The following is a 72,089-nucleotide window of genomic DNA, read 5'->3' on the forward strand; positions in this document are numbered from 1 at the left end:
GTTCTTCACAGTCCTAGATGCAAGTAGAGGGTACCTGCAGATTGAGGTGCCGCAAGTTACATTGAGAAAACCGCATTCACCTGCCACCGCGGGCTCTTCGAATTTACTCGACTCCCGTTTGGTTTGTCTAACGCCCCGAGCACGTTCATGCGACTGATGGACATAGTGCTGGGCGATGCAAGGTTCAACTACGCCATGGCGTACCTCGACGACGTTGTGATATTCTCACAGTCGTTCGAGGAGCACCTCATTCACCTGAATTCCGTTCTCGATAGAATTAGACGTGCCGGTCTAACCATCAATCCAAAGAAAGTGCAGTTGGCATCGAAGAGAGTGAACCGCTTGGGCTTTGTCGTGGATGTTGGCCCTCTGAGATCAAATGATGAAAAACTGCAGGCAGTTCTGAGCTACCCTTGCCGATGGATATGAAAAGCTTGCAGAGGTTTTTGGAGATGATTGCGTTATACAGACAATTCATCCCGCGCTGCTCGGAGCTTGCAAGGCCGCTGAACCTGCTTTTCCGTGAAGGCTCGAAGTGGATCTGGGGCAAGGAACAGAGTGACGCATTTTTTTACTTGGCTCGTGCGATAGCGAATACCGCTAGTCTGCACCTCCCAGACCTAAACAAGCAGTTTGTCTTGCAGACAGATTCTTGTGACTACGGTGTTGGAGCTGTTTTGTTACAGGAACACGAGGCCAAGCTGCGCTCTGTCGCGTTCACTGGCCGGACGCTCACACTGGGGGAGCGGAATTACTCCGTGACCGAAAAGGAATGCCTGGCGATCATGTTCGCATTGCCAAATTTCGACACGTACCTAGACGGAGCGCTCTTCATCGTGCAGACAGATCAGCACGCATTGTCGTGGATAAAGAGGTTAAAAAAGAACCGCAGGCAGACTGGCGAGATCGGCACTGACGTAGCAACGTCACGCGTACGTCACTGAGTACCGCCGGGACAGCACGAAGAAGGTGGCCGACGCTTTATCGCGCGCACCGTGGGAGGCTGGCGCAGCGCTTCAGCAGCGCAGCCCAGCACCACAGAAAGCGGCGTCGCTGCTGTTGGAGAGGAGGAGAGGGCGGACGGGAGTGTCGCACCCGGTTTGGCGAAAGAGTAGATGGACCAAGGTGCCTCATCGTAATATGAGAGAAGGGGACAGCATCTCGTGGCCGCGACCGCTCGCCTGCCAAAGAGCGAGGCAGAAAGAAATCTGTCTTGGGGAGTAGCGGTCAGTTAAGAAGAGCTGATTGTGGCCCATGAAGAAGACGGTCTATGCCAGCGGGTGCTGAGAGAGATTGCGAGCAGTGCAGCTTGCACCGGGAACACTGAGAGCAGGTAAGGCGCGCATCTGCCGGGCGATGATGGCTTGCTGCTCCGCTATATCCCCCAATTTGACGAGGAAGAGGAGATAGCAGCCTATTTACGAGTCGTGGACCCGACAAGGTTGCGGGAACGATTCCTGCAGTACTTTCATGACTCAGCGCTGGCAGGTCATAGCAGCGGCAGTAATACTTGGAACAAGTTATGCCAAGTTATGACAAGTTATGCAATATTTGCGACAAGTTATGCCGCGTCGCGACCTTACCAGGCATGTGAAAGGTTGCGCTGGGAAACGGCCGTACCTGCCCGGTATGCCAGGTAGCTAAGCCTCGGATGGGAAGCCCGCTGGCATGATGAAGGTGGTAGTTAGCAGCTACCCGTGGCAAGTGGTCACGTGCAATATCGTGGGACCCCGCCCTTGGTCCTCGCACGGAAATCAATTCACCCTGGTACTAACGGACCACTATTCCAAGTGGGTTGACGTTTTCCCCCTTAGGAAGCTTGTGTCGGAAAGAGTTGGAGACTTTCACTCGTTTCGGTTTCCCTTCCGACATTATCATAGACAATGTTTCTTATTTCACTAGTAAAGTCGTTCTAGATTCCTGTCGGGAGCTTCAAATTCACCACAGGAGAACGAGTCCCTACCACGCTCAGAGTAACATAACCGAGAGGGTGAATAGAAATCTGAAGAGCATGCTGGTCGCGACTACCGAGCAGCACAGAGGCTGGAACGCGCGGCTGTCCGAACTGGCGTCCGCTACAAGGACAACCGTGAACGGGTCAGCGGGTATTACACCAGCTTACTTGAATCTTGAAAGAGAGATCGCTTTTCCGCTAGAGAATGCCCTACTTGACGCGGCGGGGCCCGCGCCCTCTCGACTTTCGGAGTACGCGGCAAGGCTCCTGAAGCGTCTGGAGGTAGCGCAGCGCGCGGCTCGCGAAAGCCTCGATGTCGCGCGCATGGAGCAGGGGGACAGTACAACAAAGGTCGCCGTAACGTCGTTTTCAACACGGGTGACTTAGTGCTCTAGAGAACGCACCCACTTAGTAACGCTGCGCGCGGTTTCGCCGCTCGCAAGTGCACAAGTGGGCTGGACCGTACGAGGTTACAGCACGGACTACGCCGCTCACCTACCAGCTGCGGTTCAACTAACCTCTCAGCCAGTCCCGTGGCGGCTTGCCGTTTTGCCATCGGCATAGGGATACGTAGCGATTCGCGAAAACAAAGAGTCCATGCGTATTTCTATTTCCGTGAGAATAATTTTCGGCTCTCCAGTCTGCGACTGAGTCGATTTATTCGCGGAAAGCTAAACAAACAAAGTGAAAGTGAAAGGGAAGCCGTCACGCGACTACCTGAAAGACACTCCACACGTTACCTGACTTCTCCTACCGTCTGCGGCGAGATAAAAAAAAGGCGAGAGCCGGGACGTTTAATCCGGTTTCAATTATAGAAAGAGGCCGCACAGGACGATAATTTGAAGTTTTTAAGTATGCTCGGAACGTGTAGATTGAGTTCCCGCGGTAAAAATACGAGTTCCGATACCTCTTCAGTGTACCTTTAATCACTAAAGGCACTGGAAGCAGGAAAGACACAGCGCAAGGTGGCCCGTGCTTTACTATGTGGGCCTAACCCAAACCCTCCTATGAAACAGGATTTCAATTTTAGGTTTTCCCATGATTTATCCTTTAATTTATCTGCTTGCAGAGCATTGTTCTTGGGAACCGGGCTCACTATGCCGCACCCGCAAAAGTTTCTTCAACCACGTGCACTGGCAACAAATAAGCGGTCGCACCCTTGGCGTGCCTGACCACACCCTCAACAGTCTCGAAGGTTTGTTCAAAACATGCAAATATTCTGTTCTTCTAGTGGGCTGCCTCACATTTTATCCTTAATGAGTTTTAATTTCTTTAGATAAAAAATGAGCGTTTGAGGCTGTATCTTTTCCCTTGCCGTATGCGCTTTGGGCAATACTGCTGGGATCAAAGGTTAAACAAAGCTTTGAGCTCAGCGAGAACCCGATAAATATTGCTGTAATACAAAGTGCTTAGTCTCATAAAATTAAGGTTTTGGTAAAATGAGTAAAGCAGTGAATGCACAGACGCCGACTAAATTGATGAATGCTGTGCCGCGTGGCTTGGATCGACGTCACCACCACGGAGTGATGTCCTATCGGCCCAGAACTATGCTGCTTAATCTGCTTATAGCAGGTAGTAATAGTGAGTGCTTCGTTCCTTTTGGGCTGTTCGCTTGCCTGTGGCGGTTCATGAGCGTGCCCACGTGTTACGGTGTCGTTCGGCCGCCTTTCGCCCACTGCTGTGACGTCAAGGATGCAACAACGCGCTTGCTTCATCACGGCAGCCCTGTGCATCCGGCATGCCTTTTGATTTTGGCAAAATGATTCCATTACAAGCACACGCGCTTCTTGCCAAATGAACATAAACGAAAGGGCGCTGAAAACGCCCAAACATTTCGAGCAATATGGTATCTTACTCGTGGCCATCGCTCATGTGGCGGTGGCGTGCGTCCAAGCCACATGTTGCGGCATTGGTGCTACGTTTTAGCAGCTTTTGCAGCGAACACAACAAGTTTTTGTAAAAGTCACAGTTCATTCTGGTACGCAACGAATTTGTCGAGCAGCGATTTCATTTTTCTTGCTTATACGGCCTGGTTGTTTTCATACTGGCATCTGTAATTAAAGTGAACGTGCTTACAAGAGAATGGTGGACGCCCCTTCCACTAGTTCTGCCGTCTGCTCACCTGCAACAATGCAATTTTATCGCAGTCACGGTTCTTACAATACACTCCAAACTTTCTTTATTACTGTGTGTATTTAACACGCTGGAATTACATTCCTGACAGCTGTATACCGTGATGAAAAAGGCTCTATGATGTAATAACCTCATAGACGCTTCATCAGAGAATATCATACATTTTGTATGATATTCTATGACATCTCTATGATGACTATTATTGAGCAGAAATATATGACATTTGTACGATAATTTTCGATGATTTGAATGATGATCTTATGATTTAATTGGATAAACTATGAGTTTATTACATCATACAACTTTTTTCAGCACGGTACTCATTAGAGAGAAGCTTATTAATTGGTTGCTAGTAATTTATTATTTGTACTACATCACGATTAGGGCTATGTGTAGGAGGATTTAAGATAACATACAATTGTGAGTATTGCAGCACAAAATGCTTATATATCAACGAAAAATTAAGAAACGTCAACAGTACACAAATAATATTATTAATAACACTTATTAATAACACTTTAGTCCCTCAATCTGCCTGCAACGGTGAACGTATAACAGTGTATTACGCAGCTCGACAAATTTGAATAGGTGTTGATATATTCCTAACTTATTTAGCGGAATTTTACCCTGTCATTTTATATTGTGCCTTAAGAAAGAAGAGAAGTTTTAATCAAGATTAATGGGTCACATACGTAATAGGTCACAACAATAGGCTGTCCCATGACTGCTTATATACGCTGAAAATCTCCCTGTGCGGGAGACACGTGGAATCAGATGTAGAGCGAATGAAATATCAGATGAGATCTGCACCCGATAAGCAACGGCATGGGCATATAGACTGTCTGAATGAAGCATTACTATCAGGTCAAATATCGTGTAGCCTCAGGCTTACCTAAATTCGTTAACAAGGAATTTAAGTATCTCAAAAAATTTGAACAAAATAAATGATTACTGCATTGTGTTCTCATATTAACAAAAGCACTTATTATCTACAAAATATTATCTGCCTATTAGTTTTATGGCAATCTGCCCTTCACACACTGAATAATGAGCAGACTTTGTCACGCCAGGGAGAGTTCTCAGTCCCTATTTTTGCCCTTGTTACCAGGGCGCGATCTCTGTACTGTAAAACGCGTTTGTTATAAAAATTTGTTTTTAATTAAGCTGTTGTGTGAGTGAGCGTTCGCGAAATGTCCTCGGCCTGATTTGTGGCGAAAGTCCTTTAACTCTATTTTTGCTGTCTTACACCCTTTATGACAGGTCACTATATTTATGTCAACACATCCGCTCTGGATTTGAAACCACGTGTTTCGAAGCTGTTCTTCCAGGAGATGCCGCCGACACCTGCCACCTGTGTAACATTTTCCTGGAGATGCCATGGAGCGGAATGCAAGCTAAATCTGTACAGGTGAGAGAGCCCTTCCAGGCAGTAAGCCTTTTGAAGCGCCGAGAAAAGGCGACATCGATAGCGAGCGAAATCTGCTTTCTTAGCTGGAGCGCAAGGCTAGACGTTCAATATAGTTGAGACCTATGTATGACTACGATTGGCAGAAAAGGGCGCCTGAAGCACCATGTTTGTACGTCACAAGTTGCTTTAATGTGCATGAATTCCTAAAGTTAAAACAGTTAAACAGTTGAAGTTAAAACAAGGCGGCCCGTTAAAAGCTATGGATGCGCCAGGAAATTATTCTTCAAGATTTCATTTCTTCAACGTAACCCTCGCATCCTATGAGAGCAGTGGAACATGTATTCTTTTAGACAACTACTTAGTTCATTACATTAACTGCACGTTAAGTGTTTCAGCGCGGCGAGGAAAGGAACATTTAAATTTCCCTCTGACAACCGCATCGCAGTTATGACGCGTAAGAGGAGCTTGCGCTTTGTGTTTATCCTCGAAATATTTTTTCAGCGCCAAAGGGCGTGCGACTACTGGAACGCCTTTCATATCAGTACGTGCGGAAAAATCAGAAGACTGGTGGTACACCCGCAGTCAGACTGTATCATCAAATGGCAGATGGGAGGTAAGTCATGACATCAGTTTTCCACGCGGATGAAAGCGCAGTGGAAATCTTGAAGTAGCATCGGCGGGTAGCTTTTGCTCGTAACCTTTAAAGGTTGTTCAGCTGAGCATGTCGTTCGTCTAATGGGGTATTTCAAAAGATGGAAGTAATTCGTGAACAGAAATTCGCTGCTACTTGGCTCGAACAGAGGCCCTCTGCGTGCCAGGCGTGCACGAAATGTATAGGTCACGAAGGGTCGCTAGATTCTAGCGTGCTGGAGGAGCACCTAGTGAGCGCATTGTGGTGTGCATGGCTTCGTAACGTGTGTTTGAGGTGTGTTCTTGGTTTATGGTGCTTAAGGTCCAAAAGTGATTCAGGCTATGAGGGACGCCGTAGTGAAGGGCTCCGGAAATTTCGACCACCCGAGGTTCTTTAACGTGCGCGACATCACACAGTACACGGGCCTACAGAATTTCGCCTCCTTGGAAATTCGACCGCTGCGGTCGAGATCGAACCCGCGTCTTTCCGGTCAGCAGTCCAGCGACATAACCACTAAGCCGCCTAGGCGCCTCTTTAAGATGTGTGTATGAGTATTTAGGGGCATAGTATGTCGTGAAGTGTGACCATGACATATTTCGACATACTACTGTTATCACGCGCCTTGAGACAATGCTTAGCACATAAAGTTTGTTTTCCCTTTAAGTTGCGAAAGGTAACCCTTTAATTCACAAATCATAACTCAAAAAAACGTAACCTCTCTTTCTCGGTGGCTATGTGTTCACACTTAGAAGATTCCTTAGCGCCACAAAGATTCTTTAAATCTATATGTTTGAACAATGGCAAAAACGGGAGTTTGGTGTGCATTGTAAAAGTAATTCATGTTGGATGCAAAACTCGAGCCTCAGGCCTTTATTCGGGGCAAATGACTTGCAGTTTCCGTGCTTGCAGAAAGATTCAGTTTGCGTCTGTAGTGAATATATCTGGCCATAGCATCTTCCAAAGCTGCCTGGGTGGCTCAGTGGCATTGGCGCTCGGTTGCTCACCCGAAAGATGCGGGTCCGATCCCGGCAGCGGCGGTCGAATTTCGGTGGAGACGAAATTCTGAAGTGCCGTCTGCTGTACGGTGTCAGTGCGCGTTAAAGAGCCGAAGGTCGTCGAAATTTCTGGAGTTCTCTAGGGTGTCCCTGGTAGCCTGAGTCGCTTCGGAACGTTAAACTCTCATAAACCAAACCAAACAACATCATTTTCCTCTTGCTTAACGGTGGGGATCTTTCAAGACACTCTGTTCTCGCCCCTTCCTCGTGTCCCCTCGTCTACTGCGGACAATAAACGCAGAGTGTCGTTCGATATTGTTGCCCCCTTTTTGGCATCAGTGCTGGTGAATGTATTCAATTTCTTACCACTTTAAATACGTTCATAGAGTCAGAGCCGTAATTATCATGGTCACTGGTGCAGCAATTTCATGTGTAAGAGACGGGCATCATGCTCCTTAATGCAGAAATTTCAGCACAAGGATCTAAGGCAAAGCTTCACTCTACTGACCAGCATTTCCAAGAAACGTCTCCTCGTCCTCCCAGTAATTTCTGCCATCCTTGGCGAGCATGACATTGGCAGCCTGGGATAAAGTTTGCCGAGTCGGCCGCGGCGCCGTTATACACTGCCTAGCAAGAGGAACAAACATGTTTCAGGCGCGCTTGTAGGGCTCTCTGACATCACCTGCCTATGCTTATGACAGAGACGAAAGCTGATGCCTATCGCTCTCTGTCGCTATAGCGCTCTGTTGAAGCCACCCTTGGTGCACGTGAGCTCAGTTGGCTACGTCTAGAGCGCAGAGGCAAGAAATATGACAGGCAAAAATGCGCGTCGGATCGTTTAGAATGTGTTCTAAGTCTTGTCGCGAAACAAACAGCTGAGGTGAAAGTTTTAGGCTGGGTGGAACAGCTGCAGCGAAGAAGAAGGGTCGAAAAAGAATGAAAAGAGCGGAAGGGTGTAGTGAGGTGGTAGCTGGACGCTTGGCATGCCTTGTTTTCAAAAACTACATTTTATAGAAAAGGGGGAAGGTGGTAAGCGGATTTAGGCAACCCTCTCCCTACCATGTCAGGCTTCTCGCATGAGCTGTGACGATATTGTCTCACAAACATGCATCCGTTAGGCTGCTGGTCTCGCAAAGCCAGTACTACGCATTGCGTGTGGGATGAAGCGCAGAAATTGTCCATTGGCACAATTTTAAATGTATTTCTATGGACATATCATGCAACGTAAGCTCGCAGGGCTCTTAATTTATCTGAAAAGACCCGCAAACTTTCCTGAAAGGATTTGTGAAGCGTCCGGTTTTACAGATGCAGTCTTCGATGCCAAAAAACATTGAAACATTTTTTATCTAAGAAATTATCTTCCGCCTTCCGGTAACAGTTCTCAGAGACTATACCCGATGAGTGGTTCAACGCTGGCTCTTAGTAACGCTTTGAAGTGCTTTTTTTTTTCTTCACAGATGTTACTCACAGTCGTGACAAATATGTGTATAGCAAAGCCGTTATCAGACACGAAGAATTATTATAGGCTCCGCAATATGTATGCCGCTGGTTCGCGAAACCCGGCGTTAAGACTTTAAGACCACCTTTCATAATTAATTAGGGTTTGGGTGCTATCATTTAAATTGTGGAGAAGGAATTTAGACTTCATCCTAAATTCACTGCTTTCTTTGCTGCTGTGTGCTTGTACTTATAGCTGCTTCATTTCTCACCTATATATATACGAGATCTCCGCCGAGTTATTTCTGTTGCGTTTTTCCAAGCGCTTAAAGATTAACCTAATTTTTATTCACAGATTCGAAATGCTTAAACTGTATGTTTGCGAATGTTCTTCGCAAGCCGTTGAGGGGCCCAGAAAGAAGCAGTCAGTGACTGGTGCGAACGTTTGATTCACTGCAGCGTCTATGATGTTCATATGCAAAACTTGACGTTGTCATTATATGCTCGTACAATGGGCTCTTATTTACTTCGGGCGATAAGGGCTTGCGAACAGAGATTATATCTGTGCTGCAGAAACCTGCGATTAGACGAAAATCAGTGTGGTGGCTTTACAAAAATGTTTTCCTTCGCTTTACTTTTGTTTCCACGTAATTTAAATTATCTTCTGTCTCGCTCTTTTGCAGTTATTGATCGAGGCAGTAGCGCTCCCCGAAGTGAAGACTGACTCCGGGATAATGGTGGATGACGTCGAATTCATTGAAGGGCAGTGTCCACCCGAAGGTGACACACAAAATGATAATTGTAGAAATATTTTGCACTTTCTTTAGAAACTGAGTTTTCTCCTAGCTTGTTTTGTTTACTCCTCAAACGTGACCATATCTTCCTGCCTTGTGAATGTGTCTCGCATATCAGAATTATTTGCGTGCAGAATACGCTTTCGATAATTATGAAGGTTAGCTTCCATTGAGCCTGCCCGATGCCTTCTTTCTTTTCGCATGTAGAAACCTGTACATTTGAAGAGGAGTGCCTACCTTGGAGATCAGCAATGAAAGGCAAGTTACATAGCGGAATACGAAACTTTTCGTGTCGCATTTCCTCTATTACTAAACGAAACAACCAAGTGGGTCAAAAGTGAAACAACTATTTTTTACACTTGCAGCTGCTCTAATTTATTCTGGCTTCATAACAGCTTGGTTTATTCTGCATATCTTTGACATATACCTCCTTCGCTTACCGCTCATACTAGATATTTTCATGTTTTGTCTAGTTTTCGTAAAAAATATTCAAATCAGAACGTTTTCAGGGAACAGCAAGGAATGAATGTTGTAGACTGGAAGATGGCTTTAGCAAGAGGAGCTTCCTATCTGAGCATGGGAACTGAAATATTAGTGTTCAGAATATCTGCGCCTCAAATAAACTCTGGTAGCACCACAGAATGCTTAAGCTCAAGTTATCAGCGATTTTAAAAGAAGGTAACTCAAGCGGTGGTCACACAGATTAAATTTGTTGATCCCGTGCGTACGAGCAATCTTTTGCGGCTGAATTGGCCGATATACTGCGCTGACAGTACTGTAGGTTTTTTCCTTCCGTACGTCCCGAATTATTTGCAGGACTGCTTCTCTACTCCTTTAACGACCATCTGTGCGTCGAGATACTGGGTTCGAGGATCACAATCATCGTCATAATCTCTTACCCGTGCCTCTGCTCATTGGCTTTTGAGGTCTCATTCATGAGCTGCAGTTCATTCCTGCTCACCAGGTTAATAAGAAATTAAAGTAGAATCCGCTAAACTCTTCTCCGTCACCTCTAATAAATTCGCTCTCTCCATTCTTTTATAAACACTGAGCGAATATACAGGACCCGACAATGTGCCTGATCCGAATACTTTCCTTCTTCTTTTAAGAGCTACGATCAGGGCGAAGTTCCTATAAGTAGTCCTATCATATAGGATATTGAACTGGGCGGTTCCCAAAAGCTTCGTTGCAGATTTTTGTTCAAAAGAGACGAGTTTTTTGGAGCTTAGTTTCTGCTTCTCCATTCATTGCAGGAGACTCAGAAGAAAGGTTTGAGGTGAAAAGAGCCGGTCTGTTGGAGATGCTTCGTGAAGACCATACCACCCGGTCTGAAAGCGGTAATCATGTTAGCTTAAGAAGATAACAACAGAAGTGTTTCCCAATTTAGATCCAGAAAATTTTTTGTCATTCTCTAAACGACTATATTTATTTATCTTGTTTAGATCCATGTAGAGGTGCTTGTTTTTTCCCTCTGTAATATTTTCTGAAACCATGCGCTTTATCACATGCCATAAAAAGCTGTATAACGTGCCGACATTAGCTTTAAAGAAAACCCCACCAGCCATTGTCAAGCTTACGGTCTGTCCTCAAAGGGCAAAGACCTTTAGGAGGGCGACAAAGCTTACTGAGGGGAGTGATCTTGAAACATGGGGATGGACGTAAGGAGTTCAGTATTGATGCCATTGTTATCGGCGGCAGGCAGTAGAGAAAAATTATAACATAGTGCTTTCATTTTTTGTGCTTCTGTGCAGCGGTGGTGGTTTGAAAGAAGTTCAAGCTAATTTACACATATGAAAAAAAAAACATGGTTTTCAAAAACACACAAGGAGGTACTGCAGTGTGTAAACATTACTGTGGTGCTTTGAAGGGAAACGCAGTTTTCAAAGAACATGCTATTTTTAATGAAGACTCCCAATTTCGGGCGCGTCGCTGCCTACTCGCAGGTCACTATCTACTCTACAGGAGCGTCGGTGCGAGAGTCAACCAGACGTGGCTCGCGCTTCGAGAGCCACGAAGATATTTGTGCGCTACTTTCTGGTACTTCCTTCCGGACCTCGTGAACGGCGTGGAGTTGCTGCTACCGGGGATGCGTATCGCCGAGGGAACGAGAACGTGGAATTTTATGCAAATCAGCCTGCAAAGCCAGGTGAGCATCCACTGGTATTAGTTGCTTAGAAATCCTGCAAAAATGGTTCACCAAAAGCTTTGAATCTAAGAAAAATAGCAGTGCTAAAGCCAGCAACTACAGAAGAAAAAACGGGACACAGGCTCTCATGTGGTTGCATGCTTTAGCGCTGCTATTATTCTTAGATTCAAAACGAACCAGCTAAGCCCGAAAGAAGTTGTGACAAAAGCTTCGAAGACGGTCATTACCTACGTGTACACTACGACGGTGAACCGGCTGTTTGGAGGCACATAAATGGTTTTGAAAGATGAGAGTGGCATGAATATTGTACCATGTTGGGTTCTTACCCGCATTTTGGGTTTCATCACATGCACTGAAAACGAGTCAAAGGGCAAGAGTTAAGCTTTTTCTATTCCTAGATCGGCAGCTTCATGACAGCGTTCCCTGGACATTATCCCTTTTTTCTAGCTGTTTTTTTTTTTCATGAAGCTTCATTCGAACAAGGCGTTCATTCAAGACACCACACTCCACGTAATCTGATACGCCGCTGAGGTCATCCACGCGAGCCGAACCCGTTGAACCTCTCCGCTTCGGGTGCGAGCTCGTGTAGTCCAGCTCCACTCGCTTTTCTCGTGCGCTCTGCGTGTAGAACGGCTCCTGAAACTCGTTTTACCGAAAATAATAAGAAAAAATCTGAAAGTACGTCACAGACATAGTGGTTGTTGCTTCCAATATCTTGATGGCACTCCTAAAAACTGAATGGCGACCCCTTATGCCAACTTGGCGACATGAAGACAGGCCATTAGGCAACGTGAGGTAAAATCATAATTGACAAACAGTGCGACAATCCAATGAGAAGAACAACGTAGCATCAATACATGTTTAGCATGATGCCTTGTCAATTCCATGCTTCCTTTATGATGATATCCTTTTTGCCGCATTTCCATTGCCTTATATTTGAGCCAACTAATTTCGCATCACTTTGACTTCCTTTTCTGGCGCTCCAATGGTTTTATGGTTTACACTTACTGAATTCATCACATTTCGCTTACTTGGCCTACCGCGTTGGATCAGTTGACGTTATTCGCTCAGGTGAACCCCTTTTAGATGGCGCAGTCGTTCTGTCGTGACAACCGTATTCCTTGGTGACGTCGGTGCACCCCCCTTCCCGCCTCCGCTTACGCAGGGTTCTCTTCCCGGCTCTCGTAGTGGGCGGTTGCAGCGTTCGGCTCGATCGCATTAAGTAGCTGGACGCCGGTTCATTCATGGCCGCGGCGCCCGCGTATCGATGCAGAGGCAACGCAAATGGCGCCATGGAGCTGTGCGATGTGAACGCTGCAAAAGATGCCCAAGTGGTCGAAACTAATGCGAAGCGCGTTTGCTACGGAACTTGCTCCCCTCTTTCTTCTTTCACTCAGTCCTGTCCATCTTACTCTGCAGTGCAGTTGAATTATGCACCGATGAATGAGCAAACAACAGTAGGAAAATCGGTTTGGTTTGGTTTATGGGGTTCAAAGTTCGAAAGCGACCCAGGCTATGGGGGGTCGCCGTAGTGAAGGGCTCCGAAAATTTCGACCACGAGGGGTTCTTTAACGTGCACTGACATCGCACAGTACACGGGCCTCTAGAATTTCCCCTCCAAAGAAATTCAACCGCCGTGGCCGGGATCGAACCCGCGTCTTTCGGGTCAGCAGCCGAGTACCATAACCACTGAGCCACCGCCGCGGCAAACGTAGGAAGAATCACAATTTGCGCTCCTTGGTTACGATGGCTTTTCGGTTCCTCAATTTGTATTTGAATATCAGTCTGTGAAAAGTAGGAAAGTCACAGACTGGTATTGAAATACAAATTGAGGCACCCAAAAGCCACCGCAACCAAGGAACGCAAATTGGAATTTCTTTTGTTTCACTTTTTACTTCTGGATTTGATCAATAGAAATGCAGACCTAAACTGATATGGCTAAAAAATAATTGATTAGAAAGCAGAACAAAGAAAAGCACAACCACTCACAGCCGGCTGAAGCTGAGTCTGCAACCTCCGAATTTCGCATACGTGCTCTACAAACTGAGCCACGGCGGCAGCTGTCCAGTCCTGTTTCCGGGAGTGTTCACCTTGCCTGTAATTTTACCTTGAGGGCGTTCACTAATAACAGTCCCGTCCATAGCAGCGGACCTAATTTGCACTTTATTATCGCTAGTGTCACGTGGAGCATGATCGAATTGAGGGTGGACGCTGTGCGAGAGCCCTTTTATGCTAATTGCTAGTTGTTGTGTCCTTTCATTACCTCAAAACAAGTTTTCATTTTTCGCCATCATGGTCAGCTCGCTCTCGGCTCGTAGCACTCTTCTGGGGGAAGGCAGCGGTGGCTTCATGTGACCCTCACGCTGGGACACAGCCAGAAGTTTCGCGTAATGACACTCATCCTGCTTACGCAGTTAGACACAGAACGTCGAAGAACTGGGGATATGTCGAGATACCGGCTAACACGCTATGAACTTGAAGCTTTCCTAGATTGTTTTCGTCAATAGGTTGCGAACTCCTACAAAGTCTATGACACGACTGCACAGAAGCAAACAACTTTCGAAGTGGTCTCGACGAAGATTTTTTTTTGTTGTTGTATAACTGTACCTCACGCGTTGCGCATCACAAATTTTCTCCATAACGGTTGAAGTTCTAAAACTGCAATATGAAGATATTATGTAGGCACAAGTCACTAGCGTAGGTCATGCATGGTCCTGCATTGAGATTCCGACCAAGCAATCTTGAGTTTGATATTTCCGCTCTGTTGGTGTGTAGTCTGCTTAAGCACGGATCTGCGGTCCTCTAACCATTTACATTATCGGAACGTCTGAACAGTTTCCTTCATACAACCTCTAATCCAAAACACTGCCTGTTAACATTTTTAATTCTATTCGCAAGAGAGTTCCCTCCGCTACAGCTGATGAAAAGATATCGCTCGACGAGTAGGAGAAAAAGGGCACATACTTTTCGGAGCAGTTGCTGGCAAGAAGGGGATGCTGCGTGATAGGCAGGAGACGAGTGGTGTAGTCTTCTTTCTTGTTTTGTGATGCCTAATTTGGAATATTTCGGAACTGCAAGAATGTGAACTGTGCTGGCGGGCAGTCAACTGGTTAAATTGGTTTTTGAGGAAAGGAAATGGGGCAGTACCTGTTTCACATTTCTCGGTGGACACCTGAACCGCGGAGTAAGGGAAGGGAGCAAGGTGGGAGCGAAAGAAGAAATAGAGAAAGAGGTGCCGGTCTCAGGAATAACTTCAAATGCCTGGAGATCTTTAACGTGCACTGACATCGCACAGCACACGGGCGCCTTTTGCTTTCCGCCTTTTCAAAAATAGCTATCTGGAGGTTGCTCAAAGACGTACATATTGTGGCGCAGCAACCGAAAAGGTGACTTTTTGGGAGATCAGTGAGTACTCTCTGCCTTCCAGTGGCAGTAAGGTTGCAGAACTGTCAGGCTTTTAATACGACGGAAAAAAAAAGATTGCCATAATAATTTACGTGGGGTCCTACGCGGAAAGCTGATGTTGGCGCTGGATAGTGGGCCCAGTCTTCACAGTACAAAGCAAGACGGTTGATGTAAAATGCTTTCACGGCAGCGGAAAGTTGTATTATTACAGCAATGTAGAGTATATGAAGTGAATGTGCAGAGCAGTGTAAGAAAAGGCCATGATGCATGTGATGATAGCACATTCTGAGGCTCAAGCAAGGGACTTGTACCTTACTTCAAAGCATGAATACAGGAAAGTCCAAGCGTGTTTTAATCTTATTGGGGCTTGGAGTACGCTATAATTTTTCATAATGCAAGAAATAGATGAACCCTCGATAGCTTTAACATACCGCTTAGACATTACAGTTCGAGGTCCGGTGCCCAGGCAAGTGTGCACATTCATAGAATAAGAGCCCTTTAAAGTTGTACATAAGGGGGAAAGTCTCTTTCGGGGAACTTATATTTAAATACACTAATGTGTGCTTAGCACAAATAATAGTTTAGACGCTGTTCATAGAAAGTTTTCATGACACGTAGGCACTAAACATTCGTGCGGGTTAATGGCTTACAACAGAGTAATGTAGATAATGAATACATGTGTGGGATCGCACACTCGAGACGCATTATTTTGCAGTAATTGAAAGCCGAGCCTTTATCTAATTCTTTCGATGCCTTAATTTATTCATAGCTCGTATCAGATATCAGTTACCATTATTTTTTATTTGACTATGTAGTGCACAGTCAATGGTAGACACCCTGGTAGGAAGGCACACATGGAAGGATGGATTGTAAAATAAATTGGAAACTGTGGTGGGCCGAGAACAAAGCCGTCTGGGGCTCAGAACTATATATTGCTAACAGTGGACAATATTTCTCAATATTGCACGTAGCAAGCGACTGAAAAGACAGCTTTCCAGCTACGCAACGACAATACAATTGCTCTTTCCTTTCCTTCATTTAAAGCCTAGTGTAGTTAGTGATACACTCAACAAACACCTTCATCATCATCAGTAGCATTAGTGCACCAACTAGAGACGAAAGGACTATCTCATATCTCACCAATTAACCTCTTAGAATCTGCTAAAAATTGAGAGGGCACTTTGACTGTCTAAAGTGGGTAGAGGCGGAAGCGTTTTCCGCACCACCTTCGCTGTTTCTGTGGCACCGGTGGCGTCACATATAATTGAGTACTAATTACTAAGTGATGACAAATCACTAATTAATGGTTAATTACTGATTAATGCCTGAATACTAATTAACTGCTAATTAATGAGGCTTAAGCTTCGCCTTTAGGAACGGAACACGACAGCGCGTTGTAGCGCTGCCAGGGAGTCCACGGTACACCACCCGTTCAGCGCGATGCCTTGCCCTTTGAACGCAACGCTTTTTGAGGAAAGGAAATGGCGCAGTAATTCTCTGTCATCTCGGTGGACACCTGAACCGCACCGTAGAGGAAGGGAGGAAGTGGGAGTGAAAGAAGATAGATAAAGAGGAGCCGTAATGAAGACAATGAAAATTGTATTTGAGGAAAGGAAATTACGCAGTAACTGTCTCACAAAATTCAGGGGGGGCACTTTTTTGACCTAAAATGTGGTCACTGATGCCCCTAAGAGTGGAACGCGACAGCGTCTTGCAACGCTGCCAACGAGTCCATAGAACGCCATCGCCCATTCGGTTCTACGCCTCGCTCGTCAGTAAATTGGTTTTTGAGGAAAGGAAATCTATCTGTCTCTCATTTGTCGGTGGACACCTAAACCTCGCGGGAAGGGAATGGAGGAGGATGAGAGTAAGTGAACACACGGTATTCACTAGACGCGCATTTGTTCATTCCAAACCATCGAGCAGGGATGGCGGAGTGGGTAGCATGCTCGTCTCTCACGCCGAAGACCGGGGTTCGATTCCTGAGCTCGACCAATTTCTTAATCGGTTTTATTTATTTATATGGCCTGACTAGTAAAGCTAATTAGGCTAATTGGGTAATTAAGCAATTAACTAGGCTCAGTCCTACTTCGAGCATCACTATACGATCCCTTCAATTGGTTGCATGGTTACTAGCCAAAGTACAATTGGCCCGGTTTGAAATTCGCGCACTGTGACGTCACGACCGTTTCCACCAATTGAAAAGCGTGACATTTTCTGTCGACAACTGCTGCTTACAACGATGAGACATTAAAGGCTTCCGCCTTAAAACTGCTCTCTTTGTAATGTTTTCCTCGTGCAGCTTAATGTAAAGGCAACTGCTGAATGATACTGTTCGCACCATTCGCATCCATCCTGCTTTCAGAAAGCACACTGTGCAGTTGCTAAAGCCCTAGCGGTATGGTGACTTAGAGGCCGATTTGGAGCGATATTAAAGAATTTTGCTTGAGATGCTTGCGAGGAAAATAAAGTGGTAATTTTTGCGTAAATTTACACAAGATTTGAACATTGAAAGCACCTTAGCCACTATTCAGTGACCGAGTACCGAAATCAAGAAAACTATGTTAACGTTTTCTACCAAATTAATTCAGAGTTTTTGAAATTTCGGAATTACTTATATGTAAGGATGTGAAGCAGAAAAAAAAACCCCATTTTCGTTAGGTTTTTCGACATCTGGTGAATTGATAGTTGGTTTATTGGTTTGCTTTATTGGGACTTAACGTCGCAAAGCAACTCAGGCTATGAGGGACGCCGTAGTGAAGGGCTCCGGAAATTTCGACCACCTGGGGTTCTTTAACGTGCACTGACATCGCACAGCACACCGGCCTCGAGAATTTCGCCTTCATCGAAATTCAGCCGCCGCGGCCGAGATCGAACCCGCGTCTTTCGGTTCAGCAGCCGAGCGCCTTAACCACTGAGCCACCGCGGCGGGGCGGTGAATTGATAGTATCCGGAAACATCCGAGAAAACCAAACATGGTGAGAATGTAGTTAAGCGGCATTAAAATGGCTGAAAACGACATTCAGAAGAACTGAATAAAATATGCGGTGCAGTGTTCATCTGATAACGGTGGATCATCAGCTGAGTTAGTAACAAGAGCAGTATCCTAAGAACCGGTTACATTTCGCCACATCTGTCCCAGACCGCTATGTAGCAACCTGAGAAGTGCCTGTTTCTTGATGGAGTCCATGCAAGAGTGCAGCACGAAAAGAAACTTAGCATGTCCCAGGATAGACATGCTGTGGTGTTGGCAGGTTAAATAGTTATACCTCTCAATTAAACACTCCTTTTGTTTGGCTGCTAACTTATGTGGTTTGTTGCTCCATGTTGAATTAGTAGACTTATTGACTCATACTGGAATGTATTTGCTACCGAGTTGTTAACCTCCTTTAGAATGCGTCCACATTCTGCTGCAGTGTGTGATCTTGCCGGAATTGAATAATTTGCCGGAATTGATTTCAATGCAGTGATTGCGCGGAATCACGTCGTAAATTCTCGGGACTTATTTTCTTACTATAATCATATTTTTTCTAAATCTATTTGCTTAAAATACAAGGGAAACATCAGGATGTGATTGTTAGTGAGGACAGGAAACACGTGGTCTGATGCATGTTGGTGCATAAGGTAGGCACCGTGGCCACTGACCATCTTGTGGGTGTTTTGTCCAATTGAGCGAAATGAAAAGTTCACTATTAATCAACGAAATATTTGTGTACTCAGTGCACACGTCTATTCCAATGTTCATTAGGCAAGTAATTAAAAGAGTATAATTGGAAAAACGAATACAAATGATAACAGTACAATAATCCAGGCTATTCACGACTGCTAAATTGTTCGACAGCAGGGAACAGGATGGCTGAGTTGTTAGTTTTTTTTAATATTTAATAGAACCGAACTCATTTCTGGAGTCCTAGTCATGTAATTAGCTCAAGAGGTTATATAACAGTCAGAATTATATAAACTTCTGTAGACTCTGGGAACATGGTTCGCGATTCACTCGCCTGAGTCTCAAACGCAAGCCAAGGCGGCACGCAGGCAAAGACGTATTCGCAAGACAGGAGGCAACTTCAGCTACTACACAAAAAGGATCACGTCTGCATTCCATTTTCTTTCTTTAACGCAAAGCATGTGCCAGGAGCAGCTACTTAATAAGGCACAGGTCATGAAGTACAGTGAAATACACTTTTGGATGGTCCAAAAATCGCTTACAGTAATCGCTTCTTCTTTTACGATTCCGACAAGCCATTCCATGCTGCAATAGATCAGATCGGATCTATACAAAGAACGAACGAAGAAATGCGTTCCAGCACTTATTTGTTTCTAATACTTTACTTCATCTGATCTTGCATAAACTATAACAGTTTCCGGGGTCAAACTCATACTGCACTGTTGAGGAGTGCAGTTCGGTGGTGCGTAAAGCTTGGAGAGCCTAGATCGGGAAAATGAAGTTAAGCGAATAGTTTCCCCTTTTATATGCTGCTTACAGTGCCTGTACGGATCTTTATCTGAATTGTTCGAAACAATGTGGACTGAAATATGAATTATATCATGCTGGTTCAATGCTAGAAGCTAACCAATTTAATTAAGGTTTTGGATATCTATTACATTCAGCAAAACTCTGGCAGAACTGCAACTTGATTGCAGACAATGAATACGCCACTGAGTGGGATTTTAACAGCCTCTACTTACCTACGCTACTATCCTGCGGACATGAAGAACATCAGCGTAATTATGAAACATTTAATGACATGAATGCAGTGTTTTAGGAACTGTATATCATTTCTCTAGCCGCTTAAATGGGTAAATTTGATTAAAAGACGTTGACTGTCAGTGCGTGCTAAGTTCCAAAGAAAAGACAGAAATTGGCGCTGTGTGCAGTTTCGCTTCGGATCAATATGCTTTTAAAGCGCTAGCAAGGCACTAATAGAATTTTATTTCTACTTCACTGCAGACTCAGCCTCCAATCATCGCGATTTCTGGAAGTAATAAGGAAAGCTTTGTGGCCATTGACGACATACAGCTCCATAAAGATACCTGCAGCGGACTAGGTAAGTTGTCCATGAGCTTGCATAATTTCGATAGCCGTTGAAAGCCATGCCCATGCAGCACCAAATAGGCTATGATGTAAGACCCCCCTATATGTCAAATGTGCGTAGCATAAGTGAGCCCCGGTGCGACTAATGTGTGGTTTGCAACATGGACCCCAGTCGGACCCCACTGGGACGCCCACATGCACCCCAACATGTCCCACTTAGGACCGATGCAAGTAGCTCTTGAGAGGCTGCCCACATTCGGCCTGCATGTCTTGATGTGAATGGCACACCCAGGTCCCACATCGGTCATATTTTTTTGAGAAGTAGGTAGTCCCTCAGGGAGAGCGTGGAGTTTTCATCTCAGCGAGCCCCTTCAAAATCGGTTTGGGACCGATGCGGGTTTTAAAAGGGCAAACCAAAGTGGGGCCAGCGCATATGGCCCCCCAGGGGGCTGATGTAGATATTTTAGGGGTAGAGCCCGTCCAAACGCCTCAACTATACCCTCAAGGCATAATATCATGCACTCATTTTTTCCACGTCTGCCTGATCTTACAAGCTACCGAAATTTTCGTTGTGAGCACGGGGGCAAATGGGCTACGTGGGCTGCCCACAAGAGCCCGTTTTGCACCTCGTGCAGCCAGCGTATCTTACTGCAGGGCGCTGCGCGGACAGCGCATGTTTGTGTTCCGAACTATAATGATGTTTAGAGTGTCTCAGGTAGTCCAGTTCATCTTGGTAAGTGGGCACAGTCATTCCTGTGCATGGTCTAACTATTTTGCAGAAGGTAGTTCAGTTCCAGAGTCCAGAGCATGCAATTTGAAGTAGTCGAGCAAATATTCTGAGAATTATATTGCAAAATAGTTGTAAGAGTAAGCTATGAGTGCACATAATATAAATTGGTAAACTGAAATTAATTTATGCACGACACGTTGCCGCCACGTCGGTGGGTTAAGCCGGTGTAAGACCACATGCTGCAATGAATCGGCTGCCCGATTTGGGCTTGCGTGTTTTTTTTTTCGCACAGCGCCCGCATTTGCGCTTCATCTGCCCAAAAGACGACGGCAAGGGACTGATGTTTGCCGCTTGCGCGCGCGCCCGCGTTCCAGCCCCGGCACGGCTGATGCGAGATCCTAGCGGTTTGATGGGTGGAGCCACTATTAGGCTTAACCAGGTTTTTTTCCGCACAGAGCCGAGATTTATGGTCCACCTGCCCTCATTTTTCAGCCCCACTTTGGCCTACTTTGGACCTACAGCGGTTTCGTGTGGGCAGCCCCATTTGGACTAGGAGAGGTTTTTCGCGCATAGAGCCCATACTGATGCTCCATGTGCCGTCAAGTACCCCAAAAGGGACCGTTGGGGACTAGATTTAGGAATGTGTCATGAGGTAGCTCTAGTAACACTGATATGGGACCCGTGTAGAGCCAACAGGGACAAGCCCAATTAGGGCTGGCCCACTTGGTCCCCACAGGAGGCCGACGTAGATGCTCTAGCGGTTTTCTGAGCCCCATGTGAGACCCTCTACGGCACCCCATAGTGTGCTACTTGGATGTGGACGTCCAGTGCTACAGCAGGTAGGATAACGAAGCAACGGAAGCACCCAAATGGCGGTAAATTTTTTTTGTAAGTAAAAAACCTATTATGGGATAATAAGTGATGTTACTATATGTAATACTCGAAGCAAAGAAGCGGCAATCGGCTCACTGTAGGTGTACACCTGAGCTACAGCATGAACAATGACAAATGCAGCAGAAGCAGGCAGAGGTGTAGACGCCGAGGTATAACAAACTTCAGAGGCGTCTGCAAACGGGCGAAGTCCGAACTTGCACAAGGAAAGTAATAGAGGAGGTGAGCATGCATACTTCAGTCAATTAATCTTTGAAACCTCTCTGCCTGCAAAGCGAATAACCGAAAAAGCGGCAAACATTAGGAAGAATCTTGGTCCTAACACAACGATTAAATTTTGATATTTAAATTGCATTAAACAGACAAAAGAAATGGATTCGTACAGGCCATTGGAAATATCACATGTTTCCTATTAAATCAATTGATTGAAACACTGCTGCTTAGTTTTCTTCTGCTTCTCCTGCTCCAAATGTTAAGCGGCTAACGCGGATAGCCGATGTCCTCCATCTGAATCGGCCATGTGTGCAGTGTATGCAGCACACGTGCGCAATGCAGCGCGCACTTTCACTTTCAAACACACAGGTGACATTCACTCTTCTCCGCATGGGCATGGGTCTTCGATATTGCGCATGTGAAGTCTGCAGCTTAGAGGCATCAGTGCTGTCACGAAGAACGAGTGCAAAAGAGGGTGAAAATCTTGGGCGGAAGCCATCGGCTGTATTTCTGCCTTTAAACTGTTGTGAAACACAGTCAGAGGTAAACATCTGCGATTAGTCGCGGTTTAGTACTGGCTATAACATTATGCAGCGTGCTTGCAGAAATCACAATCTCAACGGTCCTACATTGATAACGGGCCCGAGAAAACATCCAAGCGAAAAGCGCTTCATTAACAAACCTGGTGTTTCTAATTTTTTCTATGGCGATCGAAGCTTATTCTGTGAAGCACTCGTTATTTCCATGATGTTGGTTCTTTGTAAAGTGCGCTACATTTATTGGCTTTTCCTAGCGGACATGCTTTCCGCCAGTCGTGAGGTTTTGTGCGAAACCTCCCTTAAACTCCTAATTTGTATCTTACTTGAACTGTGTATCGCTGTTCTACGCGTCGTACATCTGAGGTACATGCTCGTGCAGGCACAATACAACCAAAGACAAAATACTACTGCGGCGACAACCAGGTGGTGCAGGAAGAGCAGCTGTGCGACTTCGTGCAGGACTGCACAAACGGCGCCGACGAGTCGGGCTGCGGACAATTCGACTTTAGCAACTCGCACTGCATGTTGGGTGTAGGCCAGAATGCCTCCTACAAGTTTATGCCTTGGTGCCAGGTGCAGATAGGATTCATTCAAGGCTCACCCCTGACTGGAGCGGATGGTAGACGTGGAGGTACGTGGATGATACAGCTGTGCGAAAAAGTACATGGTAAGGTATAGCCTTTGTCAAAAGTTTGGAGCCCAGGGGATTTGCTTCTGAGCCTAACTGTATGGTTCGTGATGCATCTCCAGCGCTCCAAATTTTCTCTAGTTGAGAAGATTTCTGGTTCTGCCTCCTTCAATGGGTAGGACTTCCCAGAATGCTTCAGGAGTCCCACTACAAGGCTATGAAGTAAATCCCCTGGGCTCTAAACTTTTGACAAAGACTGTACATTATAGAACATCGGTGCCAAAACTTGCCCCTCGAAGGTATGTGGCCGCACTGATGTTACGTGTCGGGATGTACCTGTATGCAGGGGAGCGTGCTTTAGGAAAACGCAAAAAGCAACTCCCGATTTTTGCATCGTTTTTTTGCTATGTTGTCCACAGTGCAGGACTAAAATTTGTTGCTTTTTATTTCATAATTAGCTCATGTACACGCGAAAGCCGCATATTCGTTCTCAGAGTCCACCCGCCTTGATTGCTTGATGGCTAGCGCATTGGGCAGCTGAACATAAGGATGCGTAAGTAAATTTCCAGCGCTGTGGTCGGGTTTGCGTAGTCGAAAAACAAACACGTCCATGTGGTTTCGGATATCGCTGTTCGTGCAAGAAGCCAAAGTGTCGAAATCAATCCGGAGCGCTCCTCCCCACCACCTCTGAGTATGTGCTGCGTAGGAACGGCAGCGTGCCTTTTTTGACAGCCGCATTTGCGCAGTTCTCGCAAGGTATGGATGAAGCTTCGAAGTAACTCAGGTAAGTTTGACGCAGTGTCCCGCGAGCTGCAGCCGATGGGGCGAAGCTCGGGTAAGCTCGGAGGAACGTCGCGCCAGCTGCAGCGAACGGGAGGAAAATACAGCAAGCTCGGGGGAGTGTCCCGCAAGCAGCCGTCAATGGGAGCCCGGTATCTGCCTAGTCTGCTGAGGAAATCAACATTAAAAGTCGAAGGCTGAAGTCACTGGAAGAATGTGCAGTGCAGCAAATGGTCAATCGTGGAAAAAGCCGACCCTACATCAGCTTCCGAACGACGTGCACGGTGAGATGAACAGCTAGGCAAAAGTAGAGAGTGCCAATGTAAGTCTTCCGATCAAGTGCATATGGCGAGGCGACAAGCCGAAGCTGAGCGGCGAGCTGATAAACGGGAGGCGGAAACAGATGAGTGGCAAGAAACGCGAAGAGCACGAAGGAAGAGACGAACGATGAAGTCGCCGGACGAACGTGCAGTCGAGGAGCATGTAGAAGTGGCTTTAGAGACCGCCGGAGAAGGCCAAAGGACAAGGCCAAATCGCAATGAGCAGCTCATGCACCTTATCGCAAGACGAACGCCAAGGAACGACTAAAAGAACACTTGCGTGCAACTCCAATTTAGCAGCTGATAAAAATCTAAACAAAGATAAACAAAGCTAAACAAGAGCAATCATGTTTGGGCACCTAAGTTGCATATAGTATAGCAAGGGAAATTGCTGGCAATTTCAGTTTGTTTACCTTTTGTACCACTACTATATGATCCCGCTATCGAGATCGACACCGTCGGTACCTGGAACTTCTTTCATTGATCTATATATTACAAGCGTGCTCTGTTCTCTAAGGAACCATTTATTGGTTCGATGTCAGGAGCATTACTTTCGCTGCATTACTTTCAGCCGCCCCCAAAGGCAACCAGTAGGAGGAAGTGCTAGTGTTCTCAGCAAAACACTTTGTGGATCTTTTTTCCTACGGTGCTGGGAACGATTTGTTGCCGCATGTGTATCATCACTGCTGTGGGCGAATACTAGCGATGTAGAAATACCAAGAAAGCTCTGTAATCAGATTTCTTCTGTCATTGGGAATGCATTTGGTCAAGTTAACTCGTCAGACCTGCACTACGCCTTGCCTCATATGGTCTATATTTCGTTGCTTTCGTACTTTAAAATATTGAACTATGAATATTTATTTTTAAGATCTACCAGACCTTTCAGCTCAACAATTTAGTAACAATGTAATGAAAATCGAGAACAGCAGTGGGTGACAAGATGCAAAATATCTTGCATTTTCAGCAGTGTGATCCATTTTTCGGGATGTTAATGGAGCTGTAAGCGCAATAGGCTATTGGTCCGGTTTCAGCAACAAACGTGCGCTGGCATGCCGCATGTGTTCGCTGCAAATGTCTGGCACGCCAAATAGAAAACATTTCCGATTATGAGAAGCCCTTAAAATCTACCGGCAGAGTGTAAGACGTCACTTGAGCGCGCCGTTTGCACCTCCCACTCCCGCTGGTCACCGCTGGATTATCGTGGCCGTGGATCATCTCGCCCGTTATGCTGAAACGTCTCCATTACCGTCTGCGTCCGCCCGCGATGTCACTTCCTTTCTTCTAAAGAAGCTGATTCTTCGCCATGGTGCTCCTCAAGAACTGCTCAGCGACCGTGGACGCGTATTCCTGTCTGAGGCTCTTGAGGCCCTCCTCAAGGAATACCGCATTATCCATCGAACCGCTTCGTCTTACCACCCTCAGACCAACGGCCTGACCGAGCGTTTCAACCGAACCCTCAGTGGCATGCTGTCCATGTACATCGACGCCAAACACTCCAACTAGGACCAAGTTCTTCCCTTCGTCACCTACGCATATAACGCTGCGACACAAACCACCACTGGATTCTCTCCCTTCTTTCTTCTGTACGGCCGCGAGCCCCCCTGCACGATGGATACTCTTCTTCGCTACCGGCCCGACATTTCCGAGTCCACGCCACTCTGCGACGCTGCCAGGTTCGCCGAAGAATGCCGTCAGCTTGCTCGGTCGTTTACCACGCAGACAAAGTGGCTGCAAAAACATGACCGCGACATTTCCGCGGCCTCTACCTCTTACCCTGCCGACTCCCTTGTGTGGCTCTGTGTGCCTCCCACAACTCCCAGCCGTTCGCGAAAACTGCTGTATTGGTATCATGGTCCCTACCTGGTTCTCAAGCAAACCTCTCCGGTCAATTATATTGTTGAGCCCGTTGCACCAGCTGCGGACTTGCGTCGCCGTGGCCGCGAAACCGTCCACGTCAACCGACTGAAGCCGTACTACGACCCCTCTGTTCTTCCTTCCCCATAAGACGCCAGGCTGGCTCTTTTTCACCCGGGGGAAACTGTAGTGTGCCAACTGTGACAGGTTCCGCTACCGCAATGCGCCGACACTACGCTGCACCTGACGAAGACGAAGTTATGCGCCGACACTATGCTGTGCCTGACGACAACGAAGTTGCCCCGCTCTCTCTTGGGGCTACGCCCGTCTAAGCTGTCAGATCCTGCACGGCGGTTCAGTCTCTTGAGGACGCCTAATAAACGCACCCCTACATTTGAAACATTCTAGACAGTTCCATTACTTTACAGGACATGATGGATGGCATAAGAACAATGGTAAAGACCAATAGCCTAATTAACCTTTCTAGTCAGACCACATAAGTAAATAAAAGCGAGTAGGAAGTTGGTCGAGCTGGGGAATCGAACCAGGGTCTCTGGAGTGCGAGATGAGCACGCTAACCACTCCGCCATACCAGCTTTTTTTTTTATTGCCTTAAGAGGCGTGGGAATACAGCGCATTACAACATATGTGAATATTTACATGGCTATTTACATGGGTACAGCACTCCTCGCTTCCAGCGACCATTCCAACTTCTTGAACTGACCGCTAGGGGGCCGGTGAGTGCGAACGCGCTACGCATCGGCTCCGTACAAGCACGGCGATTTCTTCGAAGTACGAGCCCCGCAGTGCCCACCTCTTCACTACACCGTTCGTAAAGGTGAGCACTACGATCAGCTCTACTTTGGTGGCCGACGGTCCCTCCTACGTGGGCCCAAGGGCCGCAAAACACCCCTAACCGACCAGCTGCCGCACTAGGCCTCGCGCCACCGTGCGTTCACCTACCACCTCACCCACAGCGAGAGCATGGAGGTCCAGGTGCTCGGGGAGACCATCAACCCCAATGACTATAATCCCAGGGACTGGACTCATATCCTGAGCCTACCCACCCGCCAAAAAGATGCGCCGAAGATCCAGGACGAGGCGAACGCCAGCGCCGGCTCACGACCGAAACATTCCATACACCAAGCGTCCCAGCTGCGAGCGGCGCGTCTCGCGGCGCAAAGGTCGCAACGCCAGCCACCATTACCTGCGGGCGATTACAAGATTGTCTTCCGCTCGAACGGAGGCCTTTCTTTAACCGACCTTCAACCGCGCCAGCTTCGCCTCGCTCTGATAGCTGCGGCCAAGGACATCCAAGATCCAGACGCCACCCAGTTGCGCATTCACCCTATACACAACACATGTACCATGAGCACCCCTCACCAAGCTGACGCGCTTCGCCTGGTCGCCATTCAACAGCTCAAAATTCGAAACCAACCCTACGCTGTCAGTGCCTACATCGCCCCCCCCCCCCCCCGGATGGTGCACTAAGGGGAGTTATTACCAACGCCTACTGGGAGGAAACCCCGACACAGGTTCTAGAAGAGCTCATCGTGGGCAACCCTACGGCCCCCATCATTGATGCACGCCGCATGGGACAGACCCGTTCAATCCTTATTACTTTCCGGGGGGGGGGGGGGGGGGGGCGCCGGTGCCCAGAACCATCTCCTACGGAGGCGGCCTCCACAACTGCACCCCCTACAGAGGACACCTCGACGCATGTACAAACTGCCGTCAACCTGGACACCGTTCGGACGTGTGCACCCTTCAGCGCACATACAACTGTAAAAGGTGTGGCGTCCCCCACTCACGAGAGGACACTCCGACATGCACCCCAGCCTGCATACTATGTGGAGGCGCCCACATGACCGGCACTAGAGGATGCAAAGGCAGGGGACGCCGCTCACCGCTCGCCTCACTGCAACAGCACATCTGCCGCACACCGGACCGAGACGCGGACCGCACCGACGTGCGTCGCTCCAGCAAGTCGCGTTCATCATCACGTCGCCGCCAAGACCAGCAGGCTCGTCAACTTTCCTGGGCGGACAGAGTGGCCGGCAGAGTCAACAATGCCAGCAAGCCCCCGGCCCCTCCGCCCACACAGGTGGATCCCCGTGACCGGGAGCTCAAGGCCCTGCGAGACGAGGTGAGTCGTCTTTCCTCTCTTATCAAGACCCCCACCTCCGTCCTTCCACAGCTTACACCAACCGTCCCTCCCGCCCAGCACACTCCACTACCTCAAACAACAACAGAAAACATGGAAGAGTCCGTCTCCCAATCCCCACCCTCACCCCCACCCAAGAAAAAACGAACAACAGAGCCCCCACCCGTTACCCGGACCGACATGACATCTCTCGAGGCCCGCCTAGATGCTAAACTCGCTGAGATGGACGCGCGTCTAGAGGCAAAATTCAATCACCTCATCAACCACCTCTCCCAACGGTTCGAGCAACAAATGGGCCTTTTTCCAGTGGGGTGTCCCTCTAGCGGCCGCCACTGGCAAACCGAGTTGGGGGGCAAGCCTAGAAACGCCTTTCCTTTCTGTGTGTTGAGCGTACGAAGCAAGCGTGTGTGTTGTCAGCTAGCGAAATAGTTTTTGAGTTCGCGCCGCGTTCCGCATATTTTTTTTTCGTCATAGACGAAGCCGCACTGCAAATGCGCGATACTCTTTGCACACCAACACCACTTCGCCGTTTTCCCAACTAGTTTTTGCTGCGTCGTGTGTGGTCGTGTGTGGTCGTGCTGGCAGCATGGAGGCACCTACGTGCAGGACTTTCTTCAGCCTTTTCAGCGAGAACAACTGGAGTTCAAACTTCAGAGATGCGCCCGCGCTCAGCCAAGAAGACGTACAACGTCATTTCAAGGCTGCGGACGCCGGGTTGTGCGAGCGGCAAATGCGCCGTGGCTGGAATTTCCTCCAGGACAAGTATCTGAGGCACGTGCAGTGGCTGAGTGCGGAAGAGGCTGTGTACCTCAGAAGTACTTGTCTCCCTTCCATGAAGAGCGGGCACTACAAGCAGCTGGTCATGCTGAGCCGAGAGCCACTGCAAGTCGTGCAAGCTTTTTGCGAGTGTACCGCAGGGTAAGTACTTTCCTTCAACTACTGTAACAGTGCACGACGATGCTTGCGCTAGGCCACTGCGTTACGCTCTCACTCCTCGCGGAAAACTGGCGAGTACAGGCGCAAATGAGCACCTTTTTACATTGAAGCTGTTCTGCCCGCACGCATGTGAACATGTTCGCAAGGGGATACCACCCGGCCGCGCGACAACCGGCGAGCAGCTGGCTTTTGCACCGTAGCGAGGGAACATGCTGCTCCTAAAACAAAATCCTATTTAATGCATCACTTCGGCTTATAAAACTTGTTCTGCTTTCACTCTCGTGTGCGCCGTGCTTGTGTAATTTAATAATCTCTCAATAGAGCAGTTATGTTGGCCCATTTTCTAAGCTGTTTACCGATCCATATTCAGGCAAAGACGTTCCCTCCAGCGAGTGCAGTTGCCACTTTCGGGTCATGTATTGTACGCAATTTTTTTGTTACTTTCCCTTCTCAATCAGGTTGAGCGAGACATGTCAGCACATAGCTGCATTGCTGTTTGCGGTTGTGGATTTAAAAACACCATCAACTACAGACCAGCAGTGTGCATGGATTGTGCCATATGCAGGTAAGTGTCTTTCATGCTCATATTGATGGCAATGAGTGAATTTCAGCCAAGAAATCACAAAATGAATGAGGTGTGAGATTTTTATTGCCAAGTGACAGAAAACATGTCGTGACATTTGTTTCTTCAGTACGGCAGCCTGAACAGCGAACAGTTGTGTCCGCACTGCACAACCAAACAAAAAACTGACTATGTTTCACTGTTCTGCTCTCCGTATTACAGCGCACAAACAAGCACTGAGGCAGCATAGCTGTAGTATATCTCAGCCCGACCAGCCTCTTGATGCTGAATGCTGATGAGAAAGTTGCACAATATTTCAATGTAACAAATAGTTTAAACCTTCCTCCGTAGTTGAGCAGTTAGCTTCAGTGTGAAACATTGAAGCTGTAGCATAAGTAATACAGATAAGATTTCTCAGCTGCATTGCACATACATTGGTAGCACGTCATTTTTATGCTTTGAACACACCGAAATCAAAAGTTCAGCTTAATATAGGCACCATAATAGGCTACCATAATTGAAGTAACTCATTCATTTATTGAAGATTTCATATGTTGCTCAATCTCTCCTAAACGTATTTTGTGCAGGAAACAGCCGCCCACCAGCCATGCCACTACAAGAAATCCCGTTTTGGAAGGTGCGCACTGGTAAGAGGAAGAAGGGCAAAACACCGAGAGGCGTTGATTCAGTTTCTCCTGTGAATATTGATTCAGAAGCTCTCATCGCCCACCTCCAAACCCATGAGCCTGATTTGCTGTGGCTACGTTATGCACAGCCATCAGATGCAAACAATACTGACTGCCAAGCTGCTCAAGATGAAAACTCTCCATTCATCCCTGCAGTTGCAGACACAGAAGACCTGCTCCTCGACGAGAACAGAGAGCTGTTCCGAATAGAAGTGAAAAAAATTTCGCCGATCTCTGCTCAGGACAGAGACAACATTTGTTGTCAGACACTTGGGCAGGCAGAGAACTCCAGGTGGTTTGAGGAGAGGCAAGGGCGCATTACAGCCTCATTTTTCAAGCGGGCAATCCACTGCAGAAAGGTGGACAGTATTTTGAAAGATATCTTCCAATATACTGCACAACGGCCTCTGGCCCAAAATGACCCCCGTCGGTATGGCAGGGAAATGGAGGCAGTGGCTATACAGAGGTACATCGAAACACGCAGGCTGCTGGACATTACGGTAGATGTTCAACAGACAGGCCTGCATGTGCACAAGTGCCATCCCTTTCTGGCAGCATCACCGGATGGTATAGTGAAGGAGCCAACAGGAGAAGGGCTTCTTGAGGTTAAGTGCCCCTATTCTAAGAGGGGGCTAACAGCAGAAGGCGCATGCGAGGACAGAAAGTTCTTTTGCGAGATGCTGAATGGTGAACCAGCACTTAAGAAAAACCACACCTACTACTACCAGGTGCAGGGCCAACTTGCCATCACAGAGTATGAATGGTGCGATTTTGTCGTATACACAGCCCACAAACTGCCAGGGCATGACATTCATATTCAGCGCATTTACTTTGATGAAGAGTTCTGGCGCAACAACATGCTGCCAGGTCTCCTCTATTTTTATGAGAGGGCCATCCTTCCCGAACTACTTACATGCAGAGTGAAGCGCCTAGGCAAACTGCACACAACTGGTGTGGGTCACATCCCATTTTGTCAGCACCAGCAAGGGTTCTTCAGGAGTGAACTTTGTGGGGGGTTAAAGATGGTCATTCGCAGGGTGACTTAAACTTTTTTCACTAAGGCCGAGCAAGATACAGCCGGGGACAAAAGTCTCCGGACCACGTGCTCCTCAAACGAAGCTTATAGCTCTGCTATCGGACAGCGGCTGGAGACCACACTTGTGTAGGTAAAACTTAAATTTTTGTTCTTTCATCTCCACAAGTGCGGTCTCCAGCCGCTGTCCGATAGCAGAGCTACCGGCTTCGTTAGAGGAACACGTGGTCCGGAGACTTTTGTCCCCGACTGTACATTGCAAATTGTGGAAATAGTTTATTGGGGTTTAAGGTCCCAAAGCAACTCAGGCTATGAGGAACGCCGTAGTGAAGGGCTCCGGAAATTTCGACCACCTGGGGTTTTTCTGTTTCTGCAACTGCAGGGATGAATAGAGTTTTCGTCTTGAGCAGCTTGCCAGTGAGTATTGTGCGCATCTGATGGCTGTGCATAACGTATACCCCCAACAAATCAGGCTCATGGGCTTGGAGGTGGGCGGTGAGAGATTCCGAATCAATATTCACAGGAGAAACTGAATCAATGCCTCTCGGTGTTTTGCCCTTCTTCCTCTAACGTGCATCGACATCGCACAGTACACGGGCCTCTGGAATTTCGCCTCCATCGAAATTCAGCTGCTGCGGCTGGGCTCGAACCCTCGTCTTTCGGGACAGCAGCCGAGTGCCGTAACCACTGATCCACCATGGCGGGGCAAGCAAATTGTGGAAATGAAGGACGCCGTAGTGGAGTGCTACAGATCTTGACCACCTCGGGTTCTTTATTGTGCGCTTATATCACAGGGTAGATAGGCATTATTGCAGTTCGCCTCCATGGAAATGCAGCCACCAAAGCCAGGGGCCAACCTTGACATCAGCAACAGAATGCCAAAGCCACTACAGCGGCTGCCAAGAAATGAAGTTTGGTTTATGGGGTTAACGTTATAGCGCCCGGCGACGCTATAAAGCGCATGCGCTGAGATCGGTGTTCCCGCGATAGAAGAAAATGAATGACAGCGCATGCTCGGAGCGCACACCCGGCACGGGCTGTTCGGAACTATAAGCCTGCCACGTTGGTCATCTTGCTCTGGTGCTCCGCTGCGACCCCGCAAATCCTCAACAGTGGTGACCCGGCGAACCGTGCCTTCTATCCCAGCGGCATCCTAGCAAGGCGTACTGGCAGGACCCAAGTTTCAACCCGCCGCTCCCAGTGTTCCGGCCCGCAGGCGTCGGCGGGTGGTTCGCCCAACTGGAGGCTGCGATGTACCTGAACGGCATCACCATCCAGCCGTTTAAACACGCAGTCCTTTGCGACATCCTCCCGCCCGACCTCCTGCGTCGGCTCACCTACTCTGCCTTCGGCTGCCTGCCATACAATGAGCTGCGTGCGGCCGTCTTGGCGGACTTCAGCGCCTACTACGTTCCGCCGCCGCTCTACGAAGCAGCTGACCCGTTTTCGCTGCCGCCAGCCTCTGTCCCTGGACCGGCCTCGCTCGCGCCCACGCAGCCCTCATCAGAACCCGGCCCGCCTCAGCAGCGCCTCGCCGCCACTCCAGTCCAGCGTCTCCGGCCCAGCTTCTTTAGCACCGACCGCACCAGACGCTGCCGCATCGCTTCCGACAGCACATCCTGCTACTCCGGACACGCTAGCAGCACTGTGCGACGACTCCACGGCCCCAAATCCGCAGTCATTCCCTCAGCAGCTCGGTGAGGTGCCTGGCCCACCGTGTTTTGCCACGTCAGCGAACTCAGCGACAGATGCGCCTTGCGCCACCCTGTTCAGTGCCTCCAGCCGTACTGCCTCCCATAAGGACGATACAGCGTCTACGACACAGCCCGGTCAGCAACTTCTCTCATCTGCAATAGTGCCGCCGTCAGTCGAGCTCTTCCTCGACGAGTGCCCCATTCCGCCAACTTCTGTAACCTACTGCGTAGCATCGCTGCCAGTCAAAAGCTCACCTGCCGCCTCATCGCTCATTCCGCCAAAGCCGTCAGACACTGACCTGAGCAATTGTGCTAAAGGCGAAGTGACATTGCCGCTACCGCAGCATATGCCACTTACCAGCCCCACTACCCCGGCGGCCACACCGCCTGCCCAAGAGGCCCCACCCCAAGCCCTTAGTACTGTCAACCACTTCTTGGAGTCTGACCCTGGCAGCTCGACACTGTCGCAGCAAGCGTCTGCTTTGGTGCCTGCCTTGAGCCACCTTCACCAACGAATGGCAGAGCTACCCACACCGAGTAGTGCAGCAACTGTCCATCCACCAGCTGTGTCTGTTGCTGTCAGCCAGCCGTCTGATGTAGCCGTCTCAGCTCCACGGCCTGTCACTGCCACAACCTTCTTACAGCCACCCACAGAAGACCATGCCCACACGCACATCAGCACTGGCCAGTTGCTCCGGACTGCCACTCTCGCTTCACCCAAGCGCCTGGCATTGAGCCCAGCAATTTCCTCCGGCATCGTCACAGCTGTCATCGTTGTGTCGACGGTCCCACCACAGCTGCTGTCAGTCCATGGAGCCGTTTCGGCCGCTCCTGTGCTTGTGACCGTGTACACGGCGCGTCAGATCCCCATCGACATCAGCTGCAACTTTCCAACATCGATGACACTTGTGTCAGCGGGCAGCACTACAGTTGGTGTCGGCCCGACCATGGTCTCCATTGCCCTAATATCCTTTGTCAGCTCTGCACCCTGCATCATTCGCTCCTTGCGCAGCAGCCAGGCTCGTCCACCTGAGCCGGCGCACTCCAGCCGACGGCTCTTCCCGGCCCCTGACCTGAACTTACCAGACCTTGTAGCGACCCCGTGGGGACACTGTTCCTCTAGCTGCCTGCTTGCCTGCCGTGGCTACTCCATCTCTGCCTGGCACGGGCTGTTCGGAACTAGAAGCCTGCCACGCTGGTCATCTCTCTCTGGTGCTCTGCTGCGACCCCGCAAATCCTCAACAACGTCCTGAAGTGACTCTGGCTATGAGGGGCGCCGTAGTGGAGGCCTGCGGATAATTTTGGCCACCCGGGGATTTCGACCACAATACACAGGACTCTAGCGTTTCGTCTCCATCGAAATGTGACCGCAGCGGACGGGATCGAATTCGCATCTTTTTGGGTCAGTAGCCGAGTGCTATGACCACTGAACCACCGTGGCAGCCGAAAAATGGAAGTGCCAGAGACGTAGTCAAGAAGGCAGTGTGAGGTGCAAGCCACTCGCCGCCTGGAACAGCCAAACTCATAAGTGGCCTGGCAACCCTGACTGTCTCCGTGCGTTCCCTCTCGGAGTGCCGAGTCGGGGAGAGAGCCTTCAGCCGCGAGCGGAGACGCCGCCGTCTGTATTTCAAGCCCTTTGTTTGTAACTGTTGTTCGACGGTAGAATAAATGCATCCGTGCTCACATATGGCGCAGTCGACGTCCCGAACCTCGGTGTAGCCCGCCCATTCGAAGCCGCAAGCCACTTCACCGAAAGCCAGAGTCAACGTGTGTCGAGCACCAGCAGCCAAAGCCCAACGCCCGTCTCACCGCCGCCGCCGCCGTGCCGCTCATAAACTGGGAGGAACCCACCGCCTCGGACCTCGCTGGTTTTACAGCGCAATTCTTGCGAGATGAACTATCACAACGCAATTTGGACAATACTGGTTCCAAGGACGAACTTATTTCTCGCATCCTTGCTGACACTGCCGCAAAACGAGTCCTGCTACCGGAAACAACTGTATCAGTCACCGAGACGCAGCCCGCTCCAACTCAAGGTGACCAGTTTTTCCAACCTATGCCAGTGTTCAGCGCCGACCCCGTACAGAATATGCAGATTTTGACCGCCTACCTTCAAAATCAACTAGCTTTGACACTGTCACAAGCCTCTACGAGAGCAGTGCACGTAACAACTTTGCCGGACTTGTCATCAACGCTTCCGACGTTCAGTGGCGACGGAGGGTTATCCGTAACCCGATGGATAGACGATCTCGAGCGCACCCAACAGCTTGCCTCTTGGGAACCCGCTACCCTGCTAGCCATCGCCCTCTCAAAACTTCGTGGCCCAGCCGCTGACTGGAAGGAAATCACTGGCCACCAGCTAAAAACTTGGTCAGAGTGGAAGGAAGCGCTTATAGCGCAGTTCGGCGAGCGACTGTCGCTTATACAGTGGCAGGAACTTGTCGGTGCGCGTGAGCAAAGCCCCGGTGAGAGCCTGGTTACCTATACTCTCGCCAAGCTCAAGATAATTGGAAGGTGCCCACTTTCATTGAGTGACAAAGAACACATCGAATATTTAATTCAGGGCATCCGTGATGAGCAAGTGGCTACAGCGATCGTCGTTCAACGCCCGAAGACTGTCCAGGATTTCGTCAGCATCGCTTCAGAAGTTGATCATGCCATGGACCACTCCCGCATGACTAGACTGTCAAAGCCATCCGCGCCAATTTCAAGTCGACAGCCGCATCCTATCACCTCCAGTGCTACAGCTACGACCGAGAGCACTGCAGACATCCGCCAGCCTTCCCGACCTATAAATAGCACCTACCAGCAACCAAACCGTGGAAGGCTGCCGCCCTCAAGAATATCCAACCTGCCACCTGCTAACCAAGAACATCGGTACGAGGCAATCTCTTCCAAGTATGGTGCACCTGCCTACAGACGAGGGCAAGACCTAAGCGAAGCAGTATGTTATAGCTGCAAGGAAAAGGGCCATCTGGCTAGCAACTGCACTGAGAAAGGACAGCCCTCCCGAGACAAGACGCAAACAATCCCTAAAACGCCAACAGCTTGTGTTGGCCGCACTGAGGACCCTTTGCTTGGATCCATGCTTAGGTGTGCGGTTATCACTGCTCACGTCAAGGGCCTTGGAGAGATCAATGCCTTCCCAGACAGTGGTTCGAACGTCACTATCCTCGCTGCCAGCCTAGCTGAAAACCTCAGCATAGAGCCGTGGACAAAGCCACCCCTTCTCGTCGTAGGAGGAGCCTCCGTCGTGCCTCAGGGATCTGTCTTCTTGCGAATCAGCGTAGGCCCCCTCTCTGCAATTGTAGATGCCGCAGTCCTTCAGAGAAATGCCCTTCCCCTTATTCTGGGAGAGGACTGGTTTTATGCTGCTCAAGCGGAACTCTACAAACACTCTACAAACACTGTCGTGCTGTGCAAAGAGGAACTGTTACCGCGTATGTCCAATGCAGTGATACTTAAAACATCAACTTTGTCTCGCTTTGACCCACCGCATACCACCAGCGAACCCCTACAAGTGGATTTTGAACCAGACGAACACGAGCCAGTGTGGAGCAAGCTCAATAAGGCAGCCCAGTCTCAAACTAAGCCAGCAGACTACAAGAGCCCAGCCAAGCCAGCCTCATGCAGCATATTTCCTTCTGAGCCATGTTCATCCACGCCCAACAGTTTCCCTGATATCATCATCGGGACCCAACTCAAGCCCGAAGAGCAGCAAGCAGTGAAGAAAATAGTGCACCGCCACTCACGTCTCCTTGCTACCAGCCCTGATGACATTGGCCTGTATGAAGGCATCGAGCACGAGATCAACTTACTGCCGGATGCAAAGCCTTATGGACGGCAACCATACCGCTACACAGCCAGTGATTGCAAGTTCCTCGAAGCCCAAACAGCATCTCTTCTTCAAAATGACATCATCCGTTCTTCATCTAGACCTTGGGGATTTCCTGCCATTGTCGTGACGCAGAAAGACAAAAAGAGCCGCTTCATCCCGAACTTCTCGAAAGTTGCCGCACCTCTGCAAGCTGTCATCCGAAAGGCTGACTTCGAGTGGACAGTTGAGTGTCAACAAGCCTTTGAAGCCCTTCGTGCCGCACTTACAACAGCACCTATACTGGGACACTTCCACAGTGAAACTGCTGTGCCTACAACCTCTACAAAAGATGCCTTGAAACATCTCCACTCAGTGTTTTACAGGTTCGGTGCTCCTGACCATTGTTTGTGTGACCATGCCAAGTCATTTGAATCACACCTGTTCAAGAACTTCATGCATATGCATGGTGTGAACATACACTTCTCAGTAGCTTACAGAGCAGCTAGCAACGGACTGGTGGAACGTGCCAATGCCACACTTGTGACCGTCCTCCGAAAACTGTGCAACAATGATCAGGCACTGTGGGTCTCCAAACTCGATGAAGCAGCTTTCGCTGTCAATGTAACCCGCCACAGAAGTACAGGATTTTCGCCATTCGAGCTTCTGTTTGGATTTTTGCCGAAACTCCCATATCAGAAAGTCCGCACAACGCAAGCAGCCGACATTCGTGACAGGCTTATGAACTTGCCAGACCTTCGCAGCGAGGCTGCGAGTAACTCTCAGGAAGCTCAAAGGAACCGCAAGAGAATCTACGACCGCACCCACCGCAGCGCCTCATTTGACGTCGGAGACTTTGTCTGGGTGCGAAGACAAGAGCCAGTACTTGGCGGAACTGAAAAGCTCGCGCCAAAGTTCAAGGGACTCTACCAGGTGACACGGAAAAGGACGCCCGTCACCTACGACGTTCGGCGCATAACGAACTCCGCCACACCCTCACCAGATGCGCGTACAGTGCACATAAGTCAAATGAAACTGTACCACCCTCCGTACTTTGACCCAGTGCTAGTGGAACCCACATGCGAAGCCGTGCAACCTATCCCGAGTCCTGATGAAGACAATGCCGAGCAAATGCCATTTATGACCAATGAGCCGGATCAGCCAACTGGTTCAGCGAGTCAGCGACCTCAGCGTCACCGTGCACCACCCAGGCGACTGCTTGACTATGACTTTGCCAAAGTAGACTAATGTTCCTGTCCAAGAGGACTTGGACTTGCAGGCGGGGTGGGATGTGAGGTGCAAGCCACTCGCCGCCTGGAACAGCCAAACTCATAAGTGGCCTGGCAACCCTGACTGTCTCCGTGCGTTCCCTCTCGGAGTGCCGAGTCGGGGAGAGAGCCTTCAGCCGCGAGCGGAGATGCCGCCGTCTGTATTTCAAGCCCTTTGTTTGTAACTGTTGTTCGACGGTAGAATAAATGCATCCGTGCTCACAGCAGAACCACTGATGCCTTCAAGAAGCTGCTGCTTCACTGCTACCATCATACTCCACTGTTTGAAGCCAAGGAGCAGAGACTTTCTGAGAAGGCCGTTACTAGTCTGCAGCAATGAGAACGAGAATCTCACTGTACTGTGTCAAGTGTGCAAAAGGAAAAAAGCGATGACCGCAGCAGCAGTTATCAAACCTGCATCTTTAGCGGACTTCTTCGCCTAGACTCTTAATGGGGTAGAGGCTCAAGTATTGTGGAAATTAGGACACCAAGAAAGACTGTGCTGGCAGGCCATCAAGGGAAGAGTTCATAGTGCAATATGCTACTGCCAGGTAGTGGTATGTAATCTTGCTCAGAGTGCTGTCTCACAATCATTGCATTTGTGTGCAATAGAAAATGGCAGCAAGACAAGTTTATGTCCTGTTACAACCCTGCTGGCGACACGTTTGACCATCAGTTGACCCCCGTTGAAAAAAAGAAAGGATGCCTGGCTCTGAAAGTGCCTGCGGAGATTTTCCCACTCTTTGCGGGGGGGTTCCCTTTGACAGGTTCCCAGCTAGAAGGACATCTGGGGCAGCAACCGACGATGGACAAACGACAGAGGAAGAAGGGAACGGTGCCTTCAAGCAATTAGCCATGTCCAACAGGAGCCGGCTCGAATCAGAGCTTGCCACAGTTGTGGCCCACGGCCCCGCATGAATCACCGGTGTGCTGCTTGCAAGACTGTTGCACCTCAGTAAGAAATAGCTGCGGACTTGTGATTTCTCCTCTCCCATTCGCACGAGTGCCTCTGCTTGCTACATGCTTTGCAACTTTTCTCATCTTGAAGAAATGTGCCATGTATTGCATTGGCCACCGCCTGGTGAAGGGGCAGACCTTAGGGGATTTAAGGAGCGTGCAGAGTGAGAATAAACACTCTGGGCCCTGGTGACAAGGCTCATTCAGTCGCTTGACGCATGGACTCCTGAGTTTTTGACTGTTTGTAAATTATGTAAATAAGTTTCACCAAAGGTGCCACTAAACCCACTTGTTATCATTTTCCCAAACTTCAAGTTCCCTCTTTCCTTGGCTCAAACACACTACCCATAGAGCCCGGGTTCGAGGTAGCCCCTGCCCCACAACAGTCCTTTCTTATCTCTGTGCTAAATACCTTGCGACCTACCACCTGCAGCATGGTCATGGTGCGTGTGCTCACAAAAACCAACATGGCTGCACTATACCATAGTCCTTCAATGCTTTTTCTGGTCACGAAACTCCTCCGTAACTCTATGGGAGAGGTTCATATACCGCCCGCGCCTGCCGCGGCGCGGCGCCACGGGGCACTGAAGGGCATCATTCGGCGAGCTCAGCACTGTCGCGACCGGTCAGAAAGCGTCGCCGCTCGTTATCAGAGTGCGAATTTCACCGCCTGCTGCTGTGTGTTGACATAATGTAAGTCGTGTGCGTGACACCATGCCGAACACTTGTTGCGCACCAGGGTGCCGGTCCGGCTACAAAGGCGTGACAGAGAAGCTCTCGTTGTTTCGCTTCCCTGCTGACAAGGAGCTGTCGGAAAAGTGGAAGCGTGCTATTCCTCGGGAAGAGACTGGTGACTTCAGTTTTAATTCGAAATATGTGCGTGTTTGCGAAAAGCACTTTCACGCTGCGGACATCATTCGTGTAGAGGAATTCGCTGTGAATGGCGACGCGATATCTTTACAGCGGGGGAGGCCGGCGCTCCGCCCTGACGCTATCCCTAGTATTTTTGAAGGCCTTCCAGGCTATTTGACAAACTGTAAACGACGTAGGCGGTCGCCAGTAGCTCGCAAACAGGTGAAACGACGTCGCGAGCTATCGTGTTCCAGCCTGCGGTCTCAAGATGCCGCCGAAGCCTCGTCTGTGACTGATCCTGCACCCGCGGTTGACTGCATTGACGGTAAGCATTGCTTCTTAGCCTTGTTTTTTTTTTTCGCTTATTGTGTCTAAAAATCCGTTGCTTCCTGGCACGAGTTCGGGAGGATTAGTTTTAAGCAGTATTTTAATCTTTTTGCAGCGCTAGCACTTTCGACGAGCGACAGCGGTCGGGACCGGACCGCGGACGCGGCCTGCCAAACGGATCAAGTCGTCGGCTGTGTAACTTGCGTTGAAGTGCAGTCATTGAAGCGCCAGCTTCGTGCCGCAAAGCAGCAGCTTGAGCACAGCCAGAAAAAGGTGGCGACGTTGAAAGTTGAGGCTAAAAAGCTCCAGAGGCTTCACCAGAACGTTGGCAAGCTCTCGGAGCGCGGAAGGCTGGTATTTCATCAGAGCGTGATGAAGGCAAACGCAAAGTCTGCGAGAGCTGTGCGGTAAGTGTCAAATGTGCATTGCGCGTTAAATACCGAAGGAGTCTCCTGCTTTTTACTAGACTGTATTACTATTTGGTCATAGGAGGAATAATATGCGTAATCTGTAATCTATTAATCTGCGACCTGTAAGATTTCAGTCGAGCTAGGGAAATGTATCTTCTTTCAGTGTAAAACGCCATCTTTCGTATTGATAACTACGTTCATTCATATAGACCATAACAGAGAATGTCATCAGAACATACATGCACTCTGTTAAATAACTGATGGTGCAGACTGAGGCACTTGTTCGTATTCACGTGTCCACATCCTGTTAGCCTCTTTTTTGTCCTTGTAGAATGCAGTTTCGAATACATAAAGAATGGCGTTTGTAGTTGAAGAAAATAATGAATTCTTGGCGACATATTTGCAAAATTTAGGAATGCTGACAAGTTTCATGTGTCCTGTGGTTTCCTTTTCTGACTGCCAGCCCAAAACAGCTTGTGTGCATGTGCTGGCATGTGTTACGGCCATGCTTGCAAAACCCTCAATGTAGCTGACAGACGTGAGACATAACAGGCTTTGATGCTTTGCAGTGAATTCTATGATGCACAGGTCAAACATACATGCTACAATTTCTTCAAGGCGTGCACTGAAGCATTGTGGAGTTTAATTGGCATGTTTGTCCGTCACTTATCTGGTTGCCTTTATGTGATTGCAATGTGCACTGGGCAAATTTTCTAGATGTCTGAGTTAAGAGCATGCCTATGAATGCAAAATAATTTTGCAGCCTTTGTGCGTATGATCAAATTCTCTTTTATTTTGGTGGTGGGCACCTGCTTGTTATAGTGACTTGTAAAGGGCACATGTCGTGGTATAGGCATGCGTCTCGTCTCTCTGTTTGATTTCCTTAATGCATTTCCATCTTGCATGCACATACATTTGATAGTATGATGATGAATGCCAAACGCACTGCAACCTTTCCCCACCAGGTATAAGAAGGAATGGCTGTATGACTGCCTACTGTTGAAAATTAAGTCAACTGCTGCCTATACCTTCCTTCATGAAAATGAGTTTCTGCCTTTGCCCAACCCACGCACCCTCTACTCATACATGAAGAACTTAAGGGCAGATTTCGGGTTTGATGCTAGCTTGTTCACTCTGCTGAAAGAGAAACTGCAAGAAGTCCCCGAGAGAGAACGACGAGGTTTGACGTTATTTTTCATATTTGATGCTCTGCATGTGCCTTACTCAGGTAGGCTTCTATAAACACATTTTTTTTTTGCAGGTGTACTCATGTTCGACGAGATGAGTGTGCGAAAGAGTCTACATGTTAGAGAGTCTGACATGAAAGTCTTGGGGAAAGTGAACTTTGGGGAGCACACCAGGCCAGGGGACCAAGAAAAAGATGCTGACCATGTGTTGGTGTTTCTGTTTCGGCCTTTCCTTGGTGGATGGTCCCAAACAGTTGGAACATTCTGTGCGTCTACTGCTGCTCCTGGCTCTGTCATTGCAAAACTACTTCTGGAGTGCATTGTGCACCTGTCGAATTCTGGTGCCCTTGTTGATGCAGTGACATGTGACAACTCAACAACCAACCGATCTGCCTTGAGGTCTCTGGGTAATTATCAGGCATCACATAAATTTCATTTGTATGACAGCTTGCTGAATATTACCATACTGTAAAATCAGATTCTCTCATAAAACTTATGTGCTTCTTGTAGGCATAAATGGTGGAATGGAACACCCGTCAACATCATTTCAGCACCCTTGTGACTCATCAAAGGATGTACATTGCATAATTGATCCACCCCACATAATAAAGTGCATCAGAAATAATTTGCAGAAAGTTGGAAAGTTTCTGGTAAGAGAAACATTATTATTTATGCCATCAACATGCACAGAATGTTCTTTCACCATGAACTCTTTTCTCATTTCATAGCTACCGCAAGGACAAGAAGTATTTCATTATCATTATGAAGAACTTTTGGAGTATGAGGAGCAACAGGGTGGACTCCGTGCTGTCGCAAAGCTCACAAAAGCGCATGTACGCCCAAATGCCTTCCAGAAAATGAGTGTGAAACTTGCGGTTCAGGTGAAACATTTTTCATGCGCATGTTTATGGATGAATATATCGCGCTACTGTTTGTCTCTGAACAATGCTGGATATGTAACCTGGACGTGTTTTTTTCTTTTCAGCTGTTCAGTGCGTCCACTGCCACAGCTATGGAATTTTATAGCAAGCATGACGCCTGCAAGAAGCTGCATGATTCTACAGCGACATCAGATTTTACTAGGAGAATGAACAGCCTTTTTGACGCTTTGAATTCTCGAAGGCCAGAGCACGTCCAGTACAATGAAGCTGAACACATTGCTGTAAGATATACGTATGCCAATGTTTTGTGGGGCATGGATCTCTTGTTTTATTAATGAGCATACACATGTTGATCTTGCAGATTTTGAAAGAGAATGTTGCATGGCTTGATAGCTGCTGCAAGTACATAGAAGAGCTTCCAAAACAGAGGCAGGTGTGCTTTCTCAGCAAGCCCACACGTGAGGCTCTTCGAATAACTCTTATCAGCACTCTTTCACTTGTTGAAAGCCTCCTGTCATCTGGGTTTCGCTATGTATTGGTGGGAAAGTTTGGTCAAGACCCGCTGGAGGTAAATATGATAGTTACCTTACTTTTGATTTGAGCACTATCAGTAATAACAAAATATTTCTATTCCAGAGATTCTTCGGCATAGTGAGGCATGTTGCTGGTGATGGAGGGCAGCCAACAGTCCAGCAGTTTTTGTTCATTTATCGAATGCTCTCAGTGAACAACTTAGTCCAGCCACCAAAGCGAGCATCAGTCAGTGGAGATAGACCACACTTGCTTCTCAAGCTGCAAGACCTCTTCAACAAAGAGAGCTCTACTGCTAACCATGTGAGCAGTGCTATATTTAAAAACTTCACATTAATACTGAACATGCAGTTTTTGGGCTCTCACCACACTGTTCAGCACAATGATTTTGTAGCCCTGTTGTGGATGTAGAAATAAGCTGGGCACTGCACTCTTATAAATACCACTGTTTAAAATTTCCACTTTGTCGAGTTTGTATTTCTTGTGCGTGTAGAATAGGGCTTTTCTGTTCTTTGCTACGAATGAGCTATAATATATCCTCACGCTATTAGGCTCTGAGTGCCTTCAAATTGTGCCATGCAGTCCAGTAGCTGACTAGATTGTGGATGCAAATAGTTGCATTACTGATGGAAGTGCAACTGAAATAAGAGTGTTATTGAGTGCAAAGCCAATCCACAAAAGACACTAATCTTGCTAACCATTTCGGTAAAATTAGCACCATTTTGAAAGCATGGTAGTAATCATTTTTTGGCCTTTTCTGTAATCGGCACTCCATCATGAAAAACTTTCAATGTAAATTTCAGGTTGACTCTCTGGCTGTTCTTCTGGATGACATCCTTTTGGAGCCTGGTGACTTTACACCTGAAGCCACAGTTTCCCATCACCAGAACACCCCAAAAGAGGGTATACTTGACTACCTCGCAGGTTACGTTGCCAAAAAATTCTCGACACTCAGCTGCTCCAGTTGTGTGGGAACACTGAAAACTGCCCAAAAGAATGCTTCTGGACTGATACTTGTAAGGTCAAAGGGATATCTGCAAGTTCCCTCAAACCAGCTAATCTCCCTGCTCAAAATTGTGGAAGACCACATCGAATCATTTACAGTGGATAGAATTGCTTGCACTAATGTGTACATGAACATTGTTGAGAAGGTTCTGCTTGACAGCCGTACGGCCTCAGCTGCTGTTGGGTGTACATCTCACTTTGTGAGTACGACAGCAGAAGTGGTTCATTTTTTTCTGAGGACACGCTTGCATTTTTTCACTAGAGAAAAGAATAAGCAGATGCGGGCAACTGGGCGTGCCATATGTCCAGCAGGTGGTGGAAGAAAGGTGGCGTCGTAAATGGAACACTGAAAGAAGCCACATCACATTCGCCAACTGAATTGCATTTTCTGCGCAACGAAAGCCTTTCTGACTGACTTCCAGTTAATCTTGTCCTGCGCGAGCTGGAGCCCACACTATGGCAGTTCTAAAGCCTGTCTGTTCACCTGACTCTCTGTAGCACTCTGCTAAATGTTTCTTCATATCTACTCTGTTGCAAAACACGGGTTGTCTGCTCTCTCTATTACATGTTCATTTGCTCCTCTTGACTTAAGCTTGATTCCTCTGTTTGTGACTGCTGTGTGCGTAATATTCATTTTTGCTGTGTGCATCAAAAGGGTAATCCCCTATTTTCTTCGGCAAACGCACAAGACCATGTAGAACTTTCACATGCCTTGCTGCCAATGCAAGCTGTTATATCTGTTTATTGTTCATCACAGCTCGATGTATAGGTGTATCACACATGCGCATGTATGCATAAGCGCTTTGTACTTTGGCCACTGCTGCTTGAGCCGCTAAAAGGCGTCTGGCAGAATTGTAAAATAAAACATCAGGTTGTGTTTGCTCTTCAGTTCATGCAACTCCTTGTTTTGTCTTGTAATTGCCGCTATCATCTTAATTTCCACTGCTAACTGAAATGTTCCTAATCTGCTAATTGAAATGTTCTTAATTTTATCTTAACATTTGTTAGCCTCAAAGTTTTCATCTCATAAGTAAGTGCTAGCACCAACTGTCCTCTTCGTTTTGGGAAATGAGTTCAAATGCAGACTGCTTGCTAATCATCCTGCACCTCATTCTTGTTTGGCTGCTTTTATTGTTATGGTCAGGGATTCCTGTCACAATATTGGCCTCGATAAAGGCATTAATGTTCGCATGAATTTTTTTTCTATGTAAGTGCATTGAACATTACTCTCATTCTCTATATTAATTGTACCACTATTTTATTTTTAATTTCATCTTTTATATTTGCATTGTCAATCAAGACATTCTATTTTTCTCTGCTCGCTTACACGAGTCAGCTGACAGATTTGACGATTGCTCTATTGTGCTTTGTATATATGAGGTTTACTACAAGACGATCGCTTCCCTGGATTGCCACGCGCTGTTGCAATACTACATCTCACTGATTTCTTACATATAAACACGGCTGTCTGTTAACACCGACTTGCTATTGCTTTTCATCAGTTATTCATATTTAGTTTTCTCATGCCTACTGTGTATAATTCCATTTTTTTTTTGCAGATTGGATGCGATGGTGCAAAAATATGTACGTTTGTAATTAATAATAGCTTTTTGATTGAGTGAGTATTGCAAATAAAATACAATTTTTGAACTGCATTATGAGGAGCATTAAAAATAGGTTTGGCCGGTGGTAAATTGACACCTACGAATTTGCCAATTAATTAGGCCAATGCGCCTACTGTGCCAGTCATATAGAATTTTCGGGTGGGAGAACTGCCAACAGTTCCTCTTAGCATGCAAGAAAAAATTGGTTGAGACACACAGGTCAGAGATATGGTCCACGACTGATGAGCCGCTGACCGTATGCATGAGATGTACGGCAGTTAGTAAAACAGATGCCTGCTACAAACAATGCACTGTTACAACAGCTTAAAAATGAACCCAAGTCAAAGAAGATGGGGCGCTAACGAATACACAAGTGAACAAATACAGACGAGTTAAACGTAAGGGTTCGAAGTATAAGACATCAGAATAATGCCTACAGAACTAGTGACAGCTACAATAAGGACTTGAAGACGTTAGCTCGTAAAACAATTGAAAGTGAGGTATGTAGGGAGGGGAAAAAAGGAGAGGTCAATATAGAGGGGAAACGAGTGCTTATCTGCAGGGATGGCAATCTCCTATTCGAAGGAGGGTAGGTCGTTGCGGGGCTGATTCAGTGGCGAGGACGTTGGAGGACCAGAGCCTGATGTTGGCTTATCATGGGGCCTCGGGGTAACGAGGGTTGACGTGGTAGGTTCTGATCGTAGTCCCGATCGCTAGCCGATCACGTCCTTGCCTGATGCACGCTCCCGTCTGCACGCATCGACTAGCCCAAATGCTCTGTCCGGCCCTGCGCTTACACTGCCGCCGTATCTTTTACCCTCACGTCCACCGTCCACAAAATTACTTTCACACCGCCTTATAAGCCGCATTCGGTCATTCCCCGCGTGACCGCGTCCTTGGCATTTAGGAGACGCAAGCGCTGAAGGACGCGGTGAGGCCGTCCACCCATTCCGACGACCGGCGCCAGAAAAACAGAGGGGATACCGCGGGCGTCCCGAATTTAGTGACAGGAGCATATATTTTTAAGGCTGCAGTTCTCATGTTTCTCCTAATGACAAGGCTCCTAATGACAAGCTGACAACAGTGTCAGCTGTAATCGGTTCAAGAAGAATTAAGTTAAAAAAAAATTGTCGTGAATTAAGAAACAAATGCGCTGAAACTCATTGCCTCGCATGTTTGCAACGACCACGAATGCTGATTTAGTGATTTAGATACACGACAGCCAAAAATGACAGAGCCCTTTCATACGCGTAAGCTGAATTAAAGCAAAAATCACACGATGAAACTTAGCGCGCGTTCCTTATGTGTCACATATATGCAGCCGTGAGCACGGAGTCTTTCGTTGATCAAGCCATCACGGCCATGCTTGCTACTCTTAAAACTGCGACAAAAAGGGGCAAAATAAGAAGCCCGTTGAGCAAGCCATCATATGCTTACTTTCGAGCCCGGACGGGCATCGCGCGGCCCCAGTTCTCACAAGAAAGCTGCCTTATAAATTCAAAAGCACCGGCTATGTATACGCGTCTTGAAAGCGGACTCACGCATGAGCTGTCAGACCAGAGTTGGGAGGTGTTCAGTGGGGACTGCGGTCATGTTTCTGCTCGTATTTCGCCAACTGCAAGCTAGCGGTTACGCGCTTCAAGATTTGAGATCGAAAACAGCGATGCGAAGGCAGGAGACAAGCAACTGTCTTTGTAGCGCGTATCGCTTTCTTCTGGCAATATCGTTAGCTTTTTATCGCGTCTACAGGGCGTTAGTGTGCTGCATCACGTTCAAAAATGTAACAGGGCCATTTTGAGAATAAACAAGTAGCTGCGCATTTCTACACAAATCGTCTGCTTCAGAGAAGTATCTGTATGTCGCTACGTCATCATTTCCTTCCCATTTCCCATTTCCTCCATGATTAAAGTTCGTCATATTCTCGTTAGACTAGATTGGAAGGAAAGCTAAACCGACTGTCGCTGAAATTTTCGAGTAATCGGGTGAAAATACCTCGCGTGATGCAAAGCCGGCTGGGGCGGGCAGGCGGCTGCGCCGCTGCTCGGTGCCCTCCAGTGCCCAGCGGCGCCTCTAGCGGCCAGCGCCGACCCTATATGAAACTGAGGCGGGAGTTTCGTGACCAGAAAAAAGCATTGAAGGACTATGACTATACTAATCCTTGTCGCAGCAAAGGAGATGTTACTGCTCTTTTTCATAGTTGCAACATAAAAAATTGCGCTGCAGTTTTAACATGCACAGCTTGACTGGGATCGCACACAGAAAAGCATAACCTGATTTGGCAATGTACATATACCAGTCTCCAGTGCTGCAGTTCAGTACACTGCTCTGAAGCAGTTGCCAACCACTAAATGCTGCTTACACAACACTTGTAGCCTGTCAAGGTGCTCTCGCATAGTGCAATGACACTGAATGCAACATCTATGTGCCCAAGAATCTCTCGGCCGTATGAAAGGCAACCGACACACTTGCGCCATGCCTGCTGACAGTCTCATTTCACTGTGACACACAAGGGCATACGAGTGAAACTTTCAACTTCCCAAATGAGGTCTCTGACCCCCGGCTAAGAACAGGGATGTCCGCTTTGGTTTCCTTACTCTTTTTTTCACAGGGACATATGTCCCTTATAGTACATAATACGTGTAGAGAGAAAAACAACCTGTGCTGGCTATGTACAGGAAGCACATCTGAAATGCTTTGGTTCAGTACACTATGTGCTCATGCAGTTGTTACCACTGAATGCTGTTTGTACAATACCGGTAAGCCTGACTCGCTTTGGGACGTTAAACCTGATAAACCAACCCGAATGCTACATTTATGTACAATGGGGGCTGGAATTTCTTGACTGTGTGAAATGTGATCAACACACACATGGAGAAATGGTCATATCAGGACAGTTATGCGAGGGAAGACCGCTGATGGTCCCTCAAGGTAACAGATGGGATTTCCAGAGAAGTTTGACTTAGCACCGCTGCGGTGGCCTAGTCGTTTGAGCATCCGCCTCGCATGCGAGAGGTGCAGGGTTTGATCCCCCGAGCCGCCAGCTATCCACTAGTGATGCAGTGGGTACAAGCTTTCCCCTGCCTGGTGCTCGGCTTCTTTGGGATGAAATGCTTGGGAAATGGGTCTTTGACCCCACCTTGTGCAATGAAAACTACCTTGTGCCGTAGAAATCCATCACCACCACCACTTAGCAGTTGGTGACAGAGTGAGGCGGGTGGATGAGATTATGAGGTTTGTGGAGCCCCTTACAGCTTAGATGATAAACCACAACTGTTGTGCGATGTCAGTGGATATTAGAGAACCCCCAGTGGCCTAAATTCCAAGCACTGTACTACGGTGTCCCTTACAGCCCATGTGTCAATACATTAAACCTTTCATACCACCCGCTCGTATAGCACCTGCTACTTCAGCTGTCCTGTTCCTGCACTAGTGGATATTGGAAATTGCTGAGGTAAGCACATGTCTGTAGTACTGGATTTATAATGTCAGTCATTGTGATGGGGTATCCACCATCCAAAATATGAAATTCTTTGATGCGTCTGATGACACGCTCGATGTGTACGCGAGCGCTGGCAATGCTTCTGGTCTTCGAAACATCACCAGTGTTCATCTGACCTAATGAGGGCCTATTAAATGGCGGCATATGTGCCGTTACCCCGGGAGGCAGAAGGTCAAAAATTTTGAATCCTTTGTCCATCATAATGGCATCACCGGGTTTGAAAATATCTAGCAGTTTGCTTTTTAGAACTAAATCCCTGTCAGAAATTGACCCCCCCCAAGCATCTGAGACAAAGCAGACATAGCCGTCTGGTGTGGCACCTACAAGCACTTTAACTGTGTTGCCATGCTTATAGGGCGAGAAAGTTTGGCGCTGTGCATCCACTGATGACGGTGTCTGCAACCTGATCTCGGTGCCATCAATAACCATGCGCGTGTCCCGAAAGTTTAAAAATTGTTTCGGAAGATTTTGCTGCACTTCAGCTAGCGATGGCACACGGGTAATGGCACGCAAAGCTTTGTGCATAAACAGCACCCACTTAGAAAAGGTCTTGCTCACGTAAGACTGGGTCATGCCAAAATTACGTGCAAGTTCCTTAACGGGCATCCCTGTTCGAAGCCTTACCAGCACCATGAAAAAATCATCAATGCTACCAAGTGCGCGTGATGGCCCTTTGGATGACTGAGGCATGGCACTGTTCAGAGCAGTGTACAGACCTTTGAACACTTCATATGAAGGCAGCCCTGTATAATATTTACATTCACTAGGCTGCTGAAGTCTACTAGTGGTCAGCAGCCTTTCTTTCACACACTTGTATTGTTGCTCCCAAAATGCAGCCATGCCTTGCGACTTGGCAAGGGCTGCTTTTGTGGCTGCCAGTTCTTTGCGTACATCTGCAGCCTCGATAGCTGCGGGAAGGTGAACCAATGTCACCGAAGCCTCTGGGGAAAAAAGAAAGAAAACAGGCACCGTCTAGCAATGAGAACACACCACAGCTTACAAACCCTTCGTGGAGAGAGATCACATGTCATAAATATCAAAAGTCGTGCAGAGTAAGTGCACAATTGAAGGCTGTACTCTGCTCACATGATGAAGTAAAGTTTTCCTGTGACAAAAAACAAGGCATATTATGAAAGCTGACTGAGGCACAGGCTAGCACTGCTTAATTTTGCCACCTGTGCACATAAATTGTCTAATAATAAAAGCTATTTGTGATAGTTTTAACAAAAACAATGAATCAACCTTACTAGTAACAATGAATGCATTGACATGCATAGGTCGGCAAACTCACTCGGGCTCACATTCAAATCGTGATCCGAGTCCTGTTCAGTCCGGTAGAACACGAGTTTCCTGTGCACTCATAATACTGACTGCACTTTTGGTTGAGATGATGTAGAGCAACTTCACTGTTTGATGGTATTTATTTTTTGTGACAGCTGCACCCTAGAACATTACTAAAAGATGAGTGATTAGTCTCCATGCTTGGTCTCGTCAGATATTAGCTGTGGCTTGCTATATAGTGGTTCCTCTAGTTCTCCCTTGCTTGTTTTTTTAATTGGTTGGCGAACACATGCAGCAGCCTTAGATCTTTACATCCCGCGAGCGACTGCAGGCCTCTGAGGAGGGCGTGCCTACTGGCTAGCTGCAGTTGAGAGCTCATCGCATAACTGCGTTTTTAACCCCTTTTTTTTGCCATTTTAGGCGCATAACTCAGGCCGTTCGGCGTAAAAACGCCCGAGCTCTCCGATGTGTGGGCTTATAGGAGTATGAGTGAAGGTGAGCCTGGGTGAGCCATTAGTTTAAATGTGCAACTGAGCCCGAATGAGTGAGCACAGATGGAGTCATGAGTCGAAATGAGTTGAGTCCAAGCAGGTCATGAGTTGCAATGAGTGAGCCCAGGTAAGGCATTGCTGCAGTTATGAACAACTTCTCCGCTAAAGACATACGCCGTCCTTATAGTCTACAAAGAGTACACTATCGGATATTAATTACATTACCGGCCCAACTGTTTCTTGCTAGCAGCTGCCGTTGCACAAGCCTTCTTCCAGAATACCTCCATCAGTACAATACAATCTGCACAACCACATCTTGTAACACAGAGCTGAACTAGAGGTCGATCCATCAAATGAAAACATGGTTTTTCATACTTTGCAACAGGATTTTTTTCCAGTAATGAGCCAAAATGGCAGTATGCTGCACAGAACCCGAAAAAAGGCAAGGAAGTTCCATAATGCCACATTTAGGCATTTGTCATGATTTTTAGTCAAATGCCGAAATTTACAGTCCATAGTTATGAGGTGGCCCTAGTCTGCTTTTGTGATCTCATCCAGTGTTAAGTTGGTACCGCTGATGACCAAAAAGTTGAAGTCTTGCACCAGGTCTAACTGTTTCATGGTGTAATATTGAGTTGCAAGTTTACCACTAGAAAAGACAAACAACTCACCTATTTCTGCAGCGGAGCGCATGCCATGTGTGCCTGGAGAGAAAAAAGGAAGAATCATTAGGTGTTGAAAATGATGATCACATGGCACCACTTCATTCGCAGTGTGTCTTACAAGGGTCTGCAGCCCCGGCAGCATGATCTCCTGAAGCAGGTGCTGCCCCGACATTTGCAACGTCCAAGGTTTCTGAAAAGTCCACAGTGCAGACAATGTTAGCTCTAGAATAGAATGCGAACCAGCTGTTTCCACAAAAAGAATAAGTGCACACTAATGTTCGAAACACAGAAGTGTGCACATTAGTTCAAAATATGTGGTTTTGACTATTAGGGGTATTTTGCAGCACTAGTGAATAATGTAAACTACAGAATGTTTCTTAGGCTTTTCAGGTATGAAGTGGTCATGATTACATCACAGTAAAGTGACATTTGTACTAAATTTTTTACCTGGAAGTGGCAAATCAATACCACACTCGTCATCAGAACCTTGGCCGTTCACAAGTGGTGTGCTGTTGGAACCTGTAAAGCAGTGCTCATAATTAATTTGTACAAAACAAATGCAAAACTAGTTTCTTATGTGCCTATAGTATCTAAAGGTTTGGAGACTTATTATAATAAGTTCATATGTAGTAAAATGGCTTGATGTGACAGTGATTTTCAATTTCTGATGAGGTGCATATTATTCAGCAAAAGCTCATTACCTGCTGCGTCGTGCGCGATCATACCCGCCGCTGGTTCGTCTCGTCGAGGAGCGCCTGGCAAATAAGATAGCAGTCAGATTGACGGGAATTTATCCAACTGCAATAAACAGGCTACCGTGCACAGCACCGGCATGCATGTAATAAACGGTTGAGGACAGACGGTGTAAATACCTCGCCTTTCCGCGGCACGCTGGTGCCTGCGCAGGATGCCTTCACGAGCAGGCCGATGCGTGAAGATGGATGGCACGTAGTCTGGGTGGGAAAGTGATCGCACTGGCTTCCCTGAAAATAAGCAGCATTTATGGCTACATGTCCAGAACACGCGAAAAGCAAAAACTAGAATAATGTCAAAAAAGCCTAATACAGCATCGGCGTGGATCGTCAAACGCCGTTTTCTCGGCGCGAAGTGCAACGCTTGAGCGCCGTCATGTACAGGGTGGTCCAAAATATGTGCGATCACGGCTCAGCGTGCCCGCGCTCCGCGGCGCGTCAGTGCTTCTGGTGTGGTCGCAGACGGCGACGCGCAGCAGACGATGACACGAAGCACCGCCTCCGGGCCCTGTGTGCGCCTGCGCCGCGTAGCTTCGATGCTCACCTCGGAGCGCGGCCACGCTGAGCCGTGTTCGCACATATTTTGGACCACCCTGTATGTGCCGAGAAAATATCGTAGCCTAGCCTAACTCAGACGCAGTCTGTGATATTTTAACTGGCTGCGCGGAAATACGAGAAGCGTTAGAAAGCAGCAACCCATTCTGAAGAAGTTTTTACGCACCTGTATAGAAATGATCGCTGCAGATGCGGTCATGTTCTGACGGCTCCCATGGTGAGCCATCGGGGGAAACCCGACGCACAGCGACGACCCATCTTTTCCTGCGCTGCGAGTAGTAGCGCTCCGAAGGAAAGCGAAAAAACCTCACACCTTCCTTCCCGCGACGGTTAGTGCAGCCTACAGCCGCACAAGTGTTGGGCATTGTTCGGCCGGAGACTGAGGAACGCAGTGCTCACACGGATCAACGCAGTGCTATCCGTCCGCGCGTACGCTCTGCCCTCCAAAATGGTGGACGCGGCCTAGGGACTGCTGGGAGCGAGGCTAGTAATCTCGACTGGAAAAAGGCCCATTGAAGCGGCATTTACGCGCGTGGTGCACACCCTAGAGATGAGCCTTGCACTGTACGACGCCCTCCTCCAAACAATAGAGCAGGCCCTTCCCTCGCTACACCTCAATCCGCCGCATCAATCCCGCCCACCTACCCCACAGAACTCCCCAACCAACCCACTTACCCTCACCCCACCAAAGCTCCAGTATGGCGGGGCTACCTCCTAATTCCTTATCAATTCTTCAGTGGAACTGCCGCCGCTTCCGGGGCAAGCGCGCACCCCTCCAACTCCTCCTCCCCACACTTCCCACGCCCCACATCCTTCTCTTTCAGGACACACATAGCCCTGCCACACTTCCTAGCTACACATCTGTTCACTCGGACGCCACGAATACACCCAGGGCGTCCAAACTCATACATCGCTCCATTACACACCAAACCCATTACATCAACTCCGAGACGCCCTGCGTAATTGCAGAAATCATACAAGATACACACTCAGTACCATCGATTTTTGTCGCCAATATATACCACCCACCATCTCACCCGATGGCTTCATTGAAAACGCTACTGCGAGATCTCCACCGTCTTGCAGGCAAGCATCCATTGATTCTCGGAGGAGACTTCAACAGTCAGCATACTGACTGGGGCTACCGCACCACCACTGGACGAGGCCGGCGTCTCTGGTCATTGGTACAAGAGCTCCGCCTCCCAATACACAACAACTTTAACACCCCCACGAGGATGGGAAACAGTGTCAGCGCGGACACCAGCCCGGATTTGACACTGAGCCGCAACCTTGTTGGTATTACGTGGACCACAACGCGTCATACATTAGGAAGCGATCATTCATCCTCTCCGTTACAGTACCGTACAAGCAAAGACAGGCCCGTGACCTAACACACAAAATCACCAGCTGGGATGCTGTACGCTCCGCACGGGCGGCCCTCCCTGACGCTCCCATTATAGACATCGACCAGCGGGTGGCATCACTCATGAACGATGTCTCCACACACACGCGAACCCTTGTCACAACATCAGATACGCCCACCCTCGACACTCGCCTGGCCCACCTTTGGGAGGCCCACCATAGCATCCTAGAGCGCTGGAAGGGGCAAAACCTCAATCGGACCCTTAAAAAGCGGCTAGCCGCGCTGCAAACACAAATTACTGAGCACGCTGAGGAGCTCTGCCGATCAAACTGGGGTCAGATTTGCGACAGTTTGGCTGGAAATCTGTCCTCCAAACGTAGCTGGCAACTCCTCCGTCACCTAACTGACCTCACGCAATCCAAAACAGCCACACAACACCACGTCACACGCCTTATACACAAGACTGGCCTTTCTCCTCACGCACTCATTAATATACTTAGAAACACATATACAACTCCCGGTACCTCAAACCCCCTGCCCCCCTATACAGGCGCCCCGAATGCCAACCTCGACGCAGAAATCACGGAGACAGAAGTCAGAGCGGCCCTCCTGACTCTCCGTTCTAACTCCACCCCAGGAGTTGACCGGATCTCTAATGCCATGCTCCGCAATTTGGACGATCAATCGATCGCCCAGCTCACAGAGTACTTCAACAAATGCTGGCAGGAGGGCACCCTTCCCCAATCCTGGCGTCACGCCAAAATCATATTCATACCAAAGCCCCACAAACCACTTACACCCTCAAATATCCGTCCCATTTCACTAACCTCATGCCTAGGCAAGCTTTTCGAACACGTCGCACTCGCTCGACTCACCCAACACATGGCGGAGCAAGACCTCTACCCGCACAGCATGGTGGGCTTCCGTCCCCATCTGTCAGCACAGGACGCCATGCTCCAACTCACGCAGGACATTTTCGACCACCTCATTCCGGGTCACACAAAAGCTGTCTTAGCCTTGGATCTCTCCAAGGCCTTTGATCGCCTGGACCATCAAGCGATCATGGCGGCTCTCTCCCCCTTGAACATAGGTGAACGTATGTACACCTATATTCAAACATTCCTTACTAACCGCACGGCCAAAGTTCACTTCGGTCCCCACATCTCCCCCCCATACACCCTTAGTGGGGTCGGAACCCCCCAGGGGTCCGTCCTCTCCCCTTTCCTCTTCAATGTCACTCTCATTCCCCTTGCCCACAAGCTACAAACCATCCCTCACCTTCGGCATACACTCTATGCCGATGATATCACGCTATGGACCACCCATGGCAGTGATGGAGACATAGAGAACACCCTACAGTCCGCGGCTATCCTCACCTAAACGCATGCGCGGAGTATCGGACTCTCCTGCTCACCGGAGAAGTCGGAGCTCCTCATAATCCGCCCCACAACACGAAACTGCCCCACAGCCCCCATCACCGTGACACTGGAAAACCGGCCCATCCCGGAGGTAAACACGCTCCCGGTACTTGGCCTCCACATCCAGAACAACGGGAAAAACACACTCACCATACGGAAACTCAAGCAGACAACTGTGTCGATATCACACCTAATCCGCCGCGTTTCTGTACACCACCGGGGCATGAAGGCGCATGACCTATGTCGTCTCATTCATGCCTCCGTTCTCAGCCGCTTTATCTTCACGCTCCCCTACCTGAAACTCCAGGCCGGGGAAATCTCCACCCTGGATGCCATGATTCGAACAGCATTTAAGACAGCATTACACCTACCCCTAAATACCTCAACCGAAAAACTCCTTCAACTAGGCCTGCACAATACGATAGGGGAGCTTATTGAGGCCCACCGACAGACACAATACATGCGCCTCGCGAGAACCACCACCGGGAGACACATCCTACACACCCTCGGTATACGCCTACCAGTTACCGATCCCACACAGCTCCAGGTCCCCCGCCTTATTCACCGCGATTTATTTATTAAACCTCTCCCCAAAAACATGCATCCCACCTACCACGAACCCCGCCGCAGAGCTCGCGCACGGGCACTCCACAAATACTATGGCACGGAACCGTAAGCCGTTTGGGTGGATGCCGCATGCACGGGCGAGGACGCGGTTGTAGCCATCACGAACCCCTCCCTCCAACCCATTGCCACCCTTCACACAACCCCTACTGCCACTTCGGAGGAGGCCGAAGGGGCCGCCATTGCCCTGGCCATCTCCCGCACGGAGGCCCGATATATACTGTCAGATTCCAAAACTGCCATACTAAATTTTGCTCGCGGGAGAGTTCACGTCCCTGCATTTCGCATACTGGACTACCTCGCCGCGCACCCGCCCCGCCATGTGGAGCTGATATGGGTGCCTGCCCACTCCGGGAATCCCGGAAAAGAGGCCGCCAACGCTTTAGCCCGAGCTTCTCTCAACCGGGCACCGGCGGCCTCCGACCTGGGGTTCTCGCGGGAGCGCATGCACTCATTCAGTGAAATGACGCAGGCCTACAAAGCCGAGCGTCGGCTCTACCCCCCACCTCATCCTTCCCTCGACAATTACCATCAGACACTTTGGAGGCGGCTCCAAACACGCACTTTGCCCTCCCCTTATATACGCTCGCGATATCACCCAGTCCACACGAACCCTTCCTGTACCCTCTGCCACCACCCCAAAGCCACTCTCGAACATATTCTTTTCCTCTGCCCGGCGGATCCTCCCCCGCGGGGCCTGGAGCACCTTACCACTTGGGAGGCTTGGGAGACCCTACTGCGCTCCGAGGACCCGGCCAAGCAAGCCATCGCCACCGGCCGGGCTGCCAGCGTCATGAGCCTCCGGGACATGAACGTTTGAGTGCAGTGGGGCCGTGCGGGGGCCCAAGGACCGACGTGTCCAAAACTCCCTTGTTACAAGTAAAGTTTTCATCATCATCATCCAACTTCTTCAGTTGGGATAGATTCTGGAAAAGGGATACAATACCAGATCGATGGTTTGGAATAAACAAAGGCGCGTCTAGCTAATACGGCGTCTTCTTTCACTCCTATCTTCCTCCCTTTCCTTACGGCGAGTTTCAGGCGTCCACCGAGATATGCTAGAGAGATACATTTCCTTTCCTCAAAAACCAATATACCGTGGAGCAAGGCGTAGAGCCCAATGGACGATGGCGTTCTGTGGACTCCCTGGCAGCGTTGCAAGACGCTGTCGCGTTCCATTCTTAGAGAGAGAGAGAGAGAGAAACTTTATTTCAACAGGAATTCGGGGCACGCCCCAGGGTCCCCGCACGACCCCACTGCACTCAAGTGTTTATGTTCCTAAGGTCCATAACACTGGCAGCGCGGCCGGTGGCGATGGTCTGCATGGCCAGGTCCTCCGAGCGCAGCAGGGTCTCCCAGTCGTCCAAGGTCTTGAGGTTCTGTAGGTCCGGCGGGGGAGGGTTCGCCGGGCAGAGGGAAAGGATGCGGAGGGAAGAAGCGAAGGGTTCTGGGCATAGGGCGCAAGAAGGAGTGGGGAAGGAGGGATGATAGTGGGTTAGGGTGAGGGGCGAGGGGAGAGTGTGTGTCTGTAATCTGCGCCAGAGTGTTGCGTGTCTGTTATCTAGGGAGGGGTGGGGCGGGGGGTAGAGCTGGCGTGAGGCTCTGTATGCCTGGGTCAGCTCACTGAATGAGTGCATGCGCTCCTTCGTGAATCCCCGATCCGAGGCCACCTGAGCCCGGTTTACAGAACCTCGGGCTAAAAGGTTGGCGGCCTCGTTTCCAGGATTCCCGGAGTGCGCAGGCACCCATATCAGCTTCACTTGGCTGGGGCGGTGGTGCATCGGGCGAGTCCAGTATGTCAAAAACAGGGACATGAAGTCGGCCTCGAGCAAAATTTATAATTGCAGTTTTAGAGTCACTTAAAATATACCGGGCTTCCGTGCGAGTGATAGCAAGTGCAATGGCGGTTTAGAGGCGAAGCTTAACATCTTCGCCATACATCAGTGACACAAGCAGCAACACTGCGCTTAACGCTTTCGCCTCATCGCACTTTAGGTCAACAATGGGCCCCCCTGATTTTTTTTTTTTACAGCTGCTTGAGGTGAATCCGCATTATGGCTGGTCGCTTGAATTCATATCTCGCCGGAAAATGTGGGAGCTACAACCGCACTATAACGATGAACTTGTTGCAGGCAGCATTCACTCTTACCTTGTCATAACAAATCTATATTACAGCTGTGTTTGTTTGCTTTCTAATAGCAATTTTCTGCAATTGCCACATCACGGAGAACTGTGAATTTATGATTAAGGTGCACTGGTATTTGTTACGTGACCGTTCATTGTTATGTCAACCTGCTCGAAGTGTTGTGACTAACTAGATTACCTATGACGCTGAAATAGTTTAGGTAAGAAGAATTGGTTTGCTGCACTTGATCTTGGTCTCTGCTCTGTTGACAACGCAGAGACTGGAATGTTATCTTGTATTTTACAAAACAGTTATTATTCCTGCATAATTATTACACTGCTAATTTTTGTTACCGACCACCCACAAAAAAAATACAGTATACTTTCTTGCTCTCGGTGACAGAGGGCTTTCTTCAAATACAAGTCATATCGAGCATTTACTTTCTGTACCGTTGTCTTAACCTTGCGATAGGCTTCCATTGTAATCGACCCTTTAGAATATTTTAATTGGTGTATCGCATGGCTGATGAGCCTTATATAAGCACTTGACTATGTCGTGCTCTTCAAATCCTGCCTGGATATACAAGGTCATAATAATTAATGTTCATTGGAGGAGCTTCAGAGTACCTGTAGCTGCCATCTTGGCTAGCTACGGCGTCATTTTGTGAATCGCTGTTACATCTTCAACTAGTAATATGTCTGTCTTTTAAACCTACAGAACTGAACGGCGCCTCAGCAGTTTGGAACGCTGCTTCACGTAGCACTAATAACGCTACAGATTTCATTGAAAGTTATCTGCTCGCATTATAGTCTATAACTCTTCGTTAATAGCTGATGTTTCGCTGGAGAAATTTAACCTTAAAACACCGATTTAAGAACTGTTCTTTCAGATTCCACCCCTGAAACGCAAGGAACTAGGTCGCCTCTCCTATTTACATATCATATACAGCAACGCTTTAAACACTTCATTCCATAATGCCGAACCAACTTCTTTTGAAATGCGTTTTCTAGCGCCTTCTTTCTTTCAAGTCAACTGTCGAAGAAATATCATTTGTTAGATAAGCCGTCAACACCCATTTCATGAAATTATTGGGGCATTTTCTTCTTCCTGACTGCTCTTCGCAGCACGAATTTTCTGTTGTATATTGCACTGCCGCTTGGCTCAGGTATTGCTGACGCTTTTCTTTAGTTCTCTTCAGTTCTTAAATTTCACGTCAGTCCCTAACAGAATCCCAACGAGCTCTGAAAGTAGTGCTGTAAATAAAGCATAAACACACTTTTCGCGGAAAGAAATAGGTAATATGTCTGCGATCCTTGCACGAGCGCTCCTGCCCAAGACACTGCCCGCTTCGTCGTCTTCTAGTCCGTCACAATATTTATCGGCGTTTCGCACTTTCAATGATTTGTCCCGCTAGGCCGGATGGCATTTAGTATCCAGAGAAAGGTGAGGTGGTGGCAGTGTGAAATGGCTGTTTTTGCAACCAGTGGCGATTTCTGAGGAGAGCCTTCAAGGTTGCCTGCATAGGATTGGGTGTCCAATCTTCCGGGACCCGAAGGGATAGTTATTGATGCAAAAGCATGTTGACGCCGGAAGTGGCCGCAAAATGTGTTGCCGAAAGTTGGTCTGTTGTAACGGCATCAGTCATATGGCATCATGACACATTAGAATGCACAAAAAACTTAATGAAAATAAGAAAACAAAGTTGGGGTCTCGGTGGAATTAAATCCGGAGTGGCAAGACGATGCAAAAATGATAAAGTCTTGACATCAGAGCCGAGCCGCCACTTGCAGGCAGCAGAAATAAGAAATGACGGAGAGAAAGAGACGTGCGGTGCAAAACTGCGTCTGCCGAAGCAACGACACTGATTTGAGCAACAGGTATCGCAGGAGCATACCAAATCCATGCGATGTCATCACTGGTTGACCTAAATGTGGTGGCAGTACTCTCGAAAGCATTCACCAAAATTTTCAGAAACCTCTCCACGCACAGCATTCCGTGTGGTGTCAGCATTTATTTTTCATATAGCTTACATGCTTAGTGATGTTAGAGGTAACTTGTCATATGGGTTCAGACCAGTGGCATATGCACCTTTAGTTGCATGCATTGCCAGATTTTCTCTTAAGGTGCGTTTGAGCTGTCCACCGAGAGGTCGAGATGTTAACCTCGAGAGGTCGAGGTTAGCTTGCATACTGGTTCTGATCAATGACACATGCTCCATCAGTTGCATGCTTTAAAGCAGGGTTGAGTGTGCACCGAGATTGTCGAGATTTGAAAGCTACTGCACCGTTTCTTTTAGTGAAAACGCATGCTTTTTCACTCCTCTAAGTAAACCAAAATAAGTGCACTCCGAATATTTGAGCTATCGTATGAAAGCGCTGATTACCAGGGATCGAGGCATGTCCAGGTACGCACATGAGGATTGTACCTAGGATAAGCATGTGCCCTGATGATAGTCTGCGGCGGGCAGTTCGTAATATAAAGCTCTGCCGATAGTGAAGGTAGTCGCTTGGAAGTCAGTGCAGATTTCCGTGATGTCGGGATCTTGTGTGGCCTGCATGAGCGCCAAGGCGATGGCCGCGCTTTCGGCTCCGAAAGGTTGTTGGCGTGGAGGGCGGCTGCTGCCCCACGGGTGCCATCCTCGTAGGCTGCAAAAGCGGTATAGTCTTGTAGTGTGTGCTGAGGCACGTCCAGGTAGGGGATGTTAGGTCTGCCCCTGTAGCCTAGGCTTGTCATCAGCCCCTGTGCAGCTTGGGGCTGATATTTCTTGGTAGTGGTTTGATGCGCAGTTAGCCCTGGATGGCAGGTAAGATGATTTGATAGTTGGGGGCAGGTTAGCAGCAGGTGAAGATATCCTGGGATGTGCTCGCCGGTATCTGTGCGGGTTATTCGAAGTGTCTGCTTCCTTCCTTGGGCTTCGAGCGGTTCTGAGATAGTATTATGAGGGCCTGTTGCGGTTAAGTGAGTTGTGCTAACGGATTTTGGTAGGCGGAGTGTTGAGGTGGTCTCATTTTTAATAACAACATCTGCTTTTCATTGCCGCGTTTTTGTGAGCAAGTGATAAGGAAGTGGATAAGTCAAGCGCCCGGTGATTAGGGCATCTGTCAATACTAAGGGTTTCCCTCTGCAACAGGCCGTGGTTGCTTTTGGCTACTCTGAGCATAAGAGCCGCGATTTATTTAGTTTTCCTGTATAGGAGTTCTGGAGTGAAGGCTGCATCCAAAGTCCAATGATCTTGAGTCTATGACCGGAGGTATGTATGTGTCGTACATTCCGACTGTAAGTGCGAATCCCGGGGAAGTGGCCCACCATGAACCGTTCCGATTTGAGCGAGGAGAACTGAAGGCCTTTATAATAATAATAATAATAATAATAATAATAATAATAATAATAATAATAATAATAATAATAATAATAATAATAATAATAATATAACAATAATAATAATAATAATAATAATAATAATAATAATAATAGAGATTTATTCATCACAACGATGAAAAGGGCCGAGGAAAAAAGCCAGCAAGGCTTGACGAGCCCTCGGCCCATACATATACAAAGGCATCACGCGAACAAAGAATACATATTGTGCAACAGTATCACAATAACAAAAATAGCCCTACAAACTTACGATACAAGCATTGAATAAAAAGGAAAAATGAAAAGATTATAAAACTAGACTAATTTTTGAAACACAGGAAATGTTTACAAAGATCACGGATCGGCGAACTAATTATGTCAATATTTTTATGGTGTAACGTGTTTAGGTGTTTAGGCAGCTGGAAGGCAATCATTTGTAACCCGTAGTTTGTTCTTGGAGTTTTAGTCTGCCACGGGGACTGTTGTCTAGTGTTATACAGCTTGTCGCTCGGCGTTAGGCAGGCCAGTGCCCCAAATAATCAATATGACGAAGTAGCTCCTTCTTATACCTCGAATGCAGTTGAAAACTGTAGATGTCAAAAATTTTCATAATACATGCATCTTCAAAGTACTGGCTCGGATGCTGGTTGAAACTAATCAGGAATATACACCTTATCGCTTTCTTTTGCAGTAGATAAATTTTATCAAGCTTATTCAGAGTGGTCATGCCCCAGACAAGGTGACAATAATTCAAATGGGTCAAAAACAAAGATTTGTATATGAGCTCCTTAATCCTGGCAGGAAGCATTGTTTTCAGGCGATATAGGTGTACTACGACTCGGGCGAGTTTAGGCAAGATAGTATCTACATGATGGTCCCATGACATTGTTTCGTGAAAGACGACTCCAAGTGTTTTAAGTTTTTCTACAATCTCAATCTCCTCTGAATTAAATAGTAGCTTTTTATTTATACGCAGAAGTTTATTCCTTGGTCGGAAGATAACAGCCTTGCTTTTATTCACATTTATTTTTAACCCATTTAGTTCTGTCCAGGTATTTAGTTGGCATAAAACATTGTTTCCTTTGTCTATCAGGGAATCGCAGTCATTCGTTGAGAGAAATATACTTGTGTCGTCTGCATAAATAAAAAAAACGATGCTTGGTCGGTGATGTTTACTATGTCGTTAATAAATAAGTTGAAGAGCAAAGGCCCCAATATGCTACCCTGTGGCACTCCACATTTTATATTCTTTAAAGAAGACTAAATACCATTAATGCTTTTATATTGTGCACGATTAAAAAGATAAGAGTTTAAAAGTTGCAGAAGACCTCTAAATCCCTACATTTCCAGCTTTCTTATCAGCAGTTAGTGATTTAGAGAATCAAATGCTTTTTTGAAATCTACGAAGATAGCTAGCACGATATATTTTTTTTTTCAAAACTGTCCAGGATATATTCTTTCTCGTGAAGAAGCGCAAGCTCAGTGGATTTATTCTTCCGAAATCCAAACTGCCATCCTGTTATAATATCATTTTTTTCTATGAATTTTTGTAGTCGAGAGAAAATAAGCTTTTCTATGCCTTTAGAAAAGACAGGGAGCTAAAAAATAGGTCTGTAATTTCAAAGGGAGTTCTTCTCACCTTTGAGGTTAAAGGAGATGATATCAATGGCCAACTTGTAACGTGTCTTCCACTTCTCTGTGGAGCCTTCAGTGATACATCAGGTTTTGTTGTCTGCGTATATTGCCGTGTGGAGGTCAGGTATGTTGCTAAGTTATTTGGCCAGCGGGGCTGTGGTGGGGCTATGGTAGGAAAAAGCAGAACGGCTCCTTATGCACTGCTCCGGTTGGGGACAAAGAATGACGTTCATTTTATTGTACCGAGTTGGATCTGATCCGTTCGCTGTGTCATGAAGGGTTAGATGCAGCGCGCTATTCATAACCTATAGCCCATGGTGGCCACGGTACACAGGATATGGTCGTGGCTAATATACTCGGAGGCTTGTTGATTGTCCAGCGAGAGAACTGAGGGCGCGCTGGCCGTGTGCTTCTTGGTGTAGAACAGTGTATAATGACAAAGTGGTCGGTGTCGAGGCAAACCTCACCGGGTCCTATCATTGAAGAGCACTCCCTTCGCTTTACGGATTTTCACCGGCCAATCGCCTCATCTTCAAACTGGGGTGTTCGAACATGGCGAAACCGCAAACGTAGGGTACAATGAGAAGGAAAACGAGATTAAATGCTTTATTTCAATTTTTATAGAGGTTTGCGCCCAGGTGGTTTAACTGAGGTAAGGGAACTCGATCTTGATGTACCATGGAGCTTTTCGCAACAACGAACTGAAACCATCTGATCATTTATGAACTAAGTTCTCCATAACATAACCAGATTTCGAGCACAATGATGGATTTTATGCCCTACGTTTAGTCATACGCAAAAATAATTTCCAGCCTTCAGTGTGCGTCTTGCTTGCACAAATACAGAAGTTGAAAGTCCTGACTACATGAAAAACAGAAATCCTGCCTGAACAATAATTTTTCCGTACTCTTGCGGAAATATACTTAACATTCAAGGGTTAAGTTATCTTGTTGCTATAGGTACGTGAAGGGTTTTAGGTAGTGAAGTGTATTTTGTTTATAAGTCTGAAAACAAGAGGCTACAGCTGACTTATTCCAGCTCATTATTGCAGAAAAAAGGTTCAAAACTGTAACTTAAGAATTAATATTCTGGTTTTAAAGACTAGAATTGTGAAAGCGTTGTGACAGGGAAGAGTAAGTAATATGTGCTGCTGTTTCACGTTTCTTAGGGCGCTACCTGCTGACGTTTAGCACTTTCCTGTGGGTATACAACGTGTATACTACAACGAGTGCAAGTTTGATAATACAAAACACGAACAAGCTATGCACACTTTCGTTTTGGTACAACTACGTTAGAACTGGTGGTATCAATGGTACGTATATCAATTTCTTTTTTTAATTTAGGCTCAGAAGAAAATAAAGAAAGATTGAAACTGTGCGGCTCTAGTTGCCGCAGAATCCAACTTTGGCAGTAAGCTGCATCGCCATTGCGCGCTTTAAAAGAGAAATTTCCACCTAGTTCGAGCCCCCTCTTTCATAAGCTAGCACAAGAGGACATTTCAATCGCACAATAAAAAAAAAGACTACAAAGCTTGTGTGCCGCGCTGCTGGAGATACGAATTGGCCCCTCCATAAAATTGGCCAAACAACAAGAGTTTTCGTTCTGATGTATATAAGAAATAAAGAAAAAAGCATTCACTTGATTCATTTGAAAAGGCTAGGAAAAGAATTGATTATTAATGTGTTGTAGATAGATAACTTTCAAGAAACTATAAGAGACCTATGTGCCGCCAGTCATAGGCAAACCTACGACCTCTGGAGGTCATGTGTCATGGTTTTTTAACAAGTTTTAGTTCCCGTGGTGTTGGCACAGTGATTGCGGCGCTCGGCTGCTGGCCCGAAAGATGCAAGCCTGGTCCCGGCCGTGGCAGCCGAATTTCGATGGAGGTGAAATTCTAGAGACCTGCGATGTGTCAGTGCACGTTCAAGAACCCCACGTGTTCGCAATTTCCGGAGCCCTTCACTGCGGCGTCCCTGTATGCCTAAGTCGCTTTGGGACGTTAAACCTGCATAAACTAAACCAGTGTTATTGTCACAAACCAGGAAATGTCTGCAAGGAATTTTTGACGGAGAGGTTGAATGGTTAATGTCTGGTCTACTATCAAAATTACTCTAGGACTCAGTCGCAGGGCTGAACGACTAAAAATCCTGTTGTACGCAGGAGCATTATGTTAAAAAGTACGAGTTTACAAAATATTTATGGGGCTTACAGGTGACGTGTGATTGTATAATTATCTGCCTTATAAAATCATAGTTCTTATGCCTCCTTTTGTATTTAGAACATAAATAAGAATAAGGGATATATTTCATTGCTCATTTCGTTATTTGAATAGTGTGGGCTCCTTTCAAAGAAGTTGAAGGTCACACGATGTTGAGTAGAGAAATTTCTCGGCCTTGTAAACTAGCTTTGTAGTACACGCCACCGTTCATCTAATGCTGACAGCGCAGTGTGCCACAATATCAGGGTTTTATAGAAACTGTAACCTGGACCTCTTGAAAGCGCAAGATGGTCTGCGTTGCATTTTTACAACAGCCGGGCGCTCACGAAAAGGAAATACGAGTGGCTAAAAATGGAACATTATGACCGCACGAATTGCTTCAGTTCTTTCTAAAATGGCAGGGAAAGCATATTTTCTGGTTCTATTCTTTTTCCTGGTAAATATTCCCAGTGCATTATGGACTGAGAAAGGCTTCATGAATATCAACCGCGATTTGCTTTGTATATTCTACTGCAGCACACTTTCAGTTTACAATTTCGTTTTCGCTTTACACAGGCTATAGATGTGTCAACTTTCGCGCACATGTGCGTGTACTCTCATACACACTTAGAAGCTGAATAAAGCGCGTCTAGTGAATGCACAGCTCATAAAAAAATTATCTTCGATACGTGTATTAAGGTCAACATGAATAAAAATGAGCATGTTAATTACTGATGCCGCTATCAAGCGATTTTCAAATTTCCTCCGTTTCCGGTAAATTTTTCAGTGCTTGGCGTGTAGTAGAAGCGCCATCAATCGACATCCACTGAAAACACCTCTTGAAATGTACAGCGCTGGCCCAGTAGATGGCGCAGGTGGCGGACCGCACACAGCTTTCGCGCCGCGTGAAAACGAGGCGAGACAGGCTAAGCGGGCGGCCGAAATGCCTGAGTAACGGGAGGAACGTCTCGCGAAGAGACGCTGCCAAGCTGCTGAACGACAACGACGGCGTGTCGCTACGGAAATGACAGTAGCCGAAACTGCTTTCACCACGTATATCCTGGCCTTGCTGAGCTAAGCCACTGCCAATTTTTTGCGACCAGATGAGAGAGCAATTCCATGGAAATGCCCCATGTCACTGGCGTTCACGGCACGCTGACGACTTCGCTGGTGCATCTGCAGGTGCGAAGAGCCTGTAGCACGGATGTTTGCTAACATTATTTTAATCCGCGGGAAACGGGATTCCAAACATTTCAAAAACTAGAAGTTGAAGAACTTCATTTTAAATTTGAACGCACGTTTCATACTAGCCTCTAATAGTGTTTTCAGCCATGAATAGAAGATAGAAATAGGTATTTGTAAAGCTTCAAGGAAACACATACAAGTACTGCGCAGCGCGCGTAGTCGATCACTACGTTGCACTACTATAAGTTGCCAATTTTATTAGAAAGGACGTCAGACGAGTAGGCGCAGTCTATTGAATTCTGATGTCCATGTGTTATGAAATGCTACTCAGAGGGATAACTGGGAAGAGCTGCAGGCAAGAGCCAATTGATAAGAACTTAGTAATTTTTATATTTTGCATTCGACAATCCATCGATATAGAGGAGTTAATTGCACTCCCTAGCTGACTACCGAATTAGGCAAAGGTGAATGGCGGAAATTGTCATGCTTAAAACTTATTTTCAGCTGATCAAATTATTTTCGAAAGGTTGTGACAGACAAAAAAATGTTGCAAGTGAAAAGGTAATGCACCTCTACCGGTAAGTACTGGACACGGATCGGAACCACACGTGTGAAGTAGCTGTGTGAGTAACATCAGGAGAATGAGCGTTTGGAAGGTTCACTAAGGTGATAAATACCTACTTAGCCGAATTCTTCAGATTGAAGCTCTCAAGAAATGGACATGGGTAGGACCTCTGTAGGGATACCAGATAATCAATCGTCCTTCATGGTAAGAAAGCGGATGCCATGAGAAAGTACGTGTAGCAGGGGGCGCCGGAGAACCAGGTGGTTAGATGAGGCCTTTTGTTGAGATAATATCGGTGCAGTTGGCACAGGGAACGGTATATTGGGAACAGCGGGGAGAGCCTCCTCCACGTATTGGACAGTAGTTCGACTCATGATGCTGCTGCTGAAACGAATGTACCGTTCTGCGACCTTACCCTTACGGCGGACTTGGCCTAAACAGAATAATGCAATCTCCATTCCGTCGGCATTTTGTGTGTTACAACCTGTCATTGACGCTTTTCCCAGCACAGGCTGCTTTTTTAATCTCGCGCACAATGTTTTGGTCTAAATTCTAGCTGAATTAAAGCATTTTTGAAAAAATATACCTTGTCATTGCTTTCACTTGCTTTCAGACATTTTGCTATTTTGCACTATGCCTACATTTGCTTATGTGGTGCATGAGAGGCATTGTTTTTGTTATTCAAGGCATCGTTAAAGACAACCGCTCAGTGAAAAAGATCGTTGTCGGCTGTCTGTCGGTATAAGTACTTTTGTGAAACATATTAATAACAGTTTTGTTATTTTATGTCTATTCTTCATGTACAAAAAAGGGAAAGGACACTTCTTTATTCGCAGCCACAGTCGGAGAGGAATCCAACATCTTGCGCACTCTGCCACATGACCCAGGTAATGTACCCAAGCAACACAATCTTTATATATCAAATTAAGTCTAGCGTATTCGAGCAAGTGCATTGTGTTTGCATTTTTCTGTGCTTCTAACGCAGCAGCCACAAAGATGGATGTAGACCTCCACTTGACGACTGCTGAATACATAGTCCCTATTTGGACTCTTAGCGCCTTGAGCCGAGAACCAACGGAAGGTGTTTGGTACAAGGCTATCGCAATCCTGGGCCGTACTCGAGCAGCGAACGTATGTTTCCCCAGAGAGCTTTTTCTCAACGTAGCACAAATATCTTTGCTTCAATGTATGCTACTATGGCAAACAGAAAAGAATATCTGGATGGGCTGATCTCAGCGGGATTCAGCGTGGGTGATAAAATTCCCTGCCCACGGACGGAAAACCCAGCCATTACAGGAATTTTTTAGCCTCACCGCGGTAGAGGTTAATGGAAGAAGGTCTGGTAGTATATACGACTTGCACTTCGATGCTACACGTTTTTTAATCCCTAGTGATCCATATATCTTGCTTTTTATTGCCAAAATACAGTCCATTTTATGCAGCACTGCAACAACTCAAAAAATTGTCACGCATGCCCGGGGTGGCAACTTTTTGCATCTCTGTGAAAAAGATCTATGGTCTTAATTGACGGCCAACGACATCGTTGCAGCGGTCTTCATAGAGGCGCGCCAAGGTTGTTTCCATGTGTCTGCTCGGCGTATTTCAGCTCACTGAAACATTGCGCCTGCCTTCGTGCTCGACACCTGTGGGCACTATGCTTCCTTGGCCTAAGAAATCGCTACAGAACACTGTAAAGCTCAGAAGTTGCTCTTTTAGTGGTTTTAAGGTTAGTGCTGCTTTCATTGCACTCCAAAGGTTCTCTATAGTGTAAAGCGGTGAAGGTGTCATGAGTTTATTATGAACATTACGCCATTATTAAAAGAAGCGCTCAATGACAAAATTTGCATTGACAAGTACGTTACTGAAGTCATCAAGCTGCTTTTGGATCTTTTTTACTTTGGGGCTTGAATGATCGAAGTCGCTCAAAGCAAAATTTTCAAGCTAAATTTTAAATGTCCGCCATAAGTATTTCCAGGTGGTACAAACATATTGGTGGTGAATCATAGACAGTTTCAAGTATGGATGTTTTAGCTTGTTCATCGTGAAGCAGGGTAGTATTTTGATCTCTCAGTTGCATATAGAGTCTAAAGCATTTCATCTAATTGCCTTGTTTGCACTTTTTGAATACTTTTGATTCAATATTAGTCTTCCCTTTAAAGTGAGAACAGCGAATTACCTACACAAATTTTTGCACATGGGAGGATGTTGTTGCACCTTTGTGTGGGAGATCAAGCACGTTCCTCCGCATCGCAATCCACTCATTGTAACACTGGAAGCATATTAAGGGTATGTCCATGTGTGGTCATATGGACGTGCCGAACATGAACATTCCTAGTAAACACAGCGACCACGTTCGATTAAGATTTTGAGTCAAAATGCTGGTATACTATTACCGGTTCTGTTAACAGGGTGTATTCATATCGAATCCCTTTGCCAATGAGTGGTCTTATCTCTTTTTCAGGCTTCAGAAACGTGTTTCTCTGAGAACGTTCCTACTGCGTCAAAATCGATCAAGAGTTCCGGCTCACACTTCCGAATATGTTGAAGGGGTATGGTTTGGTTCGTTTTTTTAAGTCTACCAAATTTGTTTCAGGTACTCTTCACCATCACAACAATACCAGAGAAGTTGCGAAATTTTGCCGTGGACTTGATGGAGTATACTCAGTGTGCGCTGCCCGGTAAGACTACTGTAGAATCCTCCTAGAAAATGGAGCTCCTTGTGAGATTATCGTGATCAACTTGAGGACTTTTGTTACAATGCTGAGCGAAAACCAAGGTACGAGCGATGAGTATTCTATACTTCAGAAGTATTTAAATAGTAAGAGTCGCGTAAAAATATAAGCACTTAATCTTCACAAGAGTTACTTTTTCGCCATCATGCTGAAGATCATTGGACAAGTGTTCTTCAGTCACTCTATATCAGAACAGAAAAGAACCTTATGTGGTTGAGGTCATAATATTTTGTTTTCGAGTTCACGCTGTTATGGCTTTTTTCATGAATGAATGAAGGGAATGGCATCTTCGAAAATATAATTCGCCTCCAGAGATTGCCGGTTTAATACTTTATTATAATAACACGATATAAATAACTACCACATTACATGATTTTCGCAACTACTGGTTTTACTATGTCACTAACGTGCATAAGTACACTTCGGTACTTCAGATGTCTGCGCGCTCATGACAGCCGCGGCTAGAGTTTGCGGCGATGTTCCAGATTTGAATTCGACCCCTATAAGGGCCGGCAAGTTTAAAGCATAGTAGAAAAGTTCCATAACCGAACACCGCATAATGCCTCCTGTGGCAGCAGTATAAGTGCCCCAATGGTACCCAAGGAAACAAAAAATGCAGCAGTGGCCATCAGAAATTTTCTGTTTTAATATATCTGCCTAATGCCTAAAGCGGCCACTAAAGTGAGGTAAACGGTGCCTGGACCGATAGGGTAATATTACCCGGAGTGCTGCGTAGCATTGCCAATGTCTTTTTAGTAAGGCAAATACGCCTCTTTTAATAAGCAGTTATAAAAAAGATGCTTTATATGGGAAATCTTATGGTGCCTCCTGGCAGTATTGGCAGCGATTGAAAGGCTCTTCTGGTTACCTGATTCAAAGTGCTTGCCAAGTTTGTACAGATAACCAGTCTACGAGGAGCCGAACGGTCCAGTTGCACCGCTTAAATCAAACACTTTGTGTATCATTGAACGGAGCTGATTCCCGCGTTGCTGCAAGAGCGCCATGCGAATGTCTACTAGTCACGCTTCTGTTCTTGGTTTTCATACACGACTCGCTCGATAACACCGCCTCTTAACTACGTGTCAGTGGCGACAATGGTCTATTAGCGACCTGAACGCCTTGCTTTGATGACAATCTTCAGCGTTGACAAGAAATTTCGTAATGTTGGACTTGATAGATTACCTGGCAAATGGCTGTCTAGTTCTGTAGCCACGTTTGTATAACTTTTACTATTAGCGAATACAAATACATTCGACTTAATTTCAAGCCTAATATGTCATCATCTAAATACATAAATTTAAATGCCATGAAGGCATTTAAAATTTGAGCATAGTCACGTCTAAGCCTAATTGAAACTATAAAGCATAAAATATCTTTAATACTTACACATCACAAATCCTGAGACAGCTACAATACTGATCTCCAGTCTATAATACCTACGTGCAATGTGAAATTTATCAAATCGTAGAGATGCAAATGAAAGGTTTTCATTTTAAATGCCGCCAGTACGTTAAGAATTTCTAGCCTTCTAAAGTGCGTCCGTTTCTTAATTACGTACTGTTCTCGCCTGATATACGCAACCAATAATTAGAATTTATGAATTCGAATGCTAACCTCTCCCGCTGTGTTTCTGTACATAACGACTTAATTAATACTTAAAGATTTTACACAGGTATTACCCCCTATTTTGACCGTCGTAACACATTAAAGACCTGCGTCTATTGTAGTGAACTGCATGCTACGCCTCAAGGTTCTAGAGTTCTTGGCTGGTCACTAAGAATTGTGAAAAAAGCAACTTAACTTAATTTGATTGAGTGGTGTTATCGGGTGCTGCCGTCTGA

At 47.3% G+C, this 72,089-nt stretch overlaps 1 protein-coding gene across 1 annotated transcript; it reads right to left on the reverse strand.

Annotated features, from left to right (window-relative positions):
* Positions 1-47,967: 47,967 nt before the first annotated feature.
* LOC149370471 (uncharacterized) lies at positions 47,968-53,530 on the reverse strand. The gene is made up of 7 exons (XM_089561532.1): positions 53,214-53,530; positions 52,613-52,723; positions 52,442-52,495; positions 52,188-52,259; positions 51,859-51,930; positions 51,747-51,779; positions 47,968-50,244 (listed from the first exon to the last, which is right to left on the reverse strand). Exons 1-7 carry the CDS (start codon positions 53,410-53,412, stop codon positions 49,211-49,213), a joined length of 1,575 nt encoding a protein of 524 aa, XP_089417658.1. The 5' UTR covers positions 53,413-53,530; the 3' UTR covers positions 47,968-49,210.
* Between the last annotated feature and the right edge of the window lie 18,559 nt (positions 53,531-72,089).

Source organism: Amblyomma mixtum, chromosome 1 (genome assembly GCF_055824585.1).
Source record: "Amblyomma mixtum isolate Tamu chromosome 1, ASM5582458v1, whole genome shotgun sequence".
Lineage (NCBI taxonomy): Eukaryota > Metazoa > Arthropoda > Arachnida > Ixodida > Ixodidae > Amblyomma > Amblyomma mixtum.

Coding starts and splice junctions, on each gene's coding strand:
- LOC149370471 (XM_089561532.1), bottom strand. CDS start 53,412: ATGCCCAACACTTGTGCGGCTGTAGGCTGCACTAACCGTCGCGGGAAG. Junction 52,260..52,441: donor GATCGCGCACGACGCAGCAG/GTAATGAGCTTT, acceptor ACTGCTTTACAG/GTTCCAACAGCACACCACTT. Junction 51,780..51,858: donor TGCCGGGGCTGCAGACCCTT/GTAAGACACACT, acceptor TTTTCTCTCCAG/GCACACATGGCATGCGCTCC.